Raw genomic sequence first — 72,089 nt, 5'->3', positions numbered from 1 at the left:
GATCTTTCTAATAAACCAAGAAGGTATTTCCTTAAAGATGACAGCAAAGTAATTCCAATTCCGTATCCGAAATATTTAAGAAAATAAAGAGAAGCTCATGAAGAGGCAGGGTTTGCTTTGTCAGCAGGTAGGTCAGGTTAAACTAAACGTTTTGTGATAATACAATTAGTGATGAAGACCTAATCGAAAGCTAAATTTTACAGGTAATTTTAAATTATGACCACAGCAATGAAAGCAAGCCTTGACAAAGCCAATAGGTCTGACCTTGTCTGCGAGACTTTTGGCAATTCTTGTTTTGTCATGGCTTTAACTTTGTTGTTTGGGAAGCTGCTTTTTGATTGTTGATCTAAAAAAAGATTTAGCAAAGGGAAAACATTTTTGGCTCTCAAAAAAGTGCACATTACCATAGTAGTCCCTGGCACTGAAGGGACCTACTTTGTGTGTGGATGTGCTCCTTGTGAAAGAGCAGCATGCAGTAACTGATAGTGAAGTCAGTCGTGGGGTGATGTGTTGTCCCTTGAGTGGGCTCAAGAAAACGTGAATGACACAACTACTGACAAATTGATGAAGTGTGTCTGAAAATCGCTATAAGTAACTATGTCACGGATATTATTTTAGTAAAACCAAAATGTCTTGCCTATCACAGACCAAAAAACCCTATTGTTCTGCAATTGGGAAGGAAGGAAGGAAGGATGGAAGGAAGGCAGGGATGAGAGGGAGGGAAGGCATAAAAAGGGACGAAAGAGAAGGCAAAGGAATGAAAGAAAGAAATTAAGAAAAACACAAGTAAGAAAAGAAACACAAAACAAAGGGAGAAGGAAAGAAAGAAATAATAAAGGAAATAAAGAATATGAAACAGTGTTACAAGTGTAGAAAAGCAGACACAATGAAGGCTGGTTTTCTCTCTGGGCAAACTTTGTTAAAGCACCATTGGTGAAATTTAGTCCAGAATAAATGTGTTCCGAAGAATTATCTGCTTCTGAATTCTCTTGTATAATATTGTTGCTTTCAATAGCTTAAGACAAGTCAATTTCAAATGGACACAATCTGTTATGCAGTCAAAGTCCTTTTGGAGAATTTTGTTGAGAATTCACAACTGCATTAGCAGCAGACAGGAAATGATGAAGCATGGAATGTGATAAACAGAGTTCTGCTTTTACAGCAGGCTCTAAAAACAAAGGCAATATCAAAGTAAAAAATTATAAACCAATACATTGGGCTTGTGTGCTAGTGAAAGAACAAGATGCAGTCACTCAAGGTGAAGTTATCCTGTGGCTAAAGTGGGCAGACCCCCTGCCTCATGCTGTATGCTGTAACAGACAGAAGCAAAATTTGAATAACTAACAGACAAATGGATGAAGAAAGATTGCTGAAAGACCCTGTGAATAAATATATTGTACACATATTTTTTTTTTTAATCAAAATCTCTTGACTTACACTAGACCTAACAAGAATTGACAGAGGTGAAAATTAGATGCGAAGGTCTTTTGTGCGACTTGGAGAAACAAGGGATGGCTTTAATAATAAACTAAAAAGTTTATTTGCTATAGAAAACATCAATACGCGCAGAGAGGAATTTAAAAGACTAGGTAAATATTTAAAATATGACTAAACCAATTTTATAATAATAGCAGGTAGTGGGGAAATTGTTGGGTTACCAGAAGTTGGCAAAAGAGGGACAGTAGGAAATGTTTGAATCCATGATTCAATGGAAGGAAACACTACGAGGTGAAGAGAAGAAGAGCTTGTGGAAGTTCAGACCACGATGCATAAGACTTACATGTTAGATCAGTTTTGGATGTAAGACGAAGGTGATGTGAAAACATTAACAGACTTCTGCAGCATATGTATGTCTAGATAAGCAAATGTCTTGAAGAATACAATCATATAAATGTCAAACAGTGAAAGGGTGTACATAGCAGAGACAGGTCAGATGCTACCCAAAACACTAGAACAACCCAAGAGTGCGAAGAACATGTAGTGTGGATGAAAGTGACTCAGGCATTATACACAAGCAATCTGCAGAAAGAGTAGAGAAATAATCAATAGGTGAAAGAACAGTAGAGCTGTAGCCAAGCCGTTATGACACGGATTCAAAGTACAGTAATAACAAATGTTATGAGGTGAAACCTCCATCATCATTACCACAAATATTGATGGGCTGACAGAAAGTTATTATTTAAAAACATATGAAAGAACACGAGGAAGAGAAAATTCTACTGACATGTCTACATTTTGTAGAGACCTAAATGTTTATGAACTACATTATAAACATAATGCGAATACTACAGAAAAACAATACTGAGTACGTGTATTCACAAGTGAATTTAAAATCACTAATTGAAAGATTATTACTGTAGTTTCTGAATATCACTAGACATACCAATGTAATCAAGGTTACCAGATGACAAACATGTCATCTGGGACATCAATTCTCAGTCCCGGGCTTTCCTTTACCAACGTGTTGTATTATATGAGGTGTATTCTTTGTTCACTTCAACTGAGCCAATTGAGTTAACACCTGGAAACAGTCAATCCAAAAAAGAAAGTAAGGGACTGGAACATCGCCTGTTTGATTACAAGGAGGTGATGAAGCTTTTCTACACTTGACTATATATGTGCAATAATATTAGTTACTCTACACTTGAACTCACACATGTGCACTGATATGGAGCTATTGCAAATGAAACAAAATCATTACGATCTGTTTTAACATGCTTTTGGTTCAGCCTAAACTAAGCCTCATTTAGGCCTCATTGCCATTGAGAGAGCGTAGCTTATATAATCTATATTAACATGAAATGTTTATGTACTAATGTATGATGATGCCGTCTAGAAATTGTATTAATATGTTTTGCTATAACATGCACTTGAAATGTGCCCATGGGGAGTGGCCGTCAATGTATACGGGGATTAATGAAAATGACTAATGTTGATGAATTATTATATTAAAAGATGGTCTTACACTAATTATTAATGGTTATGATGCTGAAGTTTTGCTAATAAATCACTAGGCCTTAGTTAGCATAAGTTGAGTCCTAGCTGCCTGGCTCTCATATTAAATGTGTTTTTCTAACGTGCAATGTGCTGGCTCGCTGAAGGACATGAACTCTTGATTTTTTCTCCAAACTAGAAGGTGAATGTAACTGTAGTAGATCCGTTCTCATGAAATTCGACTAGCTTATAGAAACGTTTTAGCTGAATGCAACACTGTAGACCAGTCGTAGGTACAAGGTCGCCTGAAACGGTACAGACAATGGAGCCACTGACCGAAGATGTGCAAAGGACCACAAGACTATGAAATCATACCGGACATTCCACCCGCTAAAGACATCAATCATAAGGACCAATAAAATACGTGAGAACTGTTATGGGGTGACAAATTTGATGACCTAATGTAAAGTTGATTGGTTAAAGATAGTGGGGTGCAACCCCTTGTCCAATGAAATTTTAGGGGAATGTACAACGAAAAGGGGATAAAAACCCTTGACACCAAGAAGTAAATTAGAGCTAGTGAGTCGGAGACTAGGAGAGGGGGAGATGCTGATGCGTTTTGCTATGATCCAGAGACTGTGTCACTTTGATTAGTGACTTGCTAATTTTACTTAGAATCATCTTTGCCCTTAGATTGCCTGTTTACACTTTACCTCCTTATGAGGGAAGTGCCCCCTTTTACCCGACTGCTGAATTCCTGATGGTGAATCAACTGATGTCCTGAGGACGAAGACCGAACCTGAATGCTGACCCCAAACGGAGGGGAACTATATGACAATGAAATTGTGATTGTCTGTTTGCTTTTCCTTTCTAGGTACCAACTGCTTCTTTTGACAGAGACCATAGTTTGGATGTTTTCCAAATTGATGTTACTAAATTATTTTGCATGAATCCCAACATGCTAATGCGAACTAGAGGTTAGTTGAGAGGGGATCACTAAATTGACGCAAATAGATAAATGGCCGAATCTATGCTTTGTTGAATAAAGTGATGATGATACTCTGCTAAAATAACCTATGATGACACTGTGTTATATTCTGATGTTTGTGATTCTTGCTTTGATTAAATCTTATCAGAGTTACCATATTGTGACTATGCTAATGTGCTTCTTGGTTTTAAGATAAACCACTAGTAGAATTGTAACCAATAGGGAATAAAATCCACAAAACTCATATCATTCTGGTGTGGTTATTCATGACTGAAAGGTCATGGTGTTTCTAAGTTTCAGTAAATGTCATTTACTAAGGTGAATAGCATTGTGTTAATAAATATTGATGATGTTATTGATATATTGATTGACATGTTGATTAGCTATCTCGTACTAAGGTGTCTTCAAACAGGGTCAAAAGATTCATGGGCCTAAAACGAGTCCCAAAGTGAGTAAATTAATCATAAAGGGACGCGTTAACAGTTCTGGTAGCAGAGCGACGGTTTAGGCCCTTTTGGGGCCCTAGGACGGAGGATTATTGTTTTAATTTTTTTTTCAAGATGATGCAAATTGGAGGTATGATGCGTTTCTAAATTCCCCATGACCTTCCTGGAATCTTGGAGCCTGCCTAAGTGAGTTGGGTATGTTCTCGGCATTTTAGTATGTGTGGGGTAGAATTTGCGCTTGCTCAACCTATGCATATTGCTGGTGTTTTGTGAAATTTGTGTGGATTTAGGCCAGGTAATGTTGTTTTAGTAGGAGTGGGCGTACTGTGCAATATGAGAGTAGGGAAGTCGGCGAACTTCATGTGAGTATGGCGCTTTGTGCAAAAAAATTATCCACGTGGTTGTTGGTGATAGACGCCCCCGTCGTGGTCTAAGACTCCGGAGTATATTGACAAGTGTAGGAGACACTTGGGTTTATGTTGTAATTTGTGCGGTTTAATAGGTCCATCGGGTGTCGTTGACAAGTCGAGTTTGAGTCAAATTGTGTGAATGAAACCTTCGATGGAGATTTGACAAGTTCTAAAGTGCACTAGAGCAAACCATTGACAAGTCGAGAGGAGGATTTGCGGGTCGAATTCTGCTTGCGAGTGCAGTAGCTGAGAAGGAGAGAGTAGCGGCCGAGGCTTCAAGTGAAATCTCTGTAAAGTTCTGAAGCGATTGTGTTACCCTTCCTGTAGTAAACCGGCAAATTTGGGTTTTGTTGTTTAAGGTGCTTGCAATATATTGCATTAGTTTATGCGTGAAGAGGACAAGCCGCAAGACTTTGTCAGCTGCAGTGTGTGACGTCAGTGGTGCCGTGCTGGGATAGGTCAGTTGCTGAGAGGGGTCGCGCACGGATTGACAGCCGTCCGTAAGAGGCAATAGGTTGAGATAGGTGGGTGAAGAGTGTTCTGGGAATTAAAGTCACTTTCTGATTAGATTCAAAACAAAATAAAAGATGCAAAAATGAAGTTTTTCAAGGCATTAAAGAGTGCGTGGAAGGGAGATACATATATTAGGAAAAGTGAAGGGGAGCCTACACTGCCTGAGGGTACTCCAGCTTATATTGTAATGGAAGAAAAGGGAGTCGCGCCGTGACTTTGGATGAAGCAGTGGCACAAACTAACAGAGAAGGAGGGTTGTTTAGTGTTTCCGGAGCACGGAACGTTCAATACAAGAATTTTAGAAAACTTGAGGTGGATGTTAAGTATACAGAAACCGCTTCCGAGACCAGCCCAGTATGAAGCATTAGCAGTCTGGGATTTAATGGCCATACGACAAAGACAGCAAAAATTTGAAAGGAGAATGAAAAGGGCAGAAAAGACTTTAGCTGAGGTTAGGTGGGACAATGAGAGCAAAATGTGGAGAAGGGGAGTAGTTGACAGACTTAAATTGTTTCCAGCAATACACAGGAAGATGAGACACAGGGAAAGAAAGCCACTTGTAAGACAGACAAGGGCTCTGGCAAGTCAAAAGAGACTCAGAGGTCTTGGGTAGATGAAGATGATTCAGATGATGAAGAATTCCTCAATCACTTGTTACATGATCACCCGCCACCATACGCTATAAATGACACTGCTCCGAGCACTAGTGCAGGTCCTGAGGATTCGACACAGAGTAAGAGAATTACAAGTACAGTGCAGACAAGTGATACAGTTTTGATACAAAATGGTGACAGTGTACCCACTGTACCAGACATGCAGACACAGTTGCAACCTCCACCACAGATTCAAAGAATCTATCCAGATGTCCCAGTATTATAGACAAATACTAGTCTGATGGTGCAGCCTGATCCAATATATACGAGATCAAAGCTAGTACAGATTGAGCCAACTCCGCAATTGCTGCCGCAGCTGCAGCAACAGCTGATTCCGGGTTACAATCCAGTGGCAGGACCGCAGTCAGTACCTGCACCAGCCTCGGTGAGTCAAGCATTGGGAGTTACACGGGGTTTGGGACCTGGTCAGACGCCAGCTGCCATATCATTACCAATGACTGTCGGTCCCCCAGTACCACTGTATGCGCAGGGTAAACCTGCTGTGTGTGATCAGGGAGTGAGGACCCAAGAGGTAATAAGAGGAGGGTTCATAGGAACTCTCCAGCCAGTGACATCAAGGGAACAAGCAGCAGAAGGACTCAGATCTTTGTTAGACATCAGTCTGATTGGGGCTCCTTTAGAAGCAATGAGACAAGCAGGGTTAAGTGTGCTAGCCCCACAGACACCGAGTACAAATACGTCACAGTCACCATTAATGCAATCAGGAAACATTTTGTTACAAGGCTTTTCTGTGCAACAGTTGAATGAGTGGTTAGAAAGGACCAATGCATCACAAACTACTACAGTGACTGCAGAGAGGTCAGAAAGGGATGAATACCTGAATTTTGTGAGACTGGGTGTAGAAGCTGCAGCACTAGTGGAAGGAACAATGGGGGTGAACAGATTAGAGTCACACACAGAAGCAGAATGGAGGTATCTGTGCCCCAAAATCACTAAAGAAGTCAGTAAGATACATCAGAGGTTGGCAAACCTGGCGGATAAATACAACATTGATATTGAGAATACTAAACATTTGAAAAGAAGCTACAGATTAGATTTCGATTCTAAAGACTTTGATCACATGAGATCTGCCGGAATGAAAGCGCATCTTAAAGAAATACTGCAAAGTGCGCAGATCTGGGGAGCCTTAGAGAAATGGGAAGGCAGATGGCCAAAGAAAAGAGACAAACAGAAAGGCGATGATCCAGAACCAAAGCAGGCCAAAGCCGCACCGGACACGGGTACAATAAAAATTTTACCAATGAGAGAGACAGCCGGAGGGGTTCTAGTCCATGTACCGTGGTCTAGGGGAGACATCTTATCATTCACAAATGATTATTCCAGATTGACGGAGAAGCCAATAGAATGGTACCAACAGACGGACAGGTTTGTGAAGTTGGCAAAATGTCTCTGGGAGGACTTGAATACCCTGTTTGAGATTATAGTTCCACCTGACTTATGGCTTGAGTGCAAGAGAGGTGTGGACTGGCCAACAAAGGAACCGGCAAGGGATAAGGTGACTGGAGCACCATATGAGGAGGTGATGAAGTATTACCATAAGGTGATTGAGTTTTTGAAGCAGAAAGTGTCGCCGAAAGTGACTGATTGGCAGAAAATCGATTGAACCTCACAGGAGGCCAAAGAGTCGATTCATGCTTACTATGAGAGAGTGTTGAAAGCATTCAAACATTACAGTGGCACTGAGATCATAGAGCCGAAAGACATGAACCATCTTGTGTTCAGGTTTGTTGAAGGACTGAGACCAGAAATTAGCCAGATGATTAAGAATCATTTAATCTGTAGGCAGGCAAAGCCGATTGATGAGGTGTTGCAGTTTGCAAAATACTGCAGTGATGAGATTGAGCTGAAAAAGAGAAAGTTGAAAGAAAAGGTGATGGTGATGCAGATTAAGGCAGCGCAAGCAGGGATGCAGGGAAACGGAGTACAGAAGGTTACACAGCAGCAACCGCAGGGAAATGGCATGTTTCAGGCACAACCAAGAGGTAGAGGTTGAGGTTTTGGGAACTGTGGTCCAGACCTGAATACTGTTGTGGTTCAAAACGATGTGCAGGGGATGAAAAAGGTGTCACCATGTCACGCGTGCGGGGCGTGGGGCATTGGAAGCTGGAATGCCCAAATATGGTGCAGGATGGTGTTGTTCAGCAAAGCAATGATGTTGGTACCTTTCAAAATGTGAGGGGTCCAAAATTAAGGGGTCAAAATCAAAACTTCCAGAATAACATGGTACAGATGCAGGGGTTACAGCCTGTGCAGCAAATACAAATGGTGCGTGTTCAACCAGCACAAATGCAGCAGGTACAACAGCAGGTTCCCATGGTACCTAGACAGCAAATGCAGTTACCATTAGCTGCAATGGGACAGCAACAGGTGATGCTTCCTCAACAGGTCACAGGCCAAACGATGAGTCAAAATAACACAGTACAACAGTTCCCATTGCATGGTGAGGATGGAATAAACGATGAATGGTCTGATGATTGTTCAGACAGTGAGGAGTGCAGGCTTGCAGCGTCCCTAGAAGTAGATCAGAGAGGACCCTGTGTAGAGGGAAAGATAATGGGTCATAAGGTTTTGTTCCTAGTTGATACAGGAGCTACACGCTCTACAGTCAGGAGTGCAGAGGTTCCGAAATTACCACTTTCGGGGCGTACCATAAGAGTGGTAGGAGCAGCAAATCAGTTTTTGACAAATCTGATTACAGACCCAGTCCAAGTTGAGATTGGCAGCTTCCAGGGACTGCACAAATTTGTAGTCTGTGATTCTAGTCCAGTATCCCTACTAGGAAGAGACTTGCTGTGCAAAACAAGGTGTTTCATTACCTGTTCGAATGAAGGGATTGAAGTACAGACAAACAGTAATGATGAAGGGGACGATGGGCAGTTTTCAGAGACAGAGATTGTAAATGAAGATTACCCTCTGATAACTTTATTCCCGATGCTGACAGTACTTGATCTGCCACCCGAGTTGCAGGGAACAGTAACAGAGAAAGTGTGGGACCTGACAGGAAAAGAAGTGGGATTGATAAAAGGAGTAGAGCCAGTCAAAGTACAGGTTAAGCCGAATGCAGTGTTTCTGCAGGTACCGCAGTACCACATGACACAAGATGTCCTCATTCAGGTAGCACAGATAATTGCAGACTTTGTGAAGCAAGGGGTTTTGAAAGAAGTGATGAGCAGCCCATGTAATTCACCAATAATGGGTCTGAAAAAGCCTTGTGGGAAGGTTCGAATTGTACAGGACTTGAGGAGAATGAACAAGATTGTGGTAAATGTTGCCCCACAGTGCCAAATCCAGCAGTAATCATGTATCAGGTTCCGTGTGATGCAGAGTGGTTCACAGTTGTGGACCTGTCCCAAGCATTCTTTTCGGTGCCTCTACATGGGGATAGCCAATTTTTTTTCAGCTTCAAATTCCTGGATAACGTGTACAGTTGGTGCAGAATTCCTCAAGGGTTTTCTGAGTCACCTTCCATCTTCAATCAGATATTGAAGAAAGACTTGGAGTAATTAGAACTACCTTTCAGTTTGACTCTATTCATACCTTTCAGTTCGACTCTAGTGCAGTATATTGACGATTTGCTAATTGCGTCCAGAACAAAAGACGACTGCAGGTATGACACAATTGCCTTACTGAACCATTTGGGAAAGAATGGACATAAAGTATCCCCAAAGAAGCAGCAATACTGTCAGAGAGAGGTGAAGTACTTAGGTCACCTGATTGAGAAAGGGTCGAGAAAAATATCCAAAAAGAGAGAGTGACAGCCATACTGCAGATGAATCCCCTGACAACCAAGAGAGATGGGAATGGTGGGCTACTGTCGTCAGTGGATCCCCAATTTCTCGATTATCTCTAAACCATTGATAAAACTGACAGGCAAGGAAGTTCAGGATGATCCGGGTAACATAATCTTGTCCGAAAAAAAAATGAAAGCATTCATGGAGTTGAGAGAATGTATGTGCAGGGCACCAGCTTTAGGTATGCCTGATTACACAAAGCCTTTTCTACTGTTTTGTCATAAACGTGACGCATGTACTTTGTCTGTTTTAACACAGGTCCATGGAGGTGCAAACTGCCCAGTAGCATATTTTTCAGCTACTTTGTACCCAGTCACAGCAGCCTTACCGGGTTGTTTGTGTGCAGTTGCAGCAGTTGGTCAAAGCCTCAGACAGTGTGAAGGCATAGTGATGGGACATCCCTTAACAGTAATGGTTCCACATTCAGTTGGAATTTTGCTAACCCGAACGAAGACACAGCATATGACAAATGCTAGATTAAGCAGATTTGAGACCGTTATACTGGGGTCTCCGAATGTTTCTCTCAAGAGATGTACAGTATTGAACCCGGCAACTTTACTTCCTATTGAAAATGCAGACATTAGTGATGCCGAGGAAGTGGAACATGATTGTCTTGAGGTAACATAATTGTGCACCAAACCAAGACCTGACATCAAAGATACTCAGTTAGAAGAAAATGATTACATTATGTTTGTTGATGGTTCCTGTTTGAGAGACTCAGTGGGAGTACTGAGAGCTGGGTATGCCGTGTGTACAATCACTGGTATTCTAGAAGCTTCCTGGGTCGAAAGAGTGTACTCTGCACAAGTGGCTGAATTAATTGCCCTTACTAAGGCATGCCACGCAGCTGAAAACCTGAAAGTCACTATCTTTACTGACAGTAGATACGGATTCGGAATTGTGCATGATTGTGGCCAACTATGGTCACAGAGGGGTTTCATGACCTCTTCTGGCTCACCAGTGACAAATGGCGAAAAGATTAAGGATTTGTTGCATGCGATTCAGAACCTCTTGAAATTGCCGAGGTGAAATGCAATGCTCATGTTAAGTCACAAGATTTTGTGTCAATGGGAAACGGCTATGCAGATCAAGTCGCAAGGTTATGCGCATTAAACTGTATATCGTTCCGAGATAAGTGGGAATTGTTACCTGAAACGGAGAATGAAACATGTTTGAATTGTGCATTAAGGGTGGGTGACACATTATATGAGCTAAAATTACTGCAGGGACGTGCTGGTAAAGAAGAGAAACGTTCCTGGCAGAGAATGCACTGTGTACAAAGAACTGATGACATATGAGTCTCAAATGAGGGGAAAATGGTTTTGCCAAACAGTCCTCTGTCACAGTTTGCGAGGTTCTATCATGGCCAAGCCCATATAGGGAGAGATGCAATGATCAGATTGTTCAAAATTGATTGGTTCAATCTAAAATTCAGACAAGTTGCAGAGGTTATCTGTCACAGGTGCATCATCTGTCAACAGATGATTGCAGGAAAAGGGACTGTGGTAAATATGAGCCACGTTGGGAGAGCTGGCGGTCCATTTAGCAGGATGCAGATGGACTTCATTGAAATGCCTGTGCGTGGAGTACTGAGATATGTGTTGGTGATTGTGTGTGTTTTCAGTCATTGGATTGAAGCTTACCCTACACATAGGAATGACAGTCTCACGGTAGCAAAGCTGTTGCTTAGAGAGTTAATACCACATTTTGGATTCCCTATCTCTTTAGAATCAGAAAGGGGCAGACACTTTGAAAATGAGGTGATTAAGCTCTTGTGTGCCACATTGAACATTGAGCAAAAGCTGCATTGTAGCTACCGCCCTGAAGCATCAGGACTAGTGGAACAGATGAATGGTACCTTGAAGTTGAGAATGGCAAAAATGTGCGCAGCTACCAATCTGAAGTGGCCAGATGCATTGCCCTTAGTACTGATGTCAATGAGAAACACCCCTGACAAGAAAACGGGACTATCCCCCCATGAAATTCTGATGGGTCGAGCTATGCGATTGCCCGCAGTAACCACAAATGCTCTTGTAAATATCAAGGATGATATGGTGTTGGACTAATGCAAGGGTCTATCTGATGTGGTCCGCTCTTTCTCTCACCAGGTGGGGGCTAACACACTGCCACCAATCAGTGATCCTGCTCACACCCTGAAACCTGGTGACTGGGTTGTTGTCAAGAAACACGTGAGGAAGTTGTGTTTGGAACCGCGCTGCAAAGGGCCATATCAAGTAATACTGACAACCACTACTGCTGTGAAATGTGCAGGTGTTCCGAATTGGATACATGCCAGTCACACAAAGAGGGTGACGTGTCCAACTGACAAGGAACTTGAAGTATCCCAGACAACAGCTGCAGAAAAGGAAGTCTCAGGGCCGGAGAGTATTCAAAGGGGAACTGACACTGAAGGAGAGCCCACTGAGGACGGCTTAGTCACTCGAAGTGAGTTCCAGAGGGGTGACATTGAGCCTATCTCAGCTGAGGTAACAGGGGAACCGACGCAAAGAGAGGTTCTCCCAGAAGCAGACGGATTCAGGTTTGAAGTTGAGCCCGTGACAGACCCTGAAGGCGAGGGAGAAGAAGCAGAGGGAGGTCAAAGCGAACTGACTCCTCCTGAACCGGTTGCAGGTCCATCAAGAGAAAACACCATAGCACAAGAGGAGGGCACTGTTCAATGTTCTGAAAAGCCAAGCAAGAAGAAAACACATAAAGGAGATAACTGGCCGAAGCCACATGATGCAATAGAGAAAGTGATCCCTGGAGAAACAATTGAAGAAGAAGTTGATACAACCAGAAAAGAGGATCTCAGTGAAGGAGAGTTACAAAGTGAATGCAGACTGAAAAGAAAGAGTCGCAAACAGAAGGTACGCAGGTCCTGAATGGGCGTATGCAACAACCGCTGAATGGCAACAAGAATTCTTGGTGTTCTGCTTTGATCGGGAGTTACCAGGTCAATACTACAGCACCTGAATTGAACTCTAGAAAGAGACTGTGTTAAAATATTGTAATTAAAATTGAAAGCTGAGAAGAGAGACTCATAAACTACCGGATGTGACACTGATAACCTGAATTGACTTTGAAAAACGATTTTGACAAGCTGCTAAACCTGATTTGACAAAAAGGGTCCTGGAGTGAGTAAAACACTGTAAATACCCGCAGAGAGAGAGAGAGACTTTGCACAAGAAAAAAAAAAAAGAAAAGAGCTTTTATATCATCCTCAAATTGATTGTTTGCTTCATATTATTCTGCTATCCGATTCTTTACAGATCATGAGTTATACTAAGAGTAAGAGTTAAAAGGGTAGGATGTGTGGTTGGTTGAGTGTTATTCTAGGTATTGTGTGTGCAATAATAATTATAGGTGTGATTGTGGGAATGCCTTGGATAGATAAGAAAGTGACTAACAATGCTTCAAAACCTGAGACTGCTACACTAACACCGTGGGAGAAGTTTGAGCAGGATGCAAAATACTTGCATGAGGGAACTAATTCAAAAGGGGAACTATCTACTAATGTCTTTTATCGCCTGTAGAATGAGTATGTTGACACAATGGATGCAAAGAATTGTTATGTGTGCACAAAGATTCCTTCGTCAGTACAAGAAGGGGTTACTTATCATAGCTTGCCTCTAACTTACGGGATAAGCTGTAGCTTGCTATTAACAAGATTCTATGATCAGGAGCATGTGTAATACTTTTATTCTAACTTGGATGTAGTGTTTTCTTTTGTGCCTGTGACTGAGTTTTTAAACAAATTAGCTAAAGAACATAGCATAAACGTAGTTAGGGGTTTCTTTGAGCCGACACTAACATTTGGGACAGCTTACGCATATCACAATAATTTAACCTGCTTACTAACGCCTGTAGAGAAGAGCTTCTTAGATCACACTGATGATAGACGTAAAGCATTAAAGGAAAGGTTAGAAAAGGGATTAGAAAAACGCACGCATGCAAATGATTATGCTTACACTGCAATAAAGACGCAGGGCAAATTAGCTATAGACGCATTACATGTAGGTAGGCTTTGTATATATGGGCCAAAATCTGAGCATGACACCTTATTTGTGGGAACGAGTGACTGCAGGCATGTGTTTTTGTTTTAGAGTAAATGGAGGTTCTTGTTAAATGGACAGGATCCAGCGATCCCTGGGATCTATAATGTATGTGGACTTAATGCTTATTACCGTCTTCCTAAGGGATGGTATGTGACATGTTATTTGGGGATAGTTTTCCCAAAGATTTACCAGATTGATGACTTAAAGCAAATTCCTAAAATGTCTGAATTACAACACACTAGACAAAAGAGAGAGACAGCGGGTGCTGTCGCTGGTGACATATTTGGAGCCATAATTCCTTCAGTAAGGGTTCTCTTAAACTCCATAAAGATTCGAAAGTTGTCTACTATTGTGGATAACATACTGACAAACTTCACAGGGGCTATACTCCTGATGGATACTGAACTTGCTGCGGAGAGGGACATTCTTTTAGCAAAGAGCTGTAAGATACTCAACGAGCGCCATTGCTGTGCATTCATTCATGACAATAGCAAAAAGATTAGAAGTATGCTTACTAACCTAACAAAAGATAGTGCAGATTTGAAGGAGCTGAAGGAACCTGGGGTATGGGAGAAAGTTGGAAAATTAATTACAAAAGTAGGGAATTGGTTTAGTAACATTTGGAATGGGTTCTTGCAAAAATATTAGGGGGTCTATTGATTGTTCTGATTTGTTTATTGGGATTATGGGGATCATGCAAAATTAATGAAAGAATTGAATGAAATTTGACAAAACAAAATAAAAGAAATGAAGAAAATGAAAGGGAGAAAATGTTTGATGAAATTTGGGAAAGCTCACACAAAGGACAGGATGTTGAAATGTGCATTATGCGCAAGGTGAAAGGTTAAGGGAAAGGTTTGTGTGATGACAAGTGTCATCAGAGGAGGGACAGAGAGACCGTAGCTTATATAATCTATATTAACATGAAATGTTTATGTACTAATGTATAATGATGCCGTCTAGAAACTGTATTAATGTGTTTTGCTATAACATGCACTTGAAATGTGCCCACGGGGAGTGGCCGCCAATGTATACAGGGATTAATGAAAATGACTAATGTTGATGAATTATTATATTAAAAGATGGTTTTACACTAATTATTAACGGTTATGATGCTAAAGTTTTGCTAATAAATCACTAGGCCTTACTTAGCATAAGTCGAGGCCTAGCTACCTGGCTCTCATATTAAATGTGTTTTTCTAACGTGCAATGTGCTGGCTCGCTGAAGGACATGAACTCTTGTTTTTTTCTCCAAACTAGAAGCTGAATGTAACTGTAGTAGATCTGTTCTCATGAAATTCGACTAGCTTATAGAAACATTTTAGCTGAATGCAACACAGTCGTAGGTACAAGTTCGCCTGAAACAGTACAGACAATGGAGCCACTGACCGAAGATGTGCAAAGGACCACAAGACTATGAAATCATACCGGACATTCCACCCGCTAAAGACGTCAATCATAAGGACCAATAAAATACGTGAGAACTGTTATGGGGTGACAAATTCGATGACCAAATGTAAAGTTGATTGGTTAAAGATAGTGGGGTGCAACCCCTTGTCCAATGAAATTTTAGGGGAATGTACAACAAAAAAGGGATAAAAACCCTTAACACCAGGAAGTAAATTAGAGCTAGGGAGTCGGAGACTAGGAGAGGGGGAGATGCTGATGCGTTTTGCTATGATCCAGAGACTTTGGGGGTCATTCCGACCCTGGCGGTCCATGACCGCCAGGGCCGGGGACCACAGAAGCACCGCCAACAGGCTGGCGGTGCTTCCAGGGCCATTCTGACCGCAGCGGTAAAGCCGCGGTCAGAAAAGGGGAACCAGCGGTTTCCCGCCGGTTTTCACCTGGCCCAGGGAATCCTCCATGGCGGCACTGCTTGCAGCGCCGCCATGGGGATTCCAACCCCCTTCCCGCCAGCCTGTTTCTGGCGGTTTTCACCGCCAGAAACAGGATGGTGGGAACGGGTGTCGTGGGGCCCCTGGAGGCCCCTGCACTGCCCATGCCACTGGCATGGGCAGTGCAGGGGCCCCCTAACAGGGCCCCATAAAGATTTTCACTGTCTGCAAATCGCAACGGGTGCCACTGCACCCGTCGCACCCCTGCAACGCCGCCGGCTCCATTCAGAGCCGGCTTCCTTGTTGCAGGGTCTTTCCTGCTGGGCCGGCCGGCGCCCTTTTGGCGGTCGCCCGCCGGCCCAGTGGGAAAGCCAGAATGGCATCTGCGGTCTTCTGACTGCGGAGCGGCCATTTGGCGGTTCCCGTTTGGCTGGCGGCGCCCGCCGTCAGCCAACGTTGGAATGAGGCCCTTTGTCACTTTGATTAGTGACTTGCTAATTTTACTTAGAATCATCTTTGCCCTTAGATTGCCCGTTTACACTTTACCTCTTTCTGAGGGAAGTGCCCCCTTTTACCCGATTGCTGAATTCCTGATGGCGAATCAACTGATGTCCTGAGGACGATGACTGAACCTGAATGTTGACCCCAAATGGAGGGTAACTTTATGACAATTAAATTGTGATTGTCTGTTTGCTTTTCCTTTCTAGGTACCAACTGCTTCTTTTGACATAGTTTAGATGTTTTCCAAATTGATGTTACTAAATTGTTTTGCATGAAGCCCAACATGCTAATACTAATTAGAGGTTAGTTGAGAGGGGTTCACTAAACTGACGCAAATAGATAAATGACCGAATCTATGCTTTGTTGAATAACGTGATGATGATACTCTGCTAAAATAACCTATGCTGACGCTGTGTTATATTCTGATATTTGTGATTCTTCCTTTGATGAAATCTTATCAGAGTTACCATATTGTGACTATGCTAATGTCCTTCTTTGTTTTGAGAGTAATAAACTTACTAGTAGAATTGGAACCAATAGGGAATAAAATCCACAAAACTCATATCATTCTGGTGTGGTTATTCATGACTGAAAGGTCATGGTGTTTCTAAGTTTCAGTAAATGTCATTGACTAAGGTGAATTGCATTGTGTTAATAAATATTGATGCCGTTATTGATATATTGATTGACATGTTGATTAGATATCTCGTCCTAAAGTGTCTTCGAACAGGGTCAAAAGATTAATTGGCCTAAAACGAGTCCCAAAGTGAGTAAATTAATCATAAAGGGACATGTTAACACCATCATAGTTTAAAATGGCCACAGCAGATGTTCTTTCCGTGTTTGCATTTCTCTTTCGACACTTCATGTAGCAAGGTGTGTTCTGTTTAACTTGTATGACATTTTCTTGAAGAAGTAGCTGGAGGAAGGCTTTTGTTCAAGGCTCTTTCTGCTTGCACATCGTATTCCATTAATTCACAATGCTTTGCTTATGTTAATATTTTGTTCTAACATCTCCAAAAGACATTAGGAAAGGGTTAATCAATATTCATGTAATGGTTTAGTATTAAGGCGGTAGAGACTTGTGATGTTAAAAAAACATATGAATTATGATTTGTTGTAAAATGCTCATGCCATTCTGACTTTGCAGTTTCCATCATTATATGTGCTGAAACTAGCTATGTAAACCGTCATCTTTGGAGGTGAGACAGAATTCTAGATGACTCTCTCCTAAGCCTCTAAGGATGCTGCCTGATTTTCTAATGATTTACTGTATGGTTACCACCTGATAACAAAGCAAACTCTGGAGATTGACAGCAAAAATTCAGGGCAAACGGTCAAAATTCAGGACAAAAAGTGATTTTTACAAACACATCTGAGGAGGTTGCATGACTATAAAATAGAGAGCTGACAGAGGTACAAGTCAAAATGGGTTTATGTTCTTTAGTTGTACTACACATTGGAGTATTGAGCAAACATTTACATGTAGCTGGGCGTATTTGAAGATGTAAAAATAGGCAAACGTATACACTCCAGGCAAAATTTGATAGCCAATCATGAATGACAGTGCCAGAAGCAGCACTGTCTTACTGAACATAGACTTAAAGTTGACAGGCGTTAGCACTGCTAGAGAATGTGAAACTGAGAGATAAATGATGGTGAGAACGAAGGAGAGAAGTATATGTACAGAGATGGAGAGACACACGGTTGGAACAGCGAGGGTGAACAGTGGGAGAAGACAAAAGTAAGGAAGCGTCTGGCAGATAAGAAGAAGCGAGAGAAAGAACAGATGTTGAAAGAGAGGAAAGAGGATCACAGAAAGCAAGTGGGAAGAGAAAGGAACAAAACAACACATATAGAAAGATGCTGATTGTTATAGAGAGAAGACTGAAAAAAGAAAAAGGTACAGGGGCACATAAAAGGTAAGGTAGAGGGAACAAAGAAAAAGCATGTGGAAGAGTGAGTTAGGCAGAGATGAATTTCAAGGTTAGGGGAGAGGAAGGAACACATACAGACAAGAGAAAAGACATAGGGAGAGGACAGAGAGATTATGTAAGGTTTCACTTTGTATCTTGAAAATCAGAGCTTTCAATCCCAAAATTATACTTTGCAAGAAGAGCTGAGAAGAATAGTGCACATGTCGGTGATATCTGTGCAGAACTCTGCTTGAGGGTCCTGCTGAGAGGTCAAAATGCACAGTATCTCCTGAGAAGAGCATTCTCAAACTTTCTTAATTTTACGAAAACAGACCCCATAATGTTTGCTAAAAATAACTTCTCCTGAATGGTTACCCCTAGTCTTGAGTTGCCTTAGTCTGAAAAGGAAAGGGAGGGTCTCCTATGCTGAACGATCCAGAGCAGAGACGCACCTAAAGAAGAAACAAGCCACCTCTCCTGGATGCCAGTTACCTGAAAAAATGTAAACGTATGCTGTTAGTTAATCAGCAAGTCCAAAAGCAGGAGCTGTGAAATCCGTCTTATACTGAGTGAAGTACATTTGTAGGTTGAACTTACCAGAGAGTTTAAGAACTTACAGGGGGTTACAGCCTGCCATTGTTTTCATTTGGGTGCCTTTATTGCCAAACTCATTTGCTTTCTTCTTATTCAATGGCTTTTCTTGGCCCAGCTTGTCCATCTTGTGCTTGCCCCTTCCTTGGAGCATAGCCTGCTTACCATCTCTCTTACTGGCTGGCTTCTACCCTTCCACTGATCCCTGTGTTCTTCTCACTCCTTCTATGCTTCCCTCTGCTCCCAGTGTTGCTTACTCGTGTGTGATGTTCCCCCTTGCTTACCCCTATTCTCTCTGTGACCCCTGAACTAGCTGCAATCATTTTACGGGCACCCCCCAAAAAGTGCCCTCCATTTGAATATTACAACCTTTTGTTAAGGTTTGCTTGGTTGGATTCAGGTGATTCATTTTGGGAGAGCTTTATGGTAAATAAAGCCTTTTAAAGCCTGTAGGCCAATAACGTTAGATAGGACTGAAAAGTAAATGTTTCCACTGCATCTCATCTGCTGGCCTATTGACACTCATCTTCAGGTTCCTGAATCGTACTTTGACCTTTCTCACCCTCATATCACTGCTCTTCTCCCTGTTCATAGGTCCTGACGCTCCAGCTCATTTATGGGGACTCCACCTTGTCCACTGACCTACAGGCCCCAGAGAGTTATGATCACTCTTCGGTCTGAATTCTATGACCTCTGAAGGATCTATGACAGAGAGGCTTTTGCTCATCATCAGTTTGCCCCAAGACTACCACTCATCCTCAGGACCTTAAACTAATTTCCACTCTTTGGTCCTCTGAGACTCTTGCTCAGAAACACATCCCTGAGGATTATCCCCACATAAACAATCCAGGAGGTGTCTTCTCACTTTTAGGTGGAAGCTCCTGCTTACTCTCAGGCCAATGAAGATTTTGCTCACCATGAGATTACCAAAGCTTCTGTTTATTCCCAACTCTCCCGGTGCTCTACACAAACAAGGACCCTGAGGTTCCCACTCACCACTAGATTTCCGAAGTTCCTGCCGACGCCTAAGTCCCTCAGGCTCATTCTTAGGTTACTAGCTAATGCCATGCTCAATTGATGTCCTCAAGGCCCCAGGCCTCAAAGGTGCCAGCCTCGATGTATGTTCTCAGAGGCTCTTGCTAACCCTTAGTTTAAAAAGTCTCCTGCTCAGCCTATGTAAACTCAGGTTCTGTTACACATCTCACTCTAAGGTTCCTGAGGCTACTGCCCAACTGCGGCTCAATAAAGCTCCTCCTCTTATTCCTGTCCCAGAAGTTCCTGTTCACACTGCAGATCACTGAATTTCCTTTCTTCCTTCAGTTTTGCGATGACAAACTCCATGCTGATACTGTTTACTCAAAGACTATATGTTCTCCAGGTTTATCATTGCTCACTCTCCAGGTGTTGAGTGAAAAGCCACTCCACTGCATGAAAAGACCTTTGACTCAGTCCTGAGTGCGGCATTGCTGCAGGACATCAGATTGTTTGTTCTCTCTAAAGGGGCTGATAGATATGTTCGTTTCTGTCATCTGCACCTAATAGTTGGCTGCCTGCAGTTGGAAACTTCCCAATGCTACTTTTGGCGACAATGGAGTCATTGAGCATGACCTAGAGCAAGACTGTTCATCTTCCCATATGATGGTCTGAAGCAAACTACACAAAAAACTACTAAATACATGTAGTTATACTAGAAAGCAAAACTCTGACCTATGAATAAAACAGGTTACCTAGGACAGATGAATTACATCATTGAACAAACATGCAAATAGGATTTAAGTGTCTGTTGCAGAGGTTTCTGTGAAAATTTTAGATAGCAGTTGGACTCTGGCAGGACCTCCTTTCAAAACTTCAAATTATGACCACTGAAGAGACTACGGCCAGCCAAAAGATATATTATAGATTATCACTGCCACACAGCTGCATGTCATGTGTGACAACAGTAGTTATACCCAAAAGTAAAACTACATTATACCACATGTCCCAGAGTACAATGTTCCAGTGGTGTAACAGAAAATATAGGGCTACTCAGCCCCGCAGAGTATGATGAGGGCCCCTAAGCCTCCCATATCTCACAGATATTCATACACCTTAGGCTGTATAGTGGCCCTTTGAAGAGTGAAACCGAGTGTGCCCTCTTGTCGTCTCTTTTGCTAAACCACCATCATCCTCACCAATCGGTGTCTCTTGGCAGCACTCTATGGTAAGATAGCTTTTAGTTATCTAGATAAGTTGTCTCAAGAACGAGGCCGATAAGACTTATCTTCTTAGTTTACAGAAGCTCTATTACACGCACTGAAACCAATTCTGATGAGCCGGCCTTTGTAAAAACAATGTAACTCAAGGCAAAGCATACTGCTGCCTTGCATTACCTTCTGTCACGTAGGTGTTACATGGGTGGTGCATCACCATTTCCGTGTATCCACTCATGTATTTTGATTGTACTCCACTATTTACAAAGACTCATAAACATGGGCTTGGTGAGCTTATCTGAGGCTGGTGTAATGAGGAGAAATATCTTCATTTTTCCTTGTAACTTCCTCTTTGCATGTGCACTGCTTTCTGCATACATGTAAAGAGGAAATAGCCTCAAAAGTTAGGTTTCCCTCCCTGAACAAAAAAAATGACCTGACCACAACGTTTTGGCACTAGGAAGCCACACATTAGCCTGTGCTAGGAGTGAGCAGAACTGCACCATATCTTTCAAAATATGGTGCTGTTGTGCTCTTTCCATTTCATGCAACCCAGCACAGCAACTTTCCTAGCTGCACTGTGCTGCATTAAGTGTTAGTAAATGTCCCACTCAATGATTTGGTATAGGTGTCCAGACATACATTTTGTCTTGGACCTTATACAGTGTTCCACTGCCTTTTGGTTAGGCTACAGAAATAATATATGCATACATACAGACGAAAAAATCACTGTTTAGTAAGAAAAAGCTATTTTTCAGGAAACAATGGAGCAATCATTCAATGATCTAGCTCAGAGCATTAGTCGGACTGGCTAAAGCAAGAGACAAAAAGATTTAGGGATTAGTGCACACTGGTCTTTCTATATTAGGCATTTCTAATAGCGCTCTTTGTTCTCCACTACCTGGAAATGTTTAAATAAAAACTGTACAGAAATACGAATCATAATAACACAAAATCCCTCCATTCACAGGCTATGCCTTCCTACAAGTCCATCCCACAATCACCTCCTGAAATGTTTTACTTCAAGTTCAAGGGCCCTGCACAATAAGCAGGAATGATATATACACCCTGGAAGGGCCAGGTTTAATGCTGGTGGCACCTGGTGTGCCAAAATTTGTTGAAGCACCTCCCACAACAAAGATCTCTTTCTTCACAGAGTCCCTCATCATCACCCTCCAATGGTTCCCCTCGTCACTACATAGAACCTTCCTCATGTGTATCTAATTTCTTTTATAGCACTATTCATCCCACAGTAGGGTGTTGGAGTACTTTGCATCACACACACATATTATTCAGTGAAAAGGACTCATAAGTATGTAAGTCAATGTATTGAGAATGTTACTTAAGTCAATAAGGGCTGTAAGGTGTATTGTATTGTATTGTATTGTAATCGTATTTATATAGCGCTTACTACCCCTGACGAGGCGTTGAAGCGCTTTTCGATGATTAGCACGCTACTCCGGAACCCAACAAGAATTAGTGATGGATTTGTATCGTTTAATAATGAGTACAGTTTTAGTATTATTATGAGTTAATTTGAGCCGCGGATATGAGAGTTTGTTAGTTAGATTGACTGGAGTAATGGAGGGCTGGAGGAGGAAAGAAATCCAGAAGTGTTAATTGGGAGTATATCCTTCATTTACTCAACCCAAAGGCTTGGGATGAATAAAGGGGGGTGGAGGGGGAAGAGTATGTGGAAGGGTTAGGGAGAGCATAGTAGCAGGGTGAGATGAATGCAGGAGAATTTAGTAGGGTTGTGTGGGAGGTCACAGAGGTAGAGTGAGGTTTGGTGAGTTAGATGTGGAGGTGGAGGGAAGAGCTTAGGCAGAGATATTTAGGAGATGAAAGTGTTAGAAGGGATTTGGGATGAGTCAGAGTGAGAATGGAGGATAGTTTGATAGAGACATGACATAAGAGTGATGAGTAGATAAGTGTGATAAGATGAGAGCAGGAATTCATAGATATCTAGTATAACAACCCAAAACCAGGAGCCATGCAATGATCCACAATCATGCCAAGCACAGAAACAACATATACACATACATATATATATATATATATATATATATATATATATATATATATATATATATACACGCACACACACACACACACATGAATACACACACATATGCACATACAATACATAATTAGAATCATGGGTAAAAAATACTTAGTCAGACAGGTTTAAAGAGTGTGTGTGTATTTTATTGTTATGACAGTAGCAATACATATTTTCCAAAGAAACTATAAATAAATAGAAATATACATATAATCTGAAAAAAATATTTATCCACATAGGCATATGCAGTTCATAGTTGTTTGAAAAAGGTGGTTATGAAGGAAAGAGCCAACTCTTGAGTAGTTTTCTGAAGACAAGAAAGTTATATGTGGCTCTTATAGTTGGGGGTAATGAATTCCATAGTTTGGCTGCTTGGACGGAGAAGGATGTACCACCTACAGTCTTTTTCTTGTATGGTGGTGTTCTAAGGCGGGGTGCCAGTCTTGAGCGGAGGGTTCTTTGTTGGATGTATTTGGTAATTTTCTTTCTGATAAAAAGCGGTCCTGTTCCATGTATAGCTTTGTGGGTGATACAAAGCAGCTTGAAAGTGCATCTTCTGGCAACGGGTAAACAGTGTAGTGCTCTCAAGGCAGGGGAGATGTGGGCTTGCGGCTTTATATGTAGTAGTAGCCTGGCTGCGGAATTCTGGATACGTTGTAGTTTTTTCATAACAGATAGAGATGATCCATGGTAGAGGCTATTGGCATAATCCAGTTTGGATAGTACAAGTGAGATAGTAGCTTGCACCTTGTGTGGAAATCCGAGGTGGGGGAAGATGCGTCGTAAAGTCTTTAAGGTGATGAAGCTTGTGCGTGCTAATTTGTCTACTTGGGCATTCATAGTTAGCTTGGAATCCATGGTGATTTCTAGGTTTTTAACTTCCTTGGATAATTGAGGAGGTGGTCCGAGATCGTCAGGCCAGGCGCACAGAGGGTCATAATTTTTCCAGTCACCACATATGAGTATTTCTGTTTTGGAGGTATTTAGTTTGAGATGGCTCCAGGTCATCCACTGATCAACGGTTCTGAGGCAACTGAGGATTTCTGAGTTTTCAATGTTTTTGGGGTCTTCTAATTTAAGTAGTATTTGTGTGTCATCTGCATAGTTGTAGCATGTGAGATGGAAATCATTGATCAGTTCTGGTAAAGATATCATGTAGATGTTGAAAAGCAAAGGTGAGATGATTGACCCTTGGGGGACCCCTGCTTTTGTGAGGTAGGGTTCGGACGAGAAGGGGGGTGAGTGGATGATATTCGCTCTTTTTTGGAGATAGGAAGAAATCCAGTCGAGAGCAATCCCTTGTATGCCGGCTTCGTGGAGTCTTTGAGTGAGGGTGTCATAGTCAACCGAATCAAAGGCAGCTGAGAGCTTCAAGAGAAGTAGTGCAGCAACTCCATTTCGGTCGACTGTGTTTTTAAGATCGTCCCAGATTGCCATGAGTGCCGATTCAGTGCTTCTTCCTGGGCGGAATCCAGTTTGGAAGTCTGAAAGTATAGAATTGTCTTCAATGAATTGTGACATCTGGGCGAATGCAGCTCTTTCTATCAATGTGCCCAGGAAAGGTCCATTTGTGATAGGTCTGTAGTTGTTGGGGTCTTGTGGGTCTAGGTTTGTTTTCTTTAATAATGGTCGTATGTATGCCTTTTTCAGGTCTGCAGGAAAAGTTCCTGAAGTTAAAGAGTTGTTGATGATTCTTCTTACAGGTGTGGCAGCAGAAGTAGATAGCAGGATGTTCTTGAAGATTTGTGGTAGGCAAGGGTCAGAAGGGCAACCAGAAGGTCTGCTTGCTTTGACCAAATCCATAAATTCATCCTGGGATATTTGTTTGAAGGACTGTAGAGGTTGGGATGGTTTATTCTTAAAGGGTATTTTAGTAAAGGGGTTGGTGCTGATGGTTTTCTTCTGTTTTAAATAGGAGTCCAATGTGTCTGCCTTGGTTGTGTAGTGAGTTGCCAATTTGTTTGAGAAATCTTGAGTGGTGGGAGGACTTCCTTCCATGCATGTAGGTTTTCGAAATTCATTGAGAATTTTATAAAATTCCTTGGTTGTAGATTGAGCATTTAGAATTCTGTCTGAGTAGTATCTTTTTTTAGCTTTTTTGATTGATGATTTGTATATCCTGTTAAGTTTGTGTAGCTGCAGTTTGTCTTGACTGTTGTTTGTTTTGAGCCAGGTCCGCTGCAACTTTCTGATTTGTTGCTTTATCTTTTTAAGTTCTGTGTTTCTCCAAGGTGTTGGTTTTCTATTGTTGTGTTTAGTTTTTCTGAGTGGTATTAGGACATCAAAAGCTTCCTGTAGCCACTCATAAAGTTTTCGTACAGAATTAATTGTATCTAGATCTGTGTTTGCAGTTAGTTGTGTTTCTAAGTGATCCAAATTGAGTTTGCTCTATGGTCGATAGGTGTATGTATGTAAGTGGTTGTGGGGTGTGTTGATTTGTGGAGTTGTCTGTCGGAAAGTTATCAGATGGTGGTCTGACCAGGTGGTTGGTGTGATGCTATGAATAGTAACGAGTTCAGGCTTAGCAAAAATGACATCTAGGATGTGACCAGCGATGTGTGTGGGATTGTGTACAATCTGATGTAGGTTCAATGCGAGTAGGCCAGTGGTGATAGCTTTTGGATGGGGCATATTGGGTTTGTCAAACCAAATGTTTAGATCCCCAAGAATGCATAGATTGGAGTATAGTGTAATAAGGTTTGAGACTGTGTCAAGAAAAGCATCTGGGAAAGTGGAGTTGTTAGGTGGAGGTCTGTAAAGGAGGAGAAAGTTACAGGAGGAAGTTGGAGTAGGGTGGCATCTGGTAAGGAGGGCTTCACAACCTTGTATGGAGATGTTGTCTGTTTCACTGAGGTTTATTGCCTGTTTGAATATAATAGCTAGTCCACCTCCTCTCTTGCCTATACGGGTTTGTGTGATGGTTTGATAGCCCGGAGGAAGGTCTTCGTGCAACACTGGTGCCATGTCATCTCCCAACCAGATGTATGAGTCACATGTCATCCATACTGATAGGAATTACATGTTAAAGACTGCTTGGTTTGGAGAAATACAAACTCAGGATTTAATCATAGTAAGTAAGGTTGTCCTTACTAATAGCTATTCAATATTATCCAAAGGAACCCACTGAACTATCTACATAAAAACAATTATTTGATCGGCATGTTGCACTTTGTGCTTTGCATGAGGCACTTTAACCCTCTGCACCACTTTATGTTGATTAAAAACAGGGATTAGGCGAAACACAGATCTCTCCAAGAGATGCATTAATCCATGAGTTAAGTTGACACTTTATTATGACCAGAAAACTACAGGCACCCAAAGAACTCTGAAGTCTTTGTCTTTAACGCTGTCAGAAAGAGGGTTACAACTTATCAAGATACTGATATCATGCCAGGTGAGGCACATAAGAAGTCTACTGAGACCATTCAATAAGGTGATGACTAGCAGCTGAGAATTTTAATTGAGATGACACCAAATGCAACCCTTCCTCGGTGAGGTGGTCTGGCAGTAGTGTGGAGAAATTAGTACTTTTGTGCTTTTCATAGCGCCGATGTGATATTTCAATTCCCCTCTTGCAGTCAGTCGCCCGTCTAAAGTCATTCATGTTGCCAAGACATCTAAATCCACGGCCATTGAGAGGAACATCTCACAAACCACGTTTGCCTTGGAGCACTGACACCATCGCTGCTGTGTCCTAAATACCGACGAGGTGAAGCTACACTGAGCGAATCTCTGAGAATGTGAAGATCGATCCACCTACATACACTTTATCTCATGTGTCCCTTGGACAAAACACGCTTACATCCTACACTTCTTAGCACCTGTCTCGGGCCAGGAGGCCCAGTGAATCACCTCTACTAGCTTACGTCCGAATCATTGCAGGCGAATATAAAGGAGCAAAGTGTGCAGAGAAGAGAATCTGGCAGAATTCATTTCTCTCCATTTATACACTAATGTGACCTGACAAGCGGAAGCCATGATATTTTTACCTTTTATTTTTATTTCTGTTCTTGATTAACTAATAAAGGAATGCAAAGCAAACTGCAACGAAGAGTAAAAGGTTAAGTGAAACCCTCGTTAGAGGGAATTAGTGCTCCACAGTGGCTTGCCTCAGATGTGTCCTATCAGTTTATTTTAAAGAGGTGTCAGCCCAGATATCTCAAGGAGGAAAGTGAACAAGGCAGTGGTAGTGCTGCCCTTGGGGTGCTTGCATCACGTCACACATCTGCGCTTTTGTTTCTTATTAGACAAGGTTGTCAGGTTGGGAGGTGAATTGAGCGTGTAGTTTATCTCTCCTTTCCATGTCTGGTGCTCTTTCAAGTTGGAGTTATTGCATGTGTAGTGCTGTGCAAGCTATGTATGTATGTATGTATGTATACATACGCTGTTGGAGTGGGAGATGGATGCAGGTTAAATGGATAAATCTCCTGCCACGATGATGACAGCTAAGCGTTAGATGCGAGTGTGAAAACATACAGTTCCTTACTTTCCTTATACAGCTGTTTCTGGTAGCAGTCCAGACCTATAGGTGCAATCACACTCTGACACACCCACTGCAACAATAAATCGATGTATCATTAAACATCTCTAAACATACGTGGCACACTGTACACCTCTAAATCCGCGTTTGGTAGTGAGAATGCACAAGACGTAGTCCTGGTGAATGCCCAGCACCCTCTAGGGTCAGCACAGAGGCAGGAACATATCAAGACAACATGTGAAATGTTCAGTTAAGACGGTCTTGTTCTTAAATTTGTGAATGGGCTGCATCTATATCGTGAATGGTAAGAAAGCCTTAACAGTTTTAATCCTTTGATTCATTACATTTGTTAAGGGGAGGTGCCAACAAGCAGACAGACCCAGAATGGAGTAGAACAAATGCTCACTTCGTACTATGTCATATCTACATCTCCTAAGGAGCTCCATAGATTTTCACTGTGGACTGTAACGTTCAGCCATGGAGAGGAGTAGATCCTGCCATGAAGCATGGCTATTTAAGTTTGTGAGATTTTGTCGTTCTTTGTCGGTTTGAGGTTTAATGGCGCATTTGCTGTTAATAATTAGGGGCTCTGGTTCAGTCTCCTTTGGCCACTGGCTCCTTTGGCTCAGGAACCTTCAGCTGCCTGATTGAAACATTGTCAATCGCATCTGGGAACAATCCAGAGGATTATTTTAGTCTCTCAATCTTTCAATTTTCTGTTTCTGTGTATCCTTTGACCCCCATTAACATGCATGAGAGACTATTTTTACACAGTAAACTGTCATTACACATTTAGGGGGTCATTATGACCCGGGCGGTCAGCGGTAATATGGAGGAAAGTACTGTCAACAGGCTGGTGGTACTTTCCTCCATATTATCACATTGGCGGTTTGGCTGAAGCCAAACCACCAATGTACCACACCGACCACCATGGTGGTAACGGCCGCCGGGTTGGAGACATCAGTCTCCAGCCCAATGGTCATCACTTGTCCACCTGCGGGATTATGACCTCGCCTACCACCATGGTTTTCGTGGCTTTCACGCACTATCAATGACAGGGAATCCCTTCCCTGTCACTGATAGGGGTCTTCCCCAACCCTCTCCCCTGCCACAGGTTCCCCCTTCCTCTCCAGACCCCCCATCATACACGCCCCTCCCTTCACACACGCACACACATACACACACACCCATTCCAGGCATGCATACATCCATTCACACACATCCACACACACTCACATACATACACGCAGTCACACATTTACACAACTCAACATACACACACTCACACCCCCAAATATGCACACACATACAACACGCAACACACACCTGCATACACGCATGCACAAAATATAAATTATACACTGTTCCAACCAAAAAGAATGGAAACTAGTGGCAGGGGTCCTAAATTCTAGGAGCAAGAGGCCTCACACATCCATAGGATGTCATGCTTCATCATCGGCACTGCTCCTCGTCAGACCGGCACTGCAATGTCTGACGGGCACCACCCCTGGTGGGGGGGCTCTTTGCCGGAGATCTTTTTTTTAAAAGGTGGTGCCGTGACACCAAAGGTGAAAAAGTGACAAAGGAGATCAAAAGAAAGCGTGGTTAAAATTGGCTCTCAAAACCGCCACTGAGACAACAGTTTTATTAGACCAGATGGACGGTCAGGGCCAAGGTTAAAAAATATATAGTCATAAGAGTGAAATTAGAAATTAAGATCAATCACTCTATAGGAAAAAATATATCAAAGGGAGGAGTCTGGAGATTTTCCAAAGCCTACCCTATCATGGGTCAACATGTTTCGCATCCTGGTGGTCCATACGGATCCAGTGATGCTTCATCAGGACCTAGATGACTATGTGTATCTCCTACTTATAAGGGCCACATATGCTTCCTTAAATTACTGAAGACCAGAGAATACCTTGGAGAAGTAACAGTCACTTACATAAATGCGGAACCGATAATTCCTAACTGTCGCCCTGTGAATGAAAGTACACAGGTTAAACAGGGGTAAGGGCGAATCATAACCAATATATATCGTGGGAAAAGAAGGCATACATACACACACACACCCATAAACACACACAACACCCCTTACGCCCTCCCCTGTTGGAGCACCCACTTACCTGTGTCCAGGGGGTCCTCCGGCAGGAGACGGGACGGGGTGCTGCTGTCAGTAGCAGCGTCCGCCAGCAGAACACTGCCAGGCCATATTAATTCTCATAATACAGCCGGTGGCGGTCTACTGGTGTGGCGCTGCTGCTGACAGCAACGCCACCTTAACGCCATCCGCCGCCATGGCCACAGCTGGATTTCTGCCATCCTTCTGGTGGAAATCCAGCTGTGGTCATGATACAGCAGTTGGCTGGTAGCCGCGGTGACGGTCTTTTGGCGGCCATCGCAGTGGAGGTAGGTGGCATATACCGCCAAGGCCAAATGAGGGACTTAATTATTTACCTCACCAGTGCATTGAATACACAATCCAATCTTTTTTTTGTTTGTTTTGCCATGCATGAGGCATGGTTTTTTTGCTGTTATCAGGAGTTAAGTGCAAGTGTCAACAATACTGGCTTTGCCATTTCTTGTTATGAATAATAGTAGGTGGGTGTAGATACACAGAATGACAGATATAAATGGACTGTCGTCAAATTTTGACAGGGGCTCTTCTTAATATTTTATTATGGATATTATAGTGTAATAATAACATTTGTTTGTAGTTACCTATAATTACATGGTCTACTGTGAATGTCGATACACTTAAGGACACAAGGAATAAAGGCAAATCTCTCTACCCCACAATATTGTTCCATGACAAATTTCTATCTCACAATCACACACCCTCCATTGCTTTCAAATAGTAATGATGGATTAATTTCTCAGTGGCACACCACAAGACTTCTGCTTCCTATCTTACCATACTATCACGCTATTTTCCATCATCTACTTGCCAATACTTTGTTATGTTATATTTTGTTATGTGTATTTGTAAAGCAACTATCACCCATGAGGATATTCTGGTGGTGAATTGGTGTGTGTGCCTAGCCCTGCCTTTGGTAGGTTGGTTAATTGAAAAGCCAGGGATTCAGCTTCTTGTGGAAGTCAAGAAGACAGGAGGAGGCTCTGATGTGGAGTGGGAGGCCATCCAAGCTTTACGAGTGATGTAAGAGAAAACTCCTGAGCTGGTTCAGTGGGGGGGAGGATGTGTGTAGGTAGGAGTCCTGAGGACTGGACGGGTTTGGGTGGTTGGTGGACGGAGATGGGACTATTGAGGTATGTGGGGCCTGAGTTATGTAGTGCCTCAAATGTTCATGTGAGGAGTTTAACTTAAGCATGTTTCTGTATTGGGAGCCAGTAAAGTTCCCTAACGTGTGGTGTAGTATGAGTTCTGTGCGGGAGGTGGAGGATGAGTCTGGCTGCTGAGTTCTGGATGGTTTGTAGTCTTCTAATGAGTTGGTTGGTGATTTCAGTGTAAAATGTATTCCCACTGTCCAACTTGCTGCAGTGGTGTAACAAAACTTGTGGGGCAAATGGATAGCATGGGGGTTGGGCCTTATTAGAAATGGGGTCTCTAGTTGCAGTGTTACACACCCTTGTCCCTTGTCCAAATAGGGACCACAATCCCAGTCAGAGTAAGTCACAACATAATCCAAATTATCCTGTGCCCACCCTCTGGTAGCTTGGCACTGAGTCACCAGGAGTAATTTAAAAGGCAAAGTGTAAAGTATTTGTGCAATATATCACACAGTAACACAGTGAAAAACACCACAAAAAGACACCACACAGGTTTAGAAAAATAGATAATATTTATCTGAACAGAATAAGGTAAAAACGACAAAGATCTAATAAACACAAGTTGAAATATCACTTTTAAAAGGTTTAAAAGTGGCTCAGTCCTTAGAAATAAATAGTTGTTTCTTTGCAACACACAGTACCTGGGATGCGTCAAAAATAATGACACATGAAGACCGCCGAGGAGGAGTGCGTAGAAAAATAAGGTGCCGCGTCGGGTTTTCCTGCACGGAACAGACGATGCGTTGTTTCTTTCCACACTGCAAGGAGTTGCGTTGTTTTTCAGGCGCACAGTCTTGGTTCCTCACTGCAATGCGGGGATATTTTGATGCCCAATGATGATGCGATGAAAATGTTCGACACGCTGGTAGAAGGAGCAGGCGCTGCGTCGGTCCCGTAGGTGATGCAGCAAATTTTCCACTGCAAGGCAGGCTGTACATCGAGTTTTCCTTCGAGAAGCTGGTGCTGCATAGTTCTGGTGGTCGGTGTGACGATTTCCCAGCCACGATGCAGACTTTGCATTGATTTCTGCAGGCGTTGCATCAATTTTTGACACACAAGTATTTTCTTGATGAGGTGAAGTCTTTGTTGGCCCTGAGACTTCAGAAACAGGAGGCAAGCTCAATCCAAGCCCTTGGAGAGCATTTCAGGAGGAAGGCATAGTCCTTCCAGCAGCATCAGAGGCCAGCAGGGAAGCAGGGTAACAAGCAGGGCAACAGTCCTTCTCAGCAAATCAGTCCAGATGAGTCCTTTGGGCAGTCAGGCAGTTCCTCTGACAGAGTGCAGGGGTAGGTCCAGAAGTGTCTGATTTGGTGGGGTCAGAGATCCAGTTTATATACCCAAAAATGCCTTTGAAGTGGGGGAAACTTCAAAGAGTGGTTTTGAAGTGCACAAGCTCCCCTTTCAGCCCAGTCCTGTCTGCTAGGATCCCTGTGGGGGTTATCAATCTTTTGTGTGAGGGCAGGCCACTGGCATTTGAAGTGTAAGTGTGGGCCCCTCCACCTTTCCTGCCCAGGGAGACACATTCAGTATGCAGATGAATGCAGATGTGACTGAGTGTCCTGTGTTTATGGTTGTCTGGGTGGAATGCACAAGGGGAGCTGTCAACCAGCACAGACCAGACGTGGATTGGAGACAGGCTGTAAGGCACAGGTGGCAGTAAGTGCAGAGAAATACCCACTTTCTAAAAGTGCCATTTCTAAAATAGTAGTATCAAATGCAACTTCACCAGTAAGCAGGATTTTCTATTACCTTTCTGGCAATATCAAACAAGACTACTCCTTTCAGATCAGAATCTACCACTTAAGAGTATATGAGGACAGTTCTAAACTTAGTGTATGAGAGGAGGAGGCCTCACAGTAGTGGAAAACGAATTTATGAGTTTTTCACTACCTGGACATGTAAAACACATACGTTCATGTCCTTCGTTTTACCTTCCTAACACCCTGCCCTATGGGTTACCTAGGGCCTACCTTAGGGGTGACATTTGTAAAAAATGGGGAGTTTAAGGCTTGGCAAGTAGTTTTAAATCCCAAGTCAAAATGGCAGTGAAACTGCACACACAGGCCTTGCAATGGCAGGCCTGAGACGTAGTTAAAGGGCTGCTTATGTGGATGGCAAAATCAGTGCTGCAGGCCCAGAAGTACCATTTAATTCACAGGCCCTGGGCACATGTAGTTCACTTTACTAGGGACGTACAGGCAAATTATATATGTCAATTGGGAAGGAACCAATGTTACCATGATTAAGGGAGAGAGCATATCCACTTTAACACAGGACGGCAGTGGTAAAGTGTGCAGAGTCCTAAAACCAGCAAAACATGGTCAGAAAAATGGAGGGAGGCAGGCAAAAATTTGGGGGATAACCAGCATAAGGTTGTCGGGTCTAACAAGCCTAACATGTTTCTGGAGTTGTCGACTACCTCCAACACAGTTGCCTTTTGCATTCTGTTTCCTATCTTCCCATCCCCATCATTAAAGTCCTAGTCTAGGTCTAGTAATGCTCCTTCATTATAGGGAAAAAGACTGCAAATTGATGCCACTTCCCCTTTCTCCTTAGTTCCTAAAACACTCTCCTGTGGTATCCACCCAGGGACTGATACTAACACAAAACATTTTAAAACTAAACGTGCAAAACTGGGTGGATATTACTATGTCGATAAATTCCGAATTTACAAGTATACTGGCAAAACGTTATACCTCCTGTAATCCTTTTATTCCCCTAGTGAGCTACAGAACCTCGCCATGCTGCACCATTTAGCAGGACACGCAGCGAAACACCAATGAGTGCCGAGAGAGTTGTCTGTGGGATCAACAAATCTGAAAAGCAAGCTAACACTGAAGTAGTAGACGCCATTAAAGAAGGGGTTATAAATTGATAGAACTTTCTAGTCGCACCTTTTGCCTCGTCATCCTTTTTTCAATTTGGCATTACAGTGAGTACATCCACAATTATTAAACATTTCCTGGCTTTCTGGCTCTAAGGTAACTTAGGACCGCCCTTTACCCTGCCTTGTGTTCAGTTGAGAAATGAGCATGGTGTACTGATTGATGATACCGCCATCATTTAATTACAAGACTTCATCACGGCGTCCTTGGCAGCAGTGAGAAAAACATCAAAGTAATGGGTGGAATGACTGAACAAGTCTCAGCCACTTGAAATTACTCTGGGTTGCATTCGTTACATAGTGTTTTTCTGTTGCTCACTACACTCGTACAGCCAGGGGCGCACCCTATATGAATTAGGCTCGGTCCCGCTCCAAAAAAGACAGACCAGTTCCAATTGCTAGGTTACATTCCCCTCCGAACAGGCACAAAAGCGACATCGGATGTGTTTCCTTGACAGTAATGTCATGACCTTGCCCCAACCTGTGATGTTTTGTGTGTATTTTTTTACACACACGCAAGCACACACACAACTCGTGTGCACGCACACACGCGCGCGCACACACACACGCACACCTCAATAGATATGGGTAATATATTCATTATTCCTTGTAATGGGCAGCATTTTTGTGTCTTTCTGATTGACTGAGACTCCAAAAGCCATTACACTGAATGTGTCCCATAGTTCAATTTAATTTTAACTCGTTATTAAACAAACCTCATTACAGAAGTGGGGAAAGCAGTACATTCCTAGAGACCCGACTAGTTTTCTGCTGATTGATGCTGCAGACAAGAAATTAAATTAAAATGCATTCTGAATTATATATATAGAACATTAATGTGTCATTAAATCACATTTCTATTGTTTTTTAATGGAACATGAGCAGGGTGTTCATGTAATATGGTTTACATTTCTGAATCTTGATTGAGAACATACTGGGAGCACTTGCTCTTGCATTCGTAAGCTCAGAAATGTAGCTCTGATTGTTTCCTCCATTACAAGAGCTTGGAAGCGACTGTCTTTGCAAAGTGTGCAAGTGCTTAAAGTGTACAAGTGGTTCCAGGTGGTGGGCACTAGCACTATTCTTTTGGCATCTGACTTTGGCTCAGATCAAGAGAGAGACAAGGCAGTAAAAATAGGAAGAGAAAGCTAAAGGAAAACAATGACAACAGTAGCACGCAGAAACGCAAAGGAACCTGAGATAAAGAGACAGGGTGATGGAAAAAAAGGCATGAGACCAAGACCAGCCTAGCCGTAGCGGGCATCGGGCGTTTCCCAGGGAGGCTGGAAGGGTGGGGGCCGGTTTTGCAGTAGTGCTTCAATATCAGCCCCCAGTAATAAAAGCAGCAGTGCTGTGCACTTACACCTCCCCCCTACCACCCGGGGGCCGGTTGGACAAAATTGCCAGGGCTGCGTTGGGATCCCAATCTGGCCCTGCATGAGGCATAATCAAGGCTATTCAACTGGGGTATTTGACAACCCAAGCATTCAAAAACACTGGATGCGGACTCCTGGGAAATGCTTTTCACCCCTGCACTTCAGTTATACCACCGAAGTGTGCTACTAAAGAATGTGTTGCAACTCAACCACCTAAGGATGCTGTGATCAGGCTTCCTGTGCAGGCAGGAGACAGCAGTAGAGTTCCAGAATTGTAAGAGGTCCGCTGTAGTGGTCAGTAATGACAGTGATTTGCCCCCAGCATGAAAGTAATTTCTGGAAAACAATGCAAATTTTAGCATTCAAGCATGCACCCTTATGTCTCAGCTCCGTCGCGGCTAATAAAAAAATGAGCATGCCGGTCGGTGGCACTCATAACAGTCTTCTTTGCTCCTGTCTGTCATTCTATATATATATATATATATATATATATATATATATATATATATATATATATATATATGTACATTTGCACTGGTGACTAGGAGAACGGGATCCTGAATGGCATGGTGAGCCTTGCCTCACCAGCCCCCAAAAGACCATCCAGACTGGCTTCATGGATGTGTCAGGATACCCAACGCTGTCCAGCAGACCCTTATGCCACCTGGTTCTGGAATGCGGTGCTACTCACAGGAAAGTGCTTCATCAAGGGTAGTAAGCTCCATATAAAGGCTATTGCATGTAACTCCTGCTGTCTTCACTCATAGTGTGACCTGGCAAGTACTAACCTCGCAACCACCCAGAACTGTGTGGCTCACCAAACTACTGCGCCATCCTGCCACAGTGTTGTCCACCTTAACGGTTCCACACACCTAAGAGGCCTGGTGATGCTCATCTCTACTTTAGCCCCCATAGTTATTAACAAACCATTTGTTAGCGCTCCTTGTTACTAGCTGGTGCTTTCACTCATTAAGCAGAAATGTTATTTTGATTCTTTTCTTTTACAATGTTTTCAATAGTACACGAAGTGCAATTCTGGTAGGATTAGGAAAGGAATTTGAACAGTTTGAGAAGAAAAATGGTACTGATTATATGTATTTATGGGTGGGGATTTTAACACGAGTAAATGTCAACGCTTAAATAGCGCTTCTTGTGGCTACGTACATTGCTATGGGAAAGAACCATTGCACTTTCCCCATGATACAGATGGTGAGTCCATAAACGAAGTATAGATGAAACTTTGAAATGATCGAGCAGGACACAGAAGATACCAGAGCCTTGCTACCGACGTGCCATGGAAACGATCATTGATCACATAATAATTTCAGTGAATTAATTAAACTTGCTTAAATCTCCCAAGATAGAATCAATCAATCAATCACAGACATTTATAGAGCGCGCTACTTACCCGTTAGGGTTCCAAGGCGCTGAGGGGGGGGGGGGGGGAGACTGCCACTGCTCGAAGAGGCAGGTCTTCAGGAGTCTTCTGAAGGCGAGTAGGTCTTGAGTCTGTCGGAGGTAGGTAGGGAGCGTGTTCCAGGTCTTGGCGGCGAGGTAGGAGAAGGATCTGCCGCCGGAGGTGGTTCGCTGGATGCAGGGGACGGTGGCGAGGGCGAGGCTTGCGGATCGCAGTTGGCGGGTCGGAGTGTAGAAATTGAGTCTGTCGTTGAGGTAGGTGGGGCCGGCGTTGTGGAGTGCTTTGTGTGCGTGGGTGAGGAGCTTGAAGGTGACCCTCTTGACGATGGGAAGCCAGTGGAGCTCTTTGAGTTGAGGGGTGATGTGACTGTGGCGGGGTGCGTTGGTGATGAGTCGGGCTGAGGCGTTTTGGATGCGTTGGAGTCGTTGGAGGTGTTTTGCTGGGATTCCTGCATAGAGTGCGTTGCCGTAGTCCAATCTGCTGCTGACGAGGGCGTGGGTCACTGTCTTCCTGGTGTCGGTTGGGATCCACTTGTAGATGCTGCGGAGGGTGTTGTAGCAGGAGGAGGTGACGGCGCTGACTTGTCTGTCCATGGAGAGTGCGGAGTTGAGGATGAATCCCAACTTGCGGGCGTGGTCAGTGGGCGTCGGAGCCGTTCCAAGGGTGGTGGGCCACCGCGAGTCGTCCCAGGCAGAGTGGGATGTCCCAAGGATGAGGATTTCTGTCTTGTCGGTGTTGAGTTTCAGGCGGCTATTTCTCATCCGACTGCTTTCATTCCTTTGTGGAGGTTGGCTTTGGCGGTGGCGGGGTCGTTGGTGAGGGAGAGGATCAGCTGGGTGTCATCGGCGTAGGTGATGATGTTGAGGTCGTGACGGCGGGCCACTTGTGCGAGGGGGGCTATGTAAATGTTGAACAGCGTTGTGCTAAGGGAGAAGCCCTGGGGGACGCCGCAGATTATGTTGTTGGCTTCGGAGTGGAAGGGTGGGAGGTGGACGGTCTGTGTTCTGCCGGAGAGGAAGGATGTAGTCCGTGGAGGCGAGTGCGTGGGTGCTTGCGAGGTCGGCGATGGTGTCGCAGAACTGGGCCCGTGGTCCGGGGGGTCTGTAGACGAGCGTTCTTCTGAGGGTGGTGTTGGGGTCGGTGTGGATCCGGAAGTTTAGAAGCTCTGCGGTGTTGAAGTGGTCGTCGGGGTGGGTGGTGATCTTGAGGGAGGATTTGTGGACGATGGTGAGTCCTCCTCCGTAGCTTTTGATGCGGTCCCTGCGGGAGATCTTGTATCCGTCTGGGATGGCGATGTCTGAAATGGATGAGTAGTTCCACCATGTCTCGGTCAGGAAGGCTACGTCCGGGGCGGTGCTGTCGAGCAGGTCCCAGAGTTCTACGGCGTGTTTGCGTGCGGAGCGGGTGTTGAGGAGTATACAGCGGAGGTGGTTCGGTCTGGTGGTCGTTGGCTTGGAGATTCGGTCGCAGGAGAAGTGGCAGTTGTGGCAGGCGAAAGGTCCGTGGGTGTGCTTCGGGGCGGCTTGGTAGCAGTATTGGTTTCGGCCGTTGTTGAGTGCGTGGAGGGAGTCGGCGTCGTAGCTGAGCCTGGGCGGTGTGCGGAGCGGAGTGCGATCCTTAGTGTCCTTAGTGATCAATCGGTACTCAAGCTCACCCTTAATATAACTAGTTAACAAATGAAGGGATACAACTTAGCACCCCCTATTAAAACTACGGGCAGAAATGGTGTCAGTCTGATTAGGGCAGGCATTTAAGGAACTAGGGTGCTAGACACTGTAGTCAAAGAAAATCTTGAAGCTTTTCACATCTGCACCGAATGGGGTGTGATGGGCTACTGGCGACTTTTCAAAACATCGCATCAGCATTGCAGATAAGCTAAGGGCCCCACATAAGGAACATAGTAAAACAAGAAAGGCCCACAGGTACTTTGACAATCATTGTACTAGAGCCAATCAGAATTTAAGGAAAGCCTTACAACAACTCTCGAGAAATAGAGGCAATATAAAGGAGCTAAGAAGGATTTATAAGTTAGCATAAACCACAAGGAAGAAATAACTCCAAGAACAGCCATGGGCAAGTCTGGAACGTGCAGCAGAAATTGGGGATGCTGCTATGGTTTAGAAAACCATTAACTCTCCTTTCCTTAAGGATAATCTCCAGCTAACTGTGGAGGTGGTAGTTGCCCCAAAAACCTAGATCAATCATTTTGAAGGACTCTTTAATCCAAATAATATAAATTATATATTCACCAACGGATAATTCACAGTCATCAATCTTTATACCCCTAAAGCCAATAAGCATTGAAGAAATCAAGTCTGGCTTTAGAAAATAGCACCCGGGGAAAAGCATTGGTCCCAGACAGGTTCCTCATTAATGCTTTTAAGTCTTACACATCTCTATGTGTGCACATATTAATCCCAGTTTGTAATGCAGTGGCAAAAAGATACTTCCCCCCAATTTGGAGTGATAGTATTATTGTAACTATATTCAAAAAGGGGGATGGGGCGATGAAAAGTGTTATCACCCAATATCTCTATTAGATTCCTCTGTCAAAGTTGATATTAGAAAAGCTACAAGCCTGGGCCCTAGAAAATTAAATATTGACAGACTCACAGTATGGATTCAGAAGGGATATTTGTATGGTGAAACAGTGTAGTAATCTAAATTTAATAATCACCAAATAGATCATAGCACACCAAGGGCATAGTAATCTCTGTTTTGCAGACTTAAAAAGTGCATTTGATTTGGTTAATCATGTAAAACTGTTGCAGACGGTAGTGGAGCTGGGTGCCCTGGCAGATATTGTATGCCATCTCTCACAACAGCACACATCTTTTACAGCCAGGGTACGTTTTGTGAAGAATGGGGAATGCACAACAAAATTCTGAGTAACAGGAAGTAAGGGTCGGGTCTTTGCCCCATTCCTATTCTTATTGTAGATCAACGGGGTAGATGCTTTTCTACAGAGGATAAAAAATGATGTACACAGAGTTGATATCGGTACTACGCCCATCCCATTGTACGCAGATGATGTAGTGTTGCTGTCTAGGACAACAGTTGGCCTTCAACACCTGATTGATAACTTTGTAAACTACATGGAGGGTAGAGATTAAAATACTCAGTCTCACTAAAATATACACCAGGGTCTGCGGAAGGGAGGGGGACAAGAGGGGTAAAAGTCATTATGTAGCAGAACAGAAGTTAGGACAAGTGAATAACTTTACTTATTTGGGTACATTTTTTTCACAGGAAGGGCACTGGAGCCGCACCTTAAAGCTGCAAATCTTACATTTTTAAGAGTCTCCGATGCACGTTTTAGATTTGCCCATAAACTCGACTCAAAACCCATGAGAGAAATGGTGAAAATATATAAAAGTAAATGCCTTCCAATTGCAATATACACGGCACCGGTATGGGGCATGACTAATAGTAAAATGATACAGACACAGGAGAATTATTTTTTATGTAGGCTTCTTGCAGTCCCTCGTTTGACCCCAACTTATATCAATTATAAAGACCTGAATGTATTGCATATAGAAGATTCCATCCATCTCAGTACAGTGCCCAAATGGTATAGCATTTGGAGTAAGATAGGCATCAAGGTTACTAGAAATATTTTAAGGGATTGCCTGGAACTTGACTTCTATGAGAAAATACCCTGGCTATGGTATGTGAATAACTTACTGAAGGAATTTGATGATAATATTAGTATTTTGGCCCCTGCCAGTATCTTGCAATACAGTAAGAAAGAATTAAGAACTGTCTTTAAGGAAGAAAAGGAAGATCAATAGAAAATTGTGTGGAAGACCTAAGACATTAGTTGATAGATATTGCCTTGGACCACTGCAACAGGAAATACAAGGCTACCTGATAAAAGTAACACCAATTATAGGTTTTATTTAACCAGACTAAGCTTCCATTTGCTTAACTATTTAGTCATATTCGCCAGTTCAGCGGCATGGTCAGTACATTTACCTAATTATCCATGTGATGGGAAAGCTAGTCAAACTATTGTAAATTTTACAAAGACATTAGACTAGTGTACTGTGCACATTAATTTTAAGTCAGAGTGTCATTCATTATCACAAGGCTTTGAAATCCCTATGTAGTATGACAAATGCTAACATCTGTTGTGTTATCTTGACTTATATCAAGTCTGCTAACAGGAGGTGGAAGTTACTCAATTATTTATAAAGGATACTTTATGAATAAGATTAATAGTTTAATATTATTGCTGAAATAAGATTAATAGTTTAATATGATTGCTGTGTTATTGGACTGCTAGATGGTAATTTCTCAATACTTTTCGTTGAACCACTGAATAGTATCAGCCTGGTATATCCCTGCAAACTTTTGTGATGAATTTATTGGATGAATTTTACTATGAAAAAAAACTTTTATAGCTATTTTTGCGTTTTTGCGCACATGATACCTTTGCTGAGTGGTTTTATCTTGTTATTGACCATATGGGTTAAAACCTTACCCCTGGTATATTCATTGCATTAAAGTTTTATCATGTTAGAATTGTTCTGGTTGTTTTTCTTTTATTTATCATCTCATGGCACTGTATGAGATAGCTGCTGTTATGATTTGTGGAACTCAATGTATCCTTGCCGTAACTGTACCAAAGACGTTTACTCTAGGAAATCAGGTGTTATTGATCATGCCTATTCCTGCAAACTTGCACCGCTAATTTGCACTAAATATTTCGGTTTTTATTCACTTTATGGTGATATTAAATGAGATACTTTTAATGTGCCAGATGTTTTTTGTTTCTATGCTTTTATGGATTTTTGTATAATCCGAAAAAAGACAAAAAAGAAACTAAGAGGCTATAGGACCACCACACAACTCTGCTATGACCAAGTATCACCATAGCTATCCATAATATCTTAACTTCCTGAATCACCATCTGCTCAAGGCCTGAGAAGGAAGATGCTTCGCTTGCCCCTCATGCAGTACCACTCAACCCAGTGGTTAAAATATATTACTTAGAGGTGGGCGATCTACTGACGGCTCAAGCTTGCTCTGAGCTGCAAACCTGGATATTTCCTAGATCAAGGTCCCCTAAGCCTCTGATAACAAGCCAGGATGAGGGTTGTCCTGACATTGTAACCCCTTGTGCACTCCCATATCATCATCCTCAAAACCCTGCTTGGTGAAGCAGGACAAACCAGTTGGCAGAAGGGTGAATATTATTAGCTTACCTCCAACTAGATCGCTGGCAGAGGTGGAGGGATCTATGGGGGGGGGGGGGGGGTAAGAACTTTGTTAAAAGTGCCATTTGTAATATTGGAAGAGAGCATAGCATCATTAATATCCATGTAAACAAGGGAAGGGTTGTGCACAGTCGAGACAGCGTGTGCTCTAATTGGTACATGTTTTTGTTGTTTCTGATCCTAGCAGCATGATCTTTGATTGCAGAAGGAAAGGTGCAGGAGGAAATGTGCAGGAGGAATGGGACTGTTCCATCTTAACATGGACCCTGATAGTATGGGGAGTGGTAGCGCAGGCACCACAGAGTAGATATGACAGTGTGCAGGCAGGCTTTTGGCAACCGAGCCTTTCTTTGAGTGTGACACTTTTTCACCCAGGATCAAATGGAGTGATACATTGTGAAGGAGCTCCTTGTGTACAGCCTTTCCCCTATGTGGCCTGACTTCTCACCCCTCACGCTGCTTGATATGCATGTAGAAGATGCATCCAGAAGTTCAGCTGATTAACTGGTCGAATTCCCACAAGTGGCATAATGCTTTTGATGATCATCAACCTGGGTGGGCATTCCTTTCTAGAGTGATGCACATGTCCATGGCCATGTCCATGTCCATGAGCTGGTGGTGGCTGTGAGCTGCAAAACCTAAATTGCCTAAGAGATCCAGGTTTATTAGGAAGAGGATGGAATTAGCAAGGGACAGTCTCACATAAGAGACCACTTATCCCCTTATTGTGATTTACAAATTATTATTTTCTGGACTGACAATGCTTTTTTTAGGCATGGCTCATTCTTTGGCTCTTGGAGCCCAGTGCTTCACCTACTTTGAAGCCTGACAGGAGAAAAATTGCGGACAACAAGAAAGAGAAAAGCTACTCATTGCTGCACTGCCTGGGCCCGGCTGCACTTCACAGTGCAATGAGTAATGGACACTGGTACTTGCTGATGCTTCTGTGACAAATTAGGGCAGATGTCAGAAAGAGGAAGATCCACACAGCCAAGTGATGCCTGAAAACTAGACCCAAATAGAGTTGTGATCAAGTCACTCTGACATTCATCGTACAACAAGTCCCTAGAAGGCAAGAGGTCTGGTGTACCAGACCTTATGCCCTCTGTACATTTGATCGGACTCATCTGGCAGCAGTGTCATTGCAGGAGAAGGAGTGTATACTCAGAAACTTGTTTGGGCACTTCCTCTTCTGGCCGCACATGGATCTGGCCTTGCCCTGGGATCCACACCCAAAAGCAGATAAGCAGATCCTTGTAACCCTGGCCAACCTACATACCAGAGAAAAACACAACTACCACTCACACAGCCCCCATCAACTATGCACCAGTCAATTTATGCTGTACCCAACAGCTGCTGTGATCCACCATGAGACCATCATTTGCAGAACGTCTGAAGGCAAAATGCCTCTGCTGGTCCTTTATATTGATAGGTAGATCAAGAACTTTCAACACCATGGTCAGCAAAAATATATTGAAAAAACATGCTCACCCACACCTCACCTTGAAAGGAAAGGCTTCTACCACTTACCAGCTTAACATGGAGGCCCTACTGTAGATCTTTAAAATCATCATGAAAACCAGCACGTACCAAATAGAGGCCATATCCTGCAGAAACAACACATTCAATTAACAGATGTCTACACAGCACAGGTCTACACAGCACAACCAAGTGCACAGACCACAATAAAATACACAGGTATAACTTAATGCAAACAAGAATTAGTTAAAAGTCAACCGTAGAATACATTCTCACATTACATACTCAAAGGTCTGCTAAATTATGTTCTTGATTACCCAAGGAGAGCTTGACTCCTTTCAGTAGTTGCAGTGCTACCATGCACAGAATAGTTTGTGTGAAAGGTATCAAGTGCCTCCTTAATAGAGTCCAAGTTAAGAAGCAAATAGCACAAATGACAAAGAAACCTCCTTGGTAGTCTATATCTTGATTGAAGACTAATTCCAAAGTCAATAGCAAGGCACCAGTCTCTCCCTGCCACGGGAGAAAAGGAAACAGATAAAGAAAGGGAGACCTAAAGGATGCTTCCTACTGTAAAGAGCAAATATTAAAGGACAAAATAATGGCCAAAGGATGATAAAGGTAACACAAATAAGGGAACAAACGTGTTCCTGTGCATTATAACTTGTAATTGCCTCCCTCTATATGAAACAGGAAAATAAATCACAAGAAAAGACTTAACGTAATCTTAAAATGGGAAACTCAGACTTAGTTCCCTGAACAGACCACTGTCTTGGAAAGGGCAGTTGATTTGGCTTCTCCACACTCCTCCCCTATCTTTCAATTAATGGAATCTGCCTAATAGACGAAAAAGAATCTCAAATTTGATATCCATAGCCTGGTGCAGAACTCTGCAGTCCTGTCACTGTCCCTCTCATCTGACATGCTTCACAAATTGCTGAGCAACATCTAGGTGACTGCAGCCACAAAAATGCTATGGGAATGCCATGCACAGAGCATGACATCCTACAGACACTGCCTTTGCATGCTTAATGTGTTTTTCCTGATAGTAAGGTCTGGTAAGGTCTTTGCATAAATATAATACGAACATGAACAGCTGCCAACATCGACTGCATCCCAGAAGAAATGAAGCTGACCTTGCAGTTGCAGCCCAGTAAATGTATTAAGAATCTGGGTCTGTGGTCAGCCAGCAGAGGAGAGACACATGTGTGCAGTGGCTCCACGGGAAAGACCACTTACTAGCTAGAGCTACACACTGTACCTAGTGTCAGGGAAAGAGTCTCTTGAGTTTGGTTAAGCTAGGGGCCTGGGCATAGCCCTTGCTCCAAACTTATTTTGGGAGACTTAGTCAGAGTAGTTAGGGATCCTACACCACTCTAGCTAGCTGACATGTCTTCAGTAGAGCACACCTCTCAGGTCATGGATAATTCCTGTGAGAACCTGACCTTTCAAGAACTTAGGGAGATGTGTGCTTAGAGGAAGCTGAAGGCTGGGAGAAATCCCAATAAGACTTTACTTCTGGGCCAGCTCTTCCAGGATGACCTGGAACATGCTGGTAGCCAGGAGGAGGAAGAAGTAGACTCTGACCCTCCAGTGCTAGAGAAGGAAAACTTAGCCACTGAGGTGGGTCAGGAAGAACCCAGGGAGGATCAGAGAAACTCTAGGAACACCCACAGTCCTGTTAGGAGCATGATTAGCAGTGTGAAGGAGGGCCCCACCAGTAGGTCCACATTTGTCCCTAGAGGGCTGGCTGAGGGGGTGTCCAAGGATAGCAACAGATCCTCCTCTGCCCACTCTCACATCTCCTCAGTATATGAGGTGATCCACTGTTCAAATCCAAGGGACGATTCCCTAGACAGGGAACGCAGAGAGCTGAGACTGAAGGGGGTGAACCTGAGGCTGCATCAGCAACAGCTGACCCTAGATAGGAAGGCCTTGTGAGTGGAGCGAGAGAGGCAGCGGTTGGAGTTAGCACCCCATGATGGCAGCAATTTTAGTTTCAGGGAACCTAGAATCAAGGAGGACTCTTTTGATTCCAGAAACTTGAATAAGGTTGTTCCTCTCTACAAGGTGGGGATAACATCTACAAGTGGTTCACTGCTCTGGAGAGTGCCTGTAAAGTACAAAGGGTCCCTCAGAGACAGTGGACTGCTATCTCCTGGCTCTCCTTCTCTGACAAAGGGAGAGTGAGGCTTCTCACTGTCAGAGAAGAAGTTGCTGACAACTATGTTGTTCTAAAATCTGCACTTTTAGATGGATTTGGTCTCACCACTGAGCAATATAGAATCAAGTTTAGGGAGACCAGGAAAGAGTCCTTCTAGGATTAGGTTGATTTTGGGGACTGCTCTGTTGAAGCTTTGGAAGGCTAAATACATGGCAGCAAAGTTAGTGATTATGAGGGCTTGTATAATCTAATTCTGAGAGAGCATATTTTGAACAACTGTGTGTCTGACTTTTTTGCACCAATACTTGGTTGACTCAGATCTGACCTCACCTCAAGAATTAGCAAATAAGGCAGACAAATGGGTCAGAACTAGGGAGAGCAGAAAAGCTTACACAGGGGGTGACAACAAGAAAAAGGAAGCAGACAAGTCTCAGGACAAGGGTGGGGACAAAGATAAAAACAAAGAGTCTTCATAAGGCCCACAAAATTCCTCTGGGGTGGGTCTAAAATGTCTTCCTCCCCAATAAAAATTCTTGTTGCTATATTTGTAGAAACAAAGGCCATTGGCCAGAGGACAGCTCCTGTCATGGGAAAGGCATTGAGCCGTCCACCACAACTACCCCCACTTCCACTCCTAATGCCCTAGTAATAGTAGTTATAGTGGTGGGACTACTGGTCAAAAGTGTAATTGGCTTCACCTTTGGGTCTGTAGTGTGATCTGGGGAAGAGATAGAAACCCCTAAGACAACTTCTGTCTCTCAGGGTGGCATTGGCCTTTCCACCCTGGCTGCGTGTCCCCTTAACATGGATAAGTAAAAGTAGCACATTCTGGTAAATGGTGTTGAGGCTGAGGCCTACAGGGACACAGATGCCAGTGTCACCATAGTAACTGAAAAGTTAGTGTCACCTGAGCAACACCTACTTGGTCACAAGTACCAAGTCACTGATGTGAATAACTCCAGTCAGTGCCTCCCCTTAGCTATGTTAGACTTTAGCTGGGGTGGTGTTACAGGCCCTAATCAGGTGGTAGTCTCTTCTAACCTACCTGTTGAGTGCCTCCTAGGTAATGACCTGGAGATCTCAGTTTGCGCTGAAGTAGAGTTCCTTGCCCACGCAGCCATGCTGGGCATCCCCAAACATTTGCTCACTTTAACCTTAAAACAGGCTAAAAAGCAAAGTGGGGAAAGGACCCTGGAGCCTGGAATAATGGCCCAGGACACTCCTAAAAACTCAGACAGACAGGATATAAAATGACTTCCTGTCCAGCCTCCCACTAAGGATCCCACTCCTCTGAGGTGGGAACCACCCCAGCATGATACATGTACCACAGGAGTCAAAAGCTACCACAGCTGAGCTCCCAGGAGTAAATGAATCCCTCTGGAAGGAACATAAGATAGAACAGCAAACCTGCCCTATCTTAGAAAACTTGAAGCAGCACTCCTGCCTTCCATGGAAACTTTGGGGCAGCAACACTGCACCACTCCTGACAAATTAGGACGGCAAACATGTCCTTCTTTAGAGCCTCTAGGACAACAACCCTGTCCTGCCCTACCCCTGTTCAGACAGCAGCCCCGTCCTCCTTCAGAGTCGTTAGGCCAGCAACCCTGCCCTGCTGTAAACTCCTTAGGACAGAGCTTCAGGAACAGCCATATAGTCCTACTCGGATACCCTTTAGTCCACAACCTAAACATAGGGAACCACAGGGCCCACAGTTTAAACCCATTTCAGGGGAAAATCTCAAACTGCTAGTGTGGTCCACCTCCCCACAGGGAAGGGGCCACACAGTGGATGATACTGGGAGTAACCACTCTAATGCGGAGCTACTTTCCAGCTATCCTCACTTAGACAATAAAGACTCATCTGACCAAGGTTAGCCTTATTGTCCTTCGTTTGAGGGGGGGCTTCTGTAGGAAAGTAGCCTCTTTTTAGCACAGTTATACCCACTTTTTGCCTGTTTGTCAGTGTGTTTGACTGTGTTTCCTGAGATCCTGCTAACCAGGAACCCAGTGATTATGCTCTCACCTTTCTAACTTTCTAACTTGTACCACTTTCACCCCACATTTGGCATAGTAGTGCCCATGTAAGTCCCTATGATATGGTACCCAGGTAACCAGGGCATTGGGATACCAGGGGATCCCCATGGGCTGCAGCATGTATTATGCCACCCATGAGGAGCCCATGCAAAGTGTTCTGCAGGCCTGCTATTGCAGCCTGCGTGAAAGGGTGCATGCACCCTTTTTTACCATAGGTCACTGCACCAGGTCACTGTAAGTCACTCCTATGGCAGGCACTCCTAGCCCAGAGGGAAGTGTGCAAATAGCTGTGTGTGAGGGCACCTCTGCACCACTAGAGATGCCCCCACGAACTCCAGTGTTATTTTCATGGACTTCGTGAGTGAGGGGATGCCATTTTATGTGTTTACTGGACATAGGTCACTACCTCTGTCCAGCTACATAATGGTAACTCTGAACCTAGGCATGTTTGGTATCAAACATAACGGAATCATATCCCAATACTGTTGCCAGAATTGGAAGTATGATTCCATGCACTCTGGGGGGCTCCTTAGAGGACGCCCAGCATTGCTCCTACCAGCCTTCTATGGTTTTCCAGGCAGCCCAAGCTGCTGCTACCCCTCAGACAGGTTTCTTCCCTCCTGCCGCTTGAACAGGAGGAAGCCCAGGAAGGCAGAACAAAGGCTTTCCTTTGGGAGTGGGGGGTAGCACCTTCTCCCTTTGGAAATAGGTGTTACATGGTTTGGGGGTAGCATCCCCAAGCCACTGGTATGCTTTCAAGGGCACATTTGGTGTTCTCCTTGCATAAACCAATCAACACCGGTTCAGGGACCTCTGGCCCGTGCTCTGTTGTGAAACTGGACAATGGAAAGGGGACTGACCACTCTCCGGTCCATCACCACACCAGGGGTGGTGCCCGGAGCTCCTCCAGAGGGTCCCTGGGTTCTGCCATCTTGATACCAAGGTTGGCAGGGACCTCTGGAAGCATCTGAGTGGCCAGGCCAGGCAGATAGAGTCAGAGGCCCCTCCAAGTAGGTGGTCACCTGGTTAGGTGACCAATCACTCTTTCAGGGCTATTTAGGGTGTCTCTCTTGGGTGGATCCTCAGATTTGGCTTACAAGATTCCAGCAGGACTCCTCTGCAACATCTACTTTGACTTTTAGCCACTGGAACCATGACTGGACCCTCCAGGAGCCAACAATCTGCATCCGCGATGAAGATTCGGCTTGCAACATTGTTTCCACGGTTCCTTCAAGCTTCTACAACATTTCCCTGGCTGTGCATCTCCTGAGGGTGGGAAGTCCTCAGTCTGAACAAGAAGAAAGTGGAGTTAAGGAGTCACTCCACTGCATCTGCAGGCATCAACTGCAAAGATGACCGGATGCGGGGTCTCCTCTCATCCTCAGCTGCATGGATCCTGCATCATGGGTGGTAGTCCAGAGTAGTCCTCTTGGTCGTCTCTGCCAGCTGTCCAAATTTGGTGGTGGTAAGTCCTTGCCTTCCCAAACAGGACAGTATCCCAATTCACTGCGTCTCTTGCAGGTGCCAAGGCTTGTTTGCATCTCCTCCAAAGGATCTTCAGACTCCGGGTAGCCCCAGCACTCCTTCCTGCGATGCACAGCCCTCTGCATGCTTCTCCTACGGCATGGAACTCTTCTCCAATAGGGCTGCATGGGCTCCTCTGTAACTCCTGGTTCCTCATCCAGTGGTTCTCTTGTGGGAACTGCCACTTCTTCTCTGGACTCTCTGCCTTTCGGAGGGACCCATCAGGACTCCACCTGTGGTTTGAGTCCTCCTAGACCTTGATGGTCCCCGGCAGCTCCACTTTTACTCTCCCCAACTTCTGCCTTTGCCAAGGATTGTTGGTGACTTTTCCATGCCACTGACTGACTGCAACCATCCATTCAGCATGGGACATCGACTACATCCTCCAGGAACTCTTCACCTGCTCCAGGGCTGCAGTCCTGACCGTCTTTGTCTCACTGTCAACCAACTCCTGCATCCACAGCTAGGTGAGTAGTAGCTCCTACTCCTTCTGGACTCTTCTGTGACTTCTGGACTTGGCTCCCTTCTTTCACAGGCCTTCCTCTTCAGAATCCACCACTGGTTTCTTGCAGTCTTGTCTGGGTTTTGCCTTTTCTTCTTTTCCTTCCTTTTGGGTGGTTTGGGGAAAATCTAGTAATTTACTCCTTTCCTCCTGGTTGCTAGGGGGCACTGTGGTACCTACCTTTGGGGTTTCCTAGTACCCCCAGGCTCCCCTCTACACATTCCACTTACCTAGGTGGGGGTCCTGTGTTCACATTCCAAATATTTTAGTATATGGTTTAGGCTCTCCCTAGGGTCACTATTGTCTATCTGCATTTGCACTGTTTTTTATCACTTTCTATGCCTATTGCTGATAACTAGTGTATAAATTTAGTGTGTTGCATACAATTGGAGGGTTGCCTCTCTAGTACTTTTTGGTATTGTGTCACTAAAATAAAGTATCTTGTTTTCTTCTATGAGTGTAAATGCTGTGTGACTACAGTGGTATTGCATGAGCTTTGCATGTCTCCTAGATAAGCCTTGGCTGCTCATCCACAGCTACCTCTAGAGAGCCTGGCTTCTAGGCACTGCCTAAACTACACTAGTAAGGGATACCTAGTAGAAGGTGTAAGTACCTTAGGTACCCACCACACACCAGGCCAGCTTCTTACATATCCCCAATGTAAACTGAGAGCAAGAGCAATTGAAGGGTGGTGCCTGGAGGCTGAATAATGGGAAGTACCACACACTAGTTCTACAGATAATAACTCTGCCTAGCTGCTGTCACCTGCTTCTGTTTCAACTGAAGGAAGCACAAGAGCCTAGCACTACAGATTAAATCTCCGCCTAGCTGCCGCTCTCCTGCTCTCTGACTGTGGCTAAATAAACTTCACCTGGAGGAGTGAAGACATAAGTGAAACAAAGTGGCCCATTTGTTCTTGTGCTGTCAGGCCATCAACTTTTGAAGTGCTTCGTTTCTAAATGTATGTACAGAACGTCAAGTCACCTAAAAGTAAGGGGTAGACAAAGTGACATCACACACCATTTGATCTTCAATTCCACATGTACTCGCATGCTTGCACAAATGCACACATTTATGCTTACACACATTCACAATTACACACTCTCTCCTCTTTCTCTCATGTAAACACACACTTACCCACAAGCATGCACACAACATACATTTAAAAGCATTTTTACTTACCTTAGCTGCTAGGGAAGTTCGTATTCCAGCTAATTGTACATCATTTTTTATTACACTAATAGTGAATAATGGGATATTATTCACTATGAGTGTAGTAAGAAAATAAGCGAAAACAGAGTGGAGCCCCAACACACAGCCGTAAGGACTAAAGACAAGCTGCCTATATGTTCCTGACACTGGTTTTGCCACCTCTGATGCTAGGGGTCGAAAAATCAGTGCCAGGACATGCAAAGAGCAAGACAGGGGTCACAGATGTGACGCCTGGTGACCCCTAAAGATGTCAATGCATATGTATGTACGTATATAGCATTTGCATATAGCAACCCTATCAAAAGGCATACAGGGTCAAAGGTAAGCATTCAGACAATAAGTATCAGGAACAGTAGCTAGACTGTGTGAGCAGAAGTGTACTGTTATGACATTGGGATGCAGTATTCTATTACAAAGCGTGTATTCTACTCTTTCCTAAATTAGAGCAGCAATGTGGAAAGGGGTTTTGAAGTATTTTAAGTATGTTTTCCAGTTCATGGGTGCATAGGTAGAAAAAGGTCTCAGCTAAATGTTTTGCTATGGAAACCATGGAGCAGGGTGTTACCACCATCCAGATGAAACAGTATGAGGGATTGAACAGCAGTTCTGAAGTCTCTTTCTAGAAGAAAAAGGTTCACTTTCTGTAGAAGAGACCGTTGGTACCAGCTTCTGTTTTTTGGCATTGTGCCCCTTGAGGGTGAAGTTGGTGTGCAGGTTAAATCCAAGTGACTTGGTATTCGGTGAAAGTTGGGGTTCAGTGCCATCATAGTTGATGTCACTAAGCTGCATTTGCACTATTTCTTACTTAATTTTGTTGGTAAATACAGGAAATCTGTCTTGGTAGCGTTGCGCTTCTAGCAAGTACTTGGCATCCAGGTGTGGATTAGGTGCTGGCAGTGTTTGAGGCACAGGATGACTGGAGCAGAAGGGGCTTTTAAATAGTTTGTGTACTATCAGTATATTGGTAAATGATATTATTATATGTGAGAAGAGCCCCAAAGGGCCCATGTTGAGAGTGAAAATGATAGAGAACAGTATGGATCCCTGCAGACTCAGCAGGTGATATGGCTCTGTCACTCTTGCAATTGCAGGAAGCTGGTCTGGCTAGGGTCTGAGCCATGACCAGAATACTGCTCACCCGACTGGTGCACACCCACCTGTGGGTGCCATGGTTGTGTGCGAGGGGGTTTGGATCACAACCCCCTGCTCCAAATATTCGGCCTACCAGTGAGAGAAGAATCCTGGGCTTATAAAGATTGTGTCGTTTTTGTCCAGGGTGGAATCTTGATTTGCCTTGCTTTTCTTTCCATTTTCATGAGGTGTATTTGTACAGGAGGAGGCAGCACCACTGGCTATCCAAAAGTGCAGGACTGCTGCTCATATCATAAATTGTGGCATATGGATTCATAAATTGTGGCATATGGATTACTGGGTCGTTTTAGATTCCCTTCTGTTTTGGTGCACATGTAACAGTTCCTGGCTTCCCCTCTCGTCAGAGTCGTGTTATGTAACTGCCCAAATATTTGGTAGCGATTTAGGTTTTTATCCCAATGCCTGTCTTCCCTTCATCTTTTTCCATCACAGTGCTTGGTGCTGCAACACAAGGCAAGATACAACATAAGCACCCCTCTGGTCGCTCACACATGACACCAAACTATCTCCTACTTTCCATCACAACAATGTAAACACCCTGTCAACCATGCATCCCTGAACTGTGTAGCATGGAACACATCCGCACATGCTTTGGTGCCTCTCATCATCATCACATGAATGGTTTTATCATGCTACACAACATCATTTAACTTCTTGGAGCATGAATCACTCCCAAAAAGCGGCCAAGGAGGGCTGCTTGCAAAATGTAACAACTTGGATTCCTTGATCTTTGAAAGTCTATGCGAGTGGTGTGGCAAGGAAGGAGGGGGCAGTGTGCCTCTCTTTTAGTAAAAGGCCAGGATATTTTTAGGCTTACAAAGTAACGAATGCATGTGCAGAGCTGCAAGCTGTGCACACACACACACACAAGCAGTGCACCTAACGAAGTAAATACAGAATTTGTATTTGTATTGATGTGGTCAACATATCTGATGATTAAAGACAACTTTACAGTAAGGAAAAAATACAACAGCCTTCTGAAGCAATCAGTTGTCCTCAAATTCTACAATGTTGTGAAGAGTGTTAAAACTCAATATGATCACAGCAGGGGACTATGTAGAGCTGGGTTGATTGCAGAGAACCCCCCTTAGAGGCACAGTATACACATTAGTGAGCCTGTTGATGAGTAAGAGAAAGTGAAATTGAGCCAGAGAATCCAAAAGGCAGGGCAAGTTGATTTTCTATGACTGCAATGCAGAAACTATGGGAGAGCCCACTTTGTTCACAAGAGTATTACACATACTGAAAAGTATTCAGACAACCTCTCAGTACTAAAAAGGTCCTAATGCAACATCCATCAAAGAAAGGGGACAGTGGGTGGATAGGTGATTGCCAGCTGAGGGAGTGACCTTCAAGTAACATTTTCCCAACTTATTGCTGACTCAATATGATCATGTACAAACAACACACTAGAACTATGCTATGTTTTATTGCTCATTAAGTCAATAAGGACACTTTAACCTGCGGGATATGCATGCTGTAATAGCTCTTTAGATTTTAGATCTGTGTAGCTTGAAAGTCTGACTGTCAGAGGTCGGGCCTCTAGGGTGTCTCTACTCTCTGAGAACCTAGCGTTTAGGTTTGGTGCCACCTGCAAAATAAACCTACTGTCTTAAGCCGGAGAAATATATCTGATTTATAAAGACAAAGCTTGCTGGTATAATTTACTTTAAAGAATATATATCATGATGCAGTAGAAGTTCTCTATTGTTCTCCGGAGCCAGCTACCCCTCCTATGATACGCTGACTGTATGTTTGCCTTTGCCCTTATTCAGCCCTACTCTGTCTTTCAGTTAGGTTTGAGCTGTACAAATATCACATACATAAATAGTTCCATTCATACACTTATACCATACCGCTAGTTCTAGAGACTTGGGGGCATATTTATATTCTGTTTGCGCTGAATGTGCTGAATTTTGACGCCCATTCGTCGCAAACCGTGCACCATATTTAAACTTTGACGCCTGAGCCAGCGGACGTCAAAATTCCTCCGTGTGTTTCAGTTTTTGGATGCAGGAAACTGCCTTGCGTTAATGGCATGCAAGGTAGGCGTTCCCGTCCAAAAAATGACTTTAAGGCCTGCGCGCCTTATTTATACTCCTGCATCATTTTGACGCACAGGAGGGGGCGGGCCTTAAAAAACGGCGCACAGCCTGATGTGCGCCGTTTTTCAACGCCTGGGTGCGGGTAGGCGTTAAGGGACCTATGGGCTCACTTCCATGGTCTCTGACCATGGGAGGAGTCCAGAGGTGCTCTTCCCTGCCCCTAGGGACACCCCCTGCCACCCTCGCCCACCCCTGGAGGACACCCATAGATGGGGGGACCCATCCCATGTAAGTACAGGTAAATTGTGGTAAGTATATTTTTACATTTTTTTAAAGTGGCATGGGATACCTAATTTGGGCTCCCCTACATGCTACTGTGCCCAATGACCATGCCCGAGGGACAGAAGTCCCCTGGGCATGGTCATTGGGCAAGGGCATTGGCCATTGGGCAAGGGTTCAAGACTCCTGTCTTTGCTAAGACAGGAGTCATTTCAATGGGGGTTGTGCATCAAAAAATGGCGCAAGTCCGGTTTGAGGCATGATTTTTGCCTCAAACCTGACTTGCACCATTTTTTGACACACACCACCCATTTTCTCCTACGCCGGTGCTGCCTGGTTTGAGTCTTTTTTTTTTTACTTTGACTAATCCGCAGCGCCGGCTAACGTCATTCCTTAAATAAGGCACCCGCATGGTGCATAGGAATGGCGGTACATTTTTTTACGCAAACCAGCGCCGGTGCTGGTTTGCGTCAAAAAGTATAAATATGGGCCTTCATTCTGTAAGGCCAGTGCTTAATTTGTAAATAAAAATGTGCCCATGCCCAGCACCCTGCTCTTAAACACGTGGCTACTGCAATTAAATGTGCGAGCATGGAATCTAGAGGCGGCATAATCCTGAAGCCATCTCAGGCCTCTTCAATCCATTTGCAGCCACTCTCTGTCCCTTCAGCTCACTCTTGCAGCTTCCTGCTTTCTCCCATTGTGACACTTTTTCATTTTTCTTCTCCTCCGTCTTTCCCATATGTGCCTTTAGCTCGCAGTATATGCTTGAGGCAGAAAAATAAGCACCGGCCCTGAAAAAATAAGTGCTGGTGCTCAGCACCGGAAACGACAAGCACAAATTAAGCACTGTGTAAGGCTTGTGTAACCTGAGACACCCCTCTGCTATGTGAGAAATGAGCCTGTAAGGTTTACATTCTTCAACTGATTATTTTCTGAGAGGAGACCCCTTAAGGTTTGGCTTCTCAGTGCCATTTCAGAAACCCCACCTTAGAAATCCTGGGATTTTCCTTGTAGAAAGGCACCATTAGCCATCAAAGTTCTCAGAGAGAAATCTCTAGCAGAAGACCCCAAACGTCCCTTCTAAATTACTCTTTACATCCTACAACATTTGGCTTCCGCTGCGAACCTCCTGTATCTAGAAACGCACCATTTGAAATCACTGTTTACCATCAACGCCTAGTGTCTACGCGCCACATACATGTGGCTCAACCCTAGGATTAAGACATTTTCCTTCACTTGACCTACCACCCAGCCCAACTAATATCATGCTACCTACACCCGTGGGAAATCTTGCACACTTGTGTTGACTGGAGTCATCACACCCCTGTGTGGCATGTGGAGCGCACTTTTGATGTGGAAGTACTTTAGTCTACCATTGGTGCCACCTCATTAAAACAAATGAAAGCCACAGATGAAACCTAATGTGACATTTGAAGTTACTTTTAAAACTTGTTTTGGGAACTTACAATTGCTTAGCAAAAGAAGATCCCTTGAATTAGCCCTTTGCAAGAAGAGAATACTGTGAAAACAGGGCAAAATATATCTTTCCTTTAAACTATGTATATAGGTAAATGCGTATGTATCCATCAATTTAGATATATATTGCAAAGGCAGAAATGAACATACATCAAAGAGACAAGTATAGAGAGGAATTAGTTTTAAGAAGCAAGACATGATTGCCCTACAACCTTGCAGCCTTTACAGAGGGGGCTGCTTCCTAGGAGTGTGCTCCTTGAAACGGTATGCCCTTGTGTGGCATCATGTTCCGAAATGCATGGCTCCTTGACCTAAAGTAGAGAGTTCAAGCAAAGAGCAGTCATCCTGTTACTCCCTTGTGCTTCGTTACAAGAAATCTGAGTGTGCGAGGGCACAGATGAGCCCAGCCCAAGCTGGACAGAATGTCGTCTCTCTCCCTGCGGTAAAGCCATCAGCCATAGGTGAACCTCCTGCCTCCAGTCTGCATAAGAGATGAACTGAGTGTGATGCCTGCACACTGACTCCTTCTCGCTACTTTAAGGAATAGCAGAACAAAAACAAATCTCTGTAGGTGCCGACATACTGGCTGCTTACAGCCATAGGTAAAGTGGCAGATTTAAAAGCCTGCTCTTTTTTGTGGTATATGCAGTAGTACACGAGTTAAGGTGTAGCTTGTCTAAGTGAGATGGCCATGTATGCTTCACGTGTATGTTATTACCTCACCCTAGGACCAGTGCCCACAGTATCCACAGGACATAACCAGAGGCCATCCCCTGTAAATACTTGAAACAGGCTATGGCCCTCGCCATCCCCTAGCCAGTAGTCTGTGAAGCCGTGGAAGCTTGTTATACAACCATAGAGAAAAACTATAAATCGGGCACTTTAGAAATGACCTTTGACAAGGTCTTGCATCCTTTGCAATTATGGACATGGGCCATGCATAGAGTAGGCCCGAAACAATATCCTTCATGTTGCTCTAAGTAGCATGACTGTGAGGGCTACAAAGTCCTGACCTGAATTGTTGCAGATATTTGTGATGGCATCTGTGATGATGCTGTGTGTGAGGGCATGATCAGTGCATTGAACAGGTTATGAAAATTAAGTTTTCACGGAATTTCCAAGTGTTTTTTTTTCTTAAATCAGTGAAAATAAGCTTGTTCATTCTGCTTCTTGGATCCTTTAATAATATCTTTGGTACAGGATATAGCCATTGGTCATTCCCTCTGTCCAGTACACAGGGCCACAAGACATATGTGTCAGGGGAGCACCAATTTATGAAGCCGGGTTTACTAAGAAAAGGCAAATTATGTGGCATAATGTGACACATCTTTGATAGTATTACATCATTATTTTATATTTGTTACTCAGCACACTGTCTGAGCAAAGGTTTCATCTCATTAGTATCAGTTTAACAACCAAATACAGAAATAAGCAATAGAAATATGACAGGTTTAACTTTGTGAATGTCCTTTCACTGCGTGCAAGCATGTTACAACGTTTTTAGTAACTTTTGAATCATTTGCGCTAAGCAGCAAATGGTGGCTCATGTGACAAGTGTGTCAAACCCATAATTTTGTGAAAAAAGCTGCAGAATCGCATAATTCCAGTAGTTCTGCCGGCACCCATGCCTGCAGTACACAGAGGCCATTGCCTTTGGACAGCCAGGATCTTGGTCATAGCACTCGTTCTCTTGCCGTGCCCTTCACTCAGTCCACAACATAACTAAGCTACAGGCTTTCTCTGTACTCAATCCTCCTATCCCTTCCACCTATTATTACTATTGTTTTAAAGTCGCGAACCTTTGTAAGATTTCGAGATGCCCATCAGCATGAAAGACAGAAGATAAAAGTATAATGGAATAAGGGAAACTGGATGGAAGCAGGGAGGAGAAGCGAAGCGTTCTTCGAAGATCTTCCAAATGACCAGAAAGGTTATTTTAGAACGCAAAATAAGCGTTGCGTCAGGGTGTGTCCATGTGGATAGGGGATACACAGAGTTCGTTCTCACAGTACTGCCCCATCCAAAATTAACATTAAGCACCGAGCCCAGACAGACAAGGTAGAACCATCATCAGTGACAAATTCCATTCTCTGAGATTCAGCTCTATTGAAACCGAAACCACATCAAAGAATGCAGTTACCTCTATAGACGAAGTCCCTGTGAGGATCGATCCTGGATATTTAATTTTACCTTTTGGAAGGGACACTATTCTGGCACAGTAAAATAGCACCATTCACTAACGTAGCATCGTTCCAGTGAGCAAAGATATTTTATTAGATGAAAAATCATCAAATGCATTGCAGTGGGGTGGGATGAAGAGGAGCCAGACGGTATATAACTATAGCTCATTTGTGTTCTTATTAGGGAAAACGGGAGCTGATGGTAACAGAGCAGGTATGGAAATCAGAGCCCTTACTTATTTTCTAGTGTGAGTTTTCTTTCGTTCCACCCACCAAGATCTGGTGTTGTTGCCTTAGTTAGAGAACAAAAGCTAAATTCTTTCGTACTGATGGTTGAAACAAAAGAAAAGAAGATGTTGTGAATATTACCACCTTTTTAAAGTTTTGTCAGGATAGGTGACACTAATCTATTCACACCACCGCACAAGATAAACAATGCATACTTTATGTTTGTTTTACTCTTCTGTTATGTTGTCATGTTTTTGTCTGTCAGCTAGACAACTGGGCCTAGAGCAGTCATCAGAGGCACTGTCTTTGTTCTTTGTGTTAAAAAATAAAGTGTTCCTGAACTTTAATACTGGCCCTCACCTTTCCGAGGATGAGGGAAAGTTGGGGTGACCCCATCTGCACTCTGAGCCAGGAGGAGCCCTCCGCTAAGGAAGAAATCCACTGCTGGCCAGGGTTGCTGCACCTTCTAAGAAATATAATGTAATCAGTAGAAAGTGATCTTGGGGACAATGTGTCAAAAAGTGTAGTGCTGGTACTTTCAGTCGAAATCCTACAAGGCACAAAAAAGCGACGAACAATATTTATAGGTAAATGTATTAAACATATGGGAGAATCTATCCTTAATCCAGAGCCTGGCATGTAAGGGGACGTTTACATGGTAAAAGTGTAATTTCCATTTAGGCACAGAGTGCTACACGGGGTTATAAAAGGGACAAGATCGGGTAAGCATAAGTCGTGGGGACAAAAAGCCGTGGTAGGAAAAATGTCCATGCGCTTGGTTTGTACGGCAGAATCATCTTGACGTCCGTGTGTTAGTGAACCCGGAAGGGAGACGTTACCTGCAACCGGCCCTTGGAGTGAAAGAAGGCAATTTCAAAGGTGAAACCCCGAGTGGAGACGGAACATTAAAAAGGGGATGTGTTAATTTTCAAATAAAACGCGCCCACTCCTTCAAGAAAATCAAGGGGGCATTCTTAATGAAATGAGTAAGAAGAAGAGGTGGAATGAGAACGACGAGGGAGAGAGATGGTAAATTAATCTAGGCCGTGTAAATGTACGTTTTAGTGTATAAAAACCTCACACGTAGCATAAAAGGAGGAACATTAACAAAGACCAACATATTTGGCATATACCCAGGGAAACAAAAACATACTGGTGTGCACGAATTCAGAGCATGCGCACAACCCTACCAACACACCTGGCCCATGTTCACCAACTCCAAAGAACATGCAGGCATTCATGAACGTAGACCATTACACTTTCAGGCATTAAGGCATGCAGATTGAAAGCCACCCATAATCGTGTGCAGCGGGGGTGCACACTAGGATAGGCATCAGCATCCCCCTGGGTGCACGCAGCACAGGACACAAGAGGACGCCTCTGCACACCTCATCCTGGACATCCCCCAGACCACCTGAGAAACCTGCACTGGCTCCCAGTCAACAAGAGAATCACCTTCAAACTCCTCACCCACGCTCAAAAGCACTGCACAACACCGGACCAGAATACCTCAACAGATGGCTCTCCTTTTACACCCTGACCCGGGATCTCTGCTCTGCCGACATCGCCCTCATAACCGTCCCAAGCATCTGCAGAATTACAACCGGTGGTAGATCATTCTCACACCTCGCCGCCAAAACGTGGAACACTCTTCCCACCCACCAGTGCCAGACCAAAGACCTCCTTACCTTCAGGAAACTTCTCAAGACCTGGCTGTTTGAGCAGTAGCAGCCCCTCCGCCCTCCTTATCCTCCCCCTCCTCAGCGCCTTGAGACCCTCACGGGTGAGTAGTGCGCTTTACAAAATCCCGATTGAATGATTGACAAGTTGGCAGAGCACTTGGGAAGGAGGTGAATACTGGGTGAAGCTTTTCACGTATTCTCAAGGTGATGTGGCTCAGGGGTCAGTGAGGGATGCATCTCAGGTGTGCACTGAGTCATTCACCTTGGGGTACACTGGGCTGAGAGGCTGAGGAATACCTTCGGTCATTCACCACAGGGGTACTTTGATGATGTGTCTCAGGTGAGCCCTAAGTACCAGGCATAGGTGTGCACCAAATCATGTGTGTGCCCCTGGGTTACAGTGGGTCATGTTGAGCCTTGTTGGTGTGCTGACAAAAATGCCTCTTAGTTGCACATGTCATGCTTCTGATGGGATCACTGGATCATCCACTGTAGGTGTGCAGTGAGTTATGGGCCTAAGGTACACTAAGCAATGCACTTCAGGAGTGTATCAGGTGATGAATGACAGGTGTACACTGGGTCATACTCCTCAGGGATGCACAGGGTGATGCATCTCAAGGGTGCAACTGGTGAGATGTCTGAGGCGGGCACACGAAAATGAACTTCAGCAGTGCACTGGGTGATCCATCTCAGGTGTGCACTGGAAGATGAGTTTCAGCTGTAGACGGCATTAGGTGACTGAAGGGTCCACGGGGTGGTTGCACTGTGTGTTAAACATTAGGCAGCCTTAGATCACGTGATTTAAGGATACATTTCAGAAATCACTTGTGAAATCACATCAAGTTTTTCTAACTAGGACTTAGGGTAAATTGGGAGAAATGTACACGTTTTTTATGACAGAAAAGTGTCCCAAACCCACTAATTTCTAAATTACAGCGAGTGACAACACTTTGAAAATCTGTGAATGCTAATACCAACTTTTGTGTGGGGAACTACTGCTATAAGAAATGATAAATGATCTTGAAATCTGGGATGCGCATCCATTGTCCATAATGGAAAAGGTTGCCCTATTTAAAATGGTCTCACTAACTAAAATGTTCTATGATATATATAAATATTCACAGGTCTGCAGTCCATCTTTTGACATTTTTTTATGGATGAGAGGACTCAGTAGAGGCGCTTTCTTCAAGTGTGCACAGCCAACCCATTATAGTAGACTAGGGATGCGGATATTTGACTAGACTACTGGGCTACATAGTTTTTCCCCATAACGAACTGGCAATTTGAGGAGAGAGTTGACCTAGCTATCAGACTTAAAATTGAAATCCTTGATAAACATGGGATACTCAACTTACCATATGGGTTGGCTTCTCCACAAACACTACCTTCAGTAACCCAGGTCTCTATGCTAGCTCCTTGCATTGGAATGGCTATATTGGGATGTTCCCTTACTTTCTCCCCACTTTGCCATGGTATTTGACTTGCCTAGGTGGTATGTCCAGATGGTTTTAGGCCCATTGATCTACAAGACATATCGAAATTGGGAGGCGAGTGGAACTCCACCCACACTTAATCGTTTGAAACAATATCATCAGAGTTCTCCTTCCATATAAAGCAATTCTTCCTATATCAACAACTGCATCATGCCATTGATACATATAGAGACAAACCTGTCATTGGCACTGAATTTAAACTCCTAGAACCAAAGCTCAATAATGTGTTGACTTGAAAAGAAGGACATCTTTATAATTTACAAATGCCAAGACCTAAATAATTCTAACTCTACAAAGATCTTCAAGCTGGGTTGGAGCAGCAACTGGGAAGCCTGGAGGAAGAGGAATGGCTGGAGGCCAAAATGGCTGAATGCATTCTCATGATTTCCAGTCTGGCCCAATTAATCCAATTCAGTTATTTCTACAGGGTTATTACTATGGTGAAAAACTGTGAAAATGGGAAGGAGTTCCAATCCTATTGTCTTCAATGCAAATCCATTATAGCTACCTATTTCCACAATATAAATGGGAGTGTGACTCATTATTAAAGACCACTACGCACTTATACACATTTTAGAGCAGGTCACAAGTTTATCATTAACACTGGTTCTCAAAATGCAATGCTGGGTGTGATGGACAACTCATTGATCGCCATTGCCAGTTGCTACTGAGGAAGGATATTGCTTGCCACTGCCATTTAAACAGGTCACCTAACATAAGTGAGTGGCTTACCGGCATGGACTGCAGCACTGGGGTGGGAGAGTTGGTCTATAAGGCAAGGTAATGTGTGAAGAAGCACAATAAAATTCAGGATACCCAAATATCTTATTTTCATGATGTCCTGACGTACATATAACGTCACCCAAATGGTGGCAAGGCAAATACATTTCTTGGGTAGCAGTGGTTGATGATTAAGTATCCATTGAACAGAAACGCATCACTGTGAGGCTGCAGTATTCTTATGATTAATGGTCAAAACTGATGAAAAAATGTGTGTTGGTCCGTGACTAATTTGAGCCGGTGGATGCAGGTGGGCCCCACTGGCACTCATATTTGGGGATCGGTACTTATTTTTCCGTTTCAGATTTTGAACCAGAGCAAGTGAGAGAAAAACACAAAAGGGAGAAAGAAGGAGGGCGAGAAAGATGAAAAACGACAACCAAGAAAGCACGAAGGGATGAAAAGGAACCTGAAAGAGAGAGACAAAGGGATGTAGGGTGCCTGGTGGTGGACGAACGAGGCATGAAGTGAAATCAAAAATATGCAGCCTTGGTATTTGGCATGGTGACATTTGATAGCACCACCCGTGGGCCTCCGAGCAAAAGGTTTAGCCTGGAACTTTTTTTTTTTTTTTTACAAATTAAACTGGTGTAGGTGGTTTGAGTTTATAAATAGTTAGCTACATGTGAATAGACAGACAATTTGCTCTTTTAGCAACGACTCTGATCACAGTTCCTGTTGTCTTTTTTGTCCACACTCATCACAAGGGACTTCAGGCACAGGTTCCTTGAACAGACTCAAGGGAACCAGAAGACACAACTAATACTGAATAATGATTAAGGCGTTCTCTAGGTGGCCAGGAATGGGTATGAAGGTTGAGAGAAGATTATTTCCCAGCTTTGCCAGTACTGTTGAGGCACGGAACATTTCTATCCCTCCTTTGTTGTCATTACTTTTACACAATACACAAACTACTGTGGGATGATAAAAGTCTTGCCCTCCTAGAAACATATCCTACTTTTAGAAGTGTGCCTTCTTATTACATTAGAAGAGCACTGTTAAAACATTCTGAAGTCAAAGAGAGCTCTGATTTAATGGGAGAGACAGCTATTAAATGTATCGGCATATTCTTTTCTGACCGAAGCTTTAACTATTACAGAAAAACGAAGTCCTTATTTTTGATGAGGTGATTTCAAATGGCAAATTTATCAAACCATGCAATACGTGACCTTGTAGAATGTTTTACCAAACCTATCATCACCTGCAGTTGAAGAAGGTTTGTTAGGAAACTAGGGGACAGATGTACTGAGCATTTTAATGGTTAGAAATGCACTAATTCGGCATTTGAGACATTTGAAATGCTCCTTCGTATGTAATAATCACATTGTAGGAGTTGGAAAAGTTTTTCTAACTCATAAAATGGTATTCTCTTTTTTTTTATTTTATTTATTTTATTGATTTTATGTATTCGAACCACATTGCATGTAGAACAATTAACGTCCGCAGGATTCCGCTTGACTACTTAACAACGAATAACTAACAACCCCAAACCTCCCACATCAAACACGCCAAGGAACACTCTTTATCCTTCAGTATCTTTATATGCTGCATTAGCTGTAGTCCTCAGCGCCCACTCAGTAGCCGCTGAGGGATCGCGCGTATGGTTGGTGTGGGTCCTCTTGTTGCAGGACCTGTATTACCCAACGCCTTTTTGGGCTCTCTGTGGGCCCTGCAAGTATGAATGCTACCCGAGATTAGGTGGTGGCCCTATGTATTGTAATAGTGCATATGCCAGTGGATTGGTATACTGCCAGTGTGCCTATGGGGGAGTGTGCGCGCCCGAACAGTGCTGATATGTTGCGAGTTTAGTTGTGCACGTGTGATGGGTGCACTAAGGAATGTAGGCTGGTTATTCAGGCCTTTCCTTCCTCGGTTCATGGGGGTTTATCGTCATTTTTTGCCTCGAGTTTGGCTACCAGTGTTTCCCAGGTAGTAAACCCTGTGTGTTGTTGTCCCTCCCGCTTCTTTAATACCTGGTATTCCGTGCGGGCCCAGCGCAGTGTAAGGGTGCTCCATGCTTTTCGGACGGGCGCTGTGGGCGCCTTCCAGTGCATGGCTATTAGTCTTTTGTACATTAAGCAGGCTAGGTCTGCAAATTTATGCAAGTGTCTTTGTTTTTCAGATCTTGACCTGAGCCCCAGCAAGCAGGATTTAGGTTCTGCCATCAATGTCAGCCCCGTTGTTTCAGAGATCTCCTGTACCACCTCCATCCAAGCTTTTTGTATGTTAGGGCACTCCCAGACCATGTGATAAAAGTGTGCTAGCGGAGCTTTACATCTAGGGCAAACTGGGTCGGAGTCTGGGAACATGAGTTTTATCCTAACAGGTGACAAGTATGTTTGATGCAAGTAGTTAAACTGGGTATATCTGAATCTGGGATTCCTTGATACTCCTCGAGTATGCTGCAAGACATTCTGCCACTCGGCTAGTGCGATCTGGGCAGGGAGAACGGCGTTCCATCTCTCCCTAGCTTTCTCCGCAAGCGGCTCGGGAGGTTTGTTCAGGATTTTGTATAGGTTTGATATTACTTTTGATTGGGCATCATATTGTAATATATGGTGAACCACAGGGGAAGATTCTGGTTCAATGGTGCCTGTCCCCCATGCTTCTTTAATTGCGTGGCCTATGGCGTGATATGTCAGGAATTGACCAGGATTTATGTCAGATAGGGCCTGTAAGGCTTCGAATGACATTAGCTTCCCGTCCTCAAAGCAATCGCCCACTGTCAGCATCCCTGCTTCCGTCCACAACGCCAATACCTGATTGCGCGCCCCAGTCCAGCCCGGTAGGTGCTCCAGTGGTATGTATGGGGTGTAGGGGAGCTTAAAGCTCCCATCCTGCACATATTTAACCCAGCAGGCATGCGCTACTGCCAGCAGCGGGACAGCGATATCTGCCTTAGAGCGCCTAGATGACAACCACATTAACAGGGGGGTTCCTTTTAACCAGGTCTTCAGCTGCCTGGCTTCAGCCAGGGCCGGTCTGTGGATCCAATTTTGAACCCACTGTAACTGTGCAGCTGCATAATAATACTCAAAGTTAGGAGCCCCCAGACCGCCCATGTCTACCGGTCTCTGCAGCGTGGCCAGTGCCACTCGAGCTCTGCCCCCACCCCAGATGAGGTGTAGGAGCGCTGTGTTCAAGTTGCCGAAGAAGCTTTTGGGGAGAATGATCGGCAAAGCCGCGAAGTAGTATAACAGCCTGGGCAGAATCAGCATGTTCGCGATTGCCACCTTCCCCGGCGGAGAGAGCAGCAGTTTATTCCAGAACTGCAGCGATCCTTTTATAGCAGCCAATGCTCTGCCCAGGTTCCCATCTCTGAGATCCTCTGTGTTGTGTTATATGTTTATTCCGAGGTACTTGAACGTTTCAAAGCACCATTTCAGGCGCCCCAACGAAGGGGCTCCTTGTCTTTCGAGTGGCCGCTTTACAAGCGGGAACGCACATGACTTTTCCCAATTCACCACCAAACCCGACAGGGCACCAAATTCAGCAAAAAGGGATATTACTGATGGGACAAGCACGTGGCCTTTCCGGATATATATTAATGCATCATCTGCATAAAGTGAGATTGTATGATGGGCCCCTCCCCTGACTATACCCCAGCTTTGTTCCATGGAGCGTACTCTTGCCGCTAATGGCTCCATTGCTATTGCAAACAATAGCGGGGATAGCGGGCATCCCTGACTCGTGCCCCTAGAGATCGAGAAGCTGTCGGAGATCATCCCCCCCGTCTTCACCCTAGCTTGTAGGCCGGAGTACAATGTCCGGACCCAGCGTATATAGTTGGGGCCTAACCCTAATCGGTTCATTGTAGAGAACAGATAATCCCACTCTAGCGTATCGAACGCCTTTTCAATATCCAGCGAGAGTACCATTTCTTCGTGCGTGTCTGGTGGGGTGTCCCCCATTATACCCAGTAATCTGCAAATATTTAAGAAGGTGTTGCGCCTTGGTATAAAGCCATTTTGATCATCATGTATTATGGTGTGCATGACAGGGGCTAGTCTATTTGCCAAAATTTTACCCAGTATTTTGCAATCTAAATTTAGGAGCGACAGTGGTCTATAGGATTTAACATCTGTGGGATCGCGGCCCTGTTTGTGGAGCACCACTATCATTGCTTCTCTCTGTGATGTGGGTAAGCATTCGTTAGCCCACACTTCCTCGAACACCTTCAGGAGATGAGGTCCTAGACAGGGTAAGTATGCAGTGTAGTACTCTGCTGGAAGGCCATCTGTTCCAGGCACTTTATTCCTGGGCATCTGTGCTAGGGCTAATTCTATTTCCCTCATTGACAGGGGGGCTTCTATTGTTTCCCTATCGGTCTGTGCGAGCTGTGGTAGGTGGGATTCGGTGAGAAAGGACTTGAGTTGCGTGGGTGTGCATGAGGTGCGTTTGGTGTATAAATTTGAGTAATAATCTCTGAACGTTCCGTTTATCTCCGCCTGTGTGGTAACCATGCCTTGTGCGTCAGTTCGGATGGCCCCAATTGGGGATTGCTGTCTATCCTCACGCAACAACCACGCCAGCATTCTACTCGATCTGTCTCCTTCTGTCTGCAGGCGCAATAAATGGTAGTTATAATCATGGCAGCGGAGTCTGCTGTCCGCGTCATTGTATTTTGCGCGCCTTTCTTTTAGGACTGCGTAGGGGATTTCTCCACGGGCTACCGCAGTCTCCGTCGCCCTGCGCTCTTTTTCTAATTTGCCTATTTCCGCTTGCAAAGTGCGTCTTACTCCCCACGTGGAGGATATGCATAAACCCCGAATCACTACCTTGTGTGCATCCCACTCTATAGCTCGCGTTGTTGCTGTCATGGCATTTGCCTCCCAATACTGACTTAGTGTGGATTTCAGTGTATCTGCAAATGCTTGGTCTCTCAAGGCTTCCACCTGCAAGTGCCAAGTTGGGACCGCCTGTCGCGTCCTGCCCCAATTCAAAGTTACTCTTAGTGGTGCATGATCGGACAGAGTTTTCGCTAAGTATTCTGACTCGCCGAGCAGTGCTCCCATATCCTGGGTGCCCCATATTATGTCTATTCTAGTGTGAGTTTTGTATGGGGCTGAGTAAAATGAGTACTCCCTCTGGTGCGGATGCCCAAGGCGCCATAGATCAAATAGTCTCATGGCTCCTGCCCATTCCTGCAGTGGGCCTGGGGTTTTCCCACTTGCACCAGATCCCGTTTGGGCATGTGATCTATCTTGCAATGCAATTGGGGTACTATTAAAGTCTCCGCCCCAGAGGGCCGGAGCCATAGGGTTTGTCAATAGTGTAGGTGTGAGAGAGCCCAGAAATCCTGCGATTCCCGTGTTTGGAGCGTATACTCCGACTACAGCCAGCTGTCTGCCATCCAGACGGCCCTCCACTATCACGTATCTTCCTCCTTGGTCTATCTTGTGATCTGCGAGGAAGAATGGGACCCCAGCTGCGATCCAGATCAGCACCCCCCTCGCGAAGGTCGAGTATGTAGTGCCTATAATCTGACCACCCCATCTCACATGCAACTCCCTTAGATCCGCCTCTATTATGTGTGTTTCTTGCAGGATGGCAATGTGCGTTCGTATACGTCTGAGGCGTGCATGCACTCTGGCCCGTTTGCTCGGTGTACCCAGTCCTCTCACATTCCATGTCACAATGGTAAACTGATCTACATTATTCCTCCCACGTGTCGCCATTAGAGTTTTTGGGGTGTCCTGCTGTGCTTGGGACCCGGTCCTTGATTTTGGCCAGCTTAATTATTACCCCTTTGGCATAGCTATTTGTTAGATAGGGCATGTGCAGTAATTCCCACTGTGTTTTGAGTGATTCCGGCGTGTGTGAGTTTTCTAATCTACTAACCCCAACCCCCCTAACTGGATCCCCAACCCCCCTAACTACTAGTGCGCAACTACTAAATCTATAAAAGTGCAAACAAACCCGTATCTGGTTGGATTTCAATGATGGAGTGATCATGACTACCAGATGCGGCTCTTTTACAGGGCACACATCTTTCTGCAGCTTGAGTCTGCCAATGTTGTTTGGGTGCCCCCCAGTGTTATGTGCGCTGCAAGCCCCGCCACCGCCCCTCCCACATGTCGCCCCGTGTCGCCCAGCCATGCTTAATCGAACATTTGCACCAAGGATACCCTCTGCTGATGGTGCATTCGCCTGATCCCCTGTCTCCGCCTCAGGACCCCCTGTATCTCCATTTAACTGCTAATATTTGTGAGATCAGTCCATGTGAACGGGAGAGTTCGGCTAAAGTTCGTCCGCAGCTCTGGGGGTGATCTTCGGCCCCCCTAGCTCGCCCGTTATTGTGGATACGGAGCTGGCCGTGTCCGATTCCGTGTCCATCTCGGGTATCTTCCTAATCAGCGCGGAATTACTTTGCATGATTAAGGGAGTCTCTTTCAGTGCTCTTGCTCTTTCTTCTGCTACTTGTTGGACGTTAGGGAGACCTCTAGCGCGCCTTTTGGTCCGCTTTCTCGCGGTAGATGTTTGCCAATCCATCTCCCCTTCCGCGTCTTCCCTTGGGCGGGCAAGGCCCTTGGCATGCAGCCAGGTCCAGGCGTCCTCAGGCGTGGTGAAAATATGCGTGCAGTCATCCGATATCACCCTTAGTTTCTCAGGGAATAACAAGGCGTATTTTATATTGTGTTCCCGCAGTCGTGCTTTAATTTTGGCAAACAAGTTCCTTTGGTTCTGCACCTCCTGCGTGAAGTCAGGGTAGGCATTAATAATCGAATCCTTGTATTTGTAAGGGCCTTTATTGCAGAACTGTTGTAATATTGCGTCTCGATCCCTGTAGTTAAGAAATCTGGCAATTAATGGCCTAGGTGATTGGCCTGGGGCCGGGGGTCTGCCCGGAATCCTATATGCCCGTTCCACAGAGAAAAACTTGGTTGGGGTTCCATTCAACACCTTTTTAATGAGCCATTGTTCCAGAGCAATTTCCGCGTCAGGTTGTCGCATGGTTTCCGGAAACCCTAGAAAACGCACGTTGTTACGACGCGCTCTACCCTCCATCTCCTCCGATCTCCTCCAGAGCACTCTCAATTCTGCGTCCATGCGCTGTAATTTGCTTTCGGTTCTCTTGAGACATGGGGGTTAAATCGGACAGCCCTTCCTCAGTGATTTTCACTCTGTCCACTAGGTTGATTTGGTCCACTCGTAGGAGATTCAGGTCTTGTGAGACTGCATCTATCCCATTTTCCAATGAGGACTTAGGCCCTCATTCCAACCCTGGCGGTCTCTGACCGCCAGGGCGGAGGGCAGCGGAAGCACCGCCAACAGGCTGGCGGTGCTTCCTGGGCTATTCTGACCGTGGCGATAAAGCCGCGGTCAGAAAAGGGGAACCAGCGGTTTCCCGCCGGTTTTCCCCTGGCCCAGGGAATCCTCTGCGCCGCCATGGGGATTCCGACCCCCTTCCCGCCAGCCTGTTTCTGGCGGTTTTCACCGCCAGAACCAGGATGGCGGGAACGGGTGTCGTGGGGCCCCTGGGGGCCCCTGCACTGCCCATGCCACTGGCATGGGCAGTGCAGGGGCCCCCTAACAGGGCCCCATACAGATTTTCACTGTCAAAATCGCGACGGGTGCCACTGCACCCGTCGCACCCCTGCAACTCCGCCGGCTCCATTTGGAGCCGGCTTCCTCGTTGCAGGGGCTTTCCCGCTGGGCCGGCGGGCCATCTTCTGGCGATCGCCCGCCGGCCCAGCGGGAAAGTCAAAATGACCCCCGCGGTCTTATGACCGCGCTGCGGTCTTTCGCGGTTTCCGACCGGCCGCCCGCCGAAGTCGGAATGAGGGCCTTAGGGCCTCATTATGACCCTGGCGGAGGCCGCCCGCCAGGATGCCGCCCTCCAAAATACCGCGCCGCGGTCAAAAGACCGCGGCGGGTATTACAAGTTTTCCCCTGGGCTTGCGGGCGGTTGCTGAAAAACCGCCCGCCAGCCCAGGGGAAAACGACCTTCCCACGAGGATGCCGGCTCGTAATCGAGCCGGCGGAGTGGGAAGGTGCGACGGGTGCAGTGGCACACGTCGCGTATTTCAGTGTCTGCAAGGCAGACACTGAAATACTTTGCGGGGCCCTCTTACGGGGGCCCCTGCCGTGCCCATGCCATTGGCATGGGCACGGCAGGGGCCCCCAGGGGCCCCGCGTCCCCCCCTACCGCCATCCTGTTCATGGCGGCTTTCCCGCCATGAACAGGATGGCGGTAGGGGGGGTCAGAATCCTCATGGCTGCGGAGCGTGCTCCGCAGCCATGGAGGATTCACACGAGCAGCGGAAAGTCAGCGGGAGACCGCTGACTTTCCGCTTCTGACCGCGGCTGAACCGCCGCGGTCAGAATGCTCGTTGGAGCACCGCCAGCCTGTTGGCGGTGCTCCCGTGGTCGGTGGCCCTGGCGGCCACCGGCCGCCAGGGTCAGAATGACCCTCTTAGTGTCCATGATCGCCTGTAAGACTTTCTCAAACTGTGCTGAGTGTGACGTGAGGGTATTCTCCAAGGACTGAAGGGACAGATTTGTCTGCTGGTAATTTGGTGTTGTTCCAGGAGTACTGCGGTCCAAGTTCCTGGATGACTTAGCCCTGCCAGCCATTGCGACTGAGTGGGGGTAGGCTAGTGGAGTATTATTGTGTGGGGAGGGTTGGGGGTGGAGCAGCTAAAAACTGGATGTAGGGCCTCCAATGTCAAAGCAAATATTTGGCTTCTGGGCGGGTTCCGGAAATCCCTATTTAAACACTAGGATGCTCTAAAAGACCCCTGTGCACCCTTTGTAGCGTAATGTCTTTATGGTCCCGGGTAGGTGTCCACTGTACTTGGCAATGTCCCTCCTCTGGGAAAGGTCAGCCCTGTAGGGGGTTGGCAATTGTGCCTTTGCTATTGTCAAAAGTCCCAGGATACCCCCTTGTTCCAGGCGGCTTCCAACGCCTTTTTGAGGTCGCGCCACGGCAGCCAAAGTAGCGTGAAGAAGGAAGGGGGGGGCAGGGGGTGGGAGGGGGGGAGTTAACAGTGGCTCCCCCGCACTTAAGCTATGCTCAGCCCAATAACTCACCCCCTCACCTCCTTATCGCAGCGTGATAGTTTAAGCCTCTTGCCTGGGTTCTCCCTCCGGGCGAACTCCTCAACGTGGGTAAACCACCCACAGACAGCCCTGTCTGGCTGCCGGCATGTGCGTTGCTCCCTTCCACCACTGCTCGGAGCGTCCGTGCTCCTCGGGCCCCGCCTGGGCCCACGAGATCCAGCCGCGCCGGCTCCCCAACTTTTCAACGGGAGCGCCGGGCGCTGCTCCCCGGGCTCCGCGACCGCCGCTCTGCGGTCGGAAGCCCTCGCTCTCCGGCCTCCAGAACGCCGAGGAGATCAGGCAAAGGGGGGCCAATCAATGAATATGGAGGCGCGCCTCCAAGCTCCGGTTCACCCGGAGCAGCCGGTGCGGTGCCGCCCCCTCCCCCACCGCAGCCCCGGCCGAGCGCCGTGCTCCTCACCGCGGCCTCTCCACACGCGATCGGGCGCTGGCACCGCAAACTTCATGCACCCAGCGCGATGCCCCAGCAGACCGCCTCGGAGACCCCGGAGTTGTCCGACCCGCACAGACCGGGTGTAATAGACCGGGGGGCGCCCTTCAGGATTTTAACAGGCGGGCCCTGGACGGAGAACTCGCTCAGACGTCCATCCCGGCCGCCATATTGGCTCCTCCCCCATCATAAAATGGTATTCTCAAGGGATACTGATACAGCATCTGTAAGGGACGTGTTGTATGCATCCCTTCCAAATACATAAGTGTTATCATATGTATCATCGTTTTATGACCATATTTTGGACCCACACTTCAAAGGAGGGGCTGATACATTTGCAGGAGGGAAGTGAGGGACCCCTTACCCATGTAAATATAAATACGTTTGTTGAAGAGTAAGCCGTAGTCCGAGGGACCACTGCCAACTTTTAAACAAACTTTTAAAGAAAAAAAGAAAACTTTTGGTTTTTAAAAGGCAGCCTTATTTCTGTGTATAATGTATGTGTGCGCCTGAGTTGTGTTACAGAGGCGTGAAACCATGAACACTGCAGAAAGAATAATAAGCTGAACAAAGTGGAATAAGAATTATGAGCAATGAAAGCTGCAGTCAGAAGACACAACCTGCCTGCCGCAAGTATCTTAACCAATGCTTTCTCACTACATCTTCTGTATTTTGTTGTTCCTTGCAAATAATGCATATTTGCTTGTTGGAGTAGATGTGTATAAAATCCTAAATACATTTATAGATGATATTTTGGACAGGTTATGTTGGTGCGTGTGTCACTGATTG

Source organism: Pleurodeles waltl, chromosome 3_1, assembly GCF_031143425.1.
Source record: "Pleurodeles waltl isolate 20211129_DDA chromosome 3_1, aPleWal1.hap1.20221129, whole genome shotgun sequence".
Taxonomy (NCBI): domain Eukaryota; kingdom Metazoa; phylum Chordata; class Amphibia; order Caudata; family Salamandridae; genus Pleurodeles; species Pleurodeles waltl.
The sequence above is the reverse complement of the archived record's forward strand: the minus strand, read 5'-3'. Positions refer to the sequence as shown.